The sequence below is a fragment of the Zea mays genome, chromosome 9 (assembly GCF_902167145.1).
Source record: "Zea mays cultivar B73 chromosome 9, Zm-B73-REFERENCE-NAM-5.0, whole genome shotgun sequence".
NCBI classification, from domain to species: domain Eukaryota; kingdom Viridiplantae; phylum Streptophyta; class Magnoliopsida; order Poales; family Poaceae; genus Zea; species Zea mays.
In genome coordinates this window covers 81,017,045-81,089,133 of record NC_050104.1, presented here as the reverse complement: position 1 = coordinate 81,089,133, position 72,089 = coordinate 81,017,045, and positions in this window count along the sequence as shown.

Below are 72,089 nucleotides of genomic sequence, written 5' to 3'. Positions count from 1 at the left end.
GAAAAGGCTACTCGACGACAAGAAAGGCAAATGTGCAGACCAGCTTCAAGAAGTCATATGGGCACTAAACACAACAGAATCCAAAGCGGCCGGATTTACACCTTTCCACTTGATGTACGGATCCGAAGCAATGATGTCGCAAGAGCTGAAGCACAGATCTCCATGAGCGAGCCCCTCAGCCACCCCTGATGTCGACGAGTCGACCTGTCACACCCGGATTTTAGGGGTCCAAAACCCAGGCGCGAAATAATCACCAAGTGTGTTAGGACCAATTCTTACACATATGATGACTCATGGTATGGAAACTAATGTCACAATATTAATATATAACCAAGTTCTGTACAAAATAATTAAATAATTACATCATACGAAGACAATGATCTAGCAACCAAAGTTGACTAGGAGACGACGACCTAGACCTCTCACAATCTCATCACAGCATCCTCCATGCGTCTCATCCTGTGGTACCTGTTCTTGACCTGGGGGGATGTGAGTACAGCAAGGGTGAGCTCACATACATTCATCGCTCAACAAGTTGTGGGGAATAATGTGCATGATCTCACCAAAGGTGGGAGCCCATGTGAAGTGTAAGGCTTACCAAAGGGGATGGTTAAAGCTGAGCATTGCTTTTAAAGATGGTCAAAATTTTATTAGCGGTTACTAGGTATAAGTAAATACCAACCCAATTAAATAAGAGATCCATATTAATAACAACACCCACAATGCAATGCATATGACAAATTAAGTTTAGTTTCATAAATTAATCATGTAAGGGTCCGAGCTGCTCATGACCGTGAGCACGACTGATATACCAGTTTTACACTATGCAGAGGTTGCGCATCTTTACCCAAAAGTCATGTTACCCATTTGCCACGGGGTTGATCAGATCCCATACACATCTACCAAGGAAGCGAGGCAGGGTACCACTACGAGGCCTTTACAAAGTTCCACTAGCTTTAGAAATCCCGCTATAGTTTCTAGGGAGCGCAGCATAGGAATCCCTCGTCTGAAAAGCCATTGCAGCAAAATCAGCCCGAGAACCTCCCTATACCAACCACTCCCCTACTGCCCTTGCCCCTTTCGGGTAAGGTAGTCCTCCATTAGCTTTCCTAATTAGCCAGCCAAGGGCGTCCAATACCACCCTTGTGGTAGCACTCTTTCTCAGGTGGTCGCTCCATGTTCCAATTAACAATATGATCTGATCATGAACAATAATTAAACAACAACATAATTGGAACATGATCATAATGAAACATTTTTTCCAAAACCAAGTAGAGCAATAGCAAATCTACCCAATAATTCATCTGTTTGCAAGGTGGGGGATAAACAAGGCTAGGAAAACCCATTGGTCCCATCAAATTAACCTTAGCATGTCACAATGATTAATAGGAACATTATTAGGTAAAAAGGAGTGATCAAGGGCACAACTTGCTTGAGATTCGTGATTCCAGGTACCAGAATGATCTTCAGATTCTCGTGACCTCACTTCTATTTGTAGCAATACAAACAAACATGATATAGGCAAAATTAACAGCACATCAAACATAAGAACAAACTGCATAATAATAATCTACGCGATGCTACGAGATCGTGGGTTCGAGAACGACTAAAATTGGAGTTACATTTAAAAAGATATAATATTCTCAAGTTTTAGATGGTTAAACAGTAATTCTTTTACTCTTTATTGATTAATATATGTTAGAAAAGTTATGACAAATAAATAACTAATTTATCTTTAATCTAGTTTATAATTCGACTATAGGTTATATTTTAGTCACACTATTATTATGGATATAATAACTTTGTTTATAAGGTTTTATCCATTGAGCATAGGTTAAATGAATATTTATTTTTGAAACCATGTTATTTGATAAAGTAATATTACATAGACGTAGGCAACATTATTACGAAGCTAACGCAATTTGGATGGATCAAATTGGAGTTAAAATGAATTGGATATGAATTATTTTAGTTTAATCAATTTTTATATTAATTTCAGGCTTCAATTAAACTCTAGGGATGGATCTATGATAAACCACTGACCTAATTATAATATTTTTCCGCTGTGGAGGGACAATGGGTTGATTTAAGTAAAACCCAAGGGCTATTTCGCAAAATGTACCAGCCAAAGAGGTATCAGCCAACTGCGGCCACGCGATCTGGAATCAACGGATCAGATTAGATCCGACCCTTATATGAACCGGTATTCTTTGATGACCGCAAGATTTAACATCTACGGCCAATGCGGATCCCGGCCAAAACGTTACACATGATCCAATCACAACCGTACCTTTTGAGATCCACGATTCTGATTCACAGGAAACCCTCTTTCGAATCCCGGTCGCCTACACTTGATCCAACGGTCCCTGATCGTTGTCCCCTTCCAACCCCTAAACACGACGGCGCCTCTGCCCAACCCATGGTGGAGCCATGACCGGAGGGGCTCAACTACGGCTCCGGTGCCCCAAACCTCAACCAAGTAGGCCCTACACGACACAGTGATAAAAACGAGTTTGGGCAAGCGACTATTACCGAGAATCATGCGCGCAGTCGCACCATCCATGACGAGGGGGAAAAAGGTAGAAACGTGGCGCCAAACACACACCAAAGGCTAATTCACCGAGCCTGATGGTCATTTCCCCCGTCGTGCCAACGAACGACCACCACACGGCCTAGCGACCCGATCCTAGGTCGCCGCTGAGGCTGATGGTCATTCCCCCCTGACCCGATCCTGGGTTGCCGCTGAGGCTGGCGATGAGCCGATAGTGGGCGGCACCGATTTCTATTCCTCTGTTTCGTATGGCGGCTCACAAATGCTAGGATTTAGCACAACAGTGGGCGAGGATTCAGTGTTTAAACACCTAGGTTAGGGGAGACAGGTAGCCCCAAGGAGCAACAGCACGGTGAGATCTGCGCGAAGCTACTAATTCCTCTGTTCCGAATCCAGCGCCGCGCGGGGAGGGAGATCAATCTGGCAAGCCGGGTCCACATGTCTGTGAAGGCTGACAACCCGGGTCCATTAGCCAAAGAGAGCAAGAGAGTGGTAGAGGGAGCGGCTGACGGGGCGGGCCCGACGGTCAGCACGTGAATTCTCCCCCCCCCCCCCCCGGTTGGGCCACGCGGTGGGGATGTAATTGGGTCAGGAGCAGGAGTTTCGGCCTAGGATGTGGTTTTTCTTTTCTTTTTTTCTATTCTCTTTTCAAATCCCATTCAAATTCAAACTCCTATTTTGAACTTTCAAATTTACAAGTGTCAAAATTAATCCTAATGTGAATATAAACTCTACTATTTACAATATTATTATTTATTTATTTTCTATTATTTATTTATGGAAGGAATAAATGACTTCATTAAAGTTTCCTTTCTCATTTTCTATTTTATGTTTTCATTTAACATTTTGAGGTCAAATTTAAGTTATGTTCTCATTAAAATGCCTCTCACAAAATTATCAGCAAGAGATGCCTCTTTTCGTATTTTACTAGCTGCTTAACTAATTTAATATTATTAATCGATTATGAATAGGAAGGGCCCCAATAAATTTTCCACTGTTTCAATAATTCTCAAAACACTATCATAAATATATTTGTTTATTTATTTTATATTTTTTCTTCTACCAATTTGTTTTGGGCTTTACATAACCTCCAAGGACCTTATCGACGGAGACCGCGTTCTTGCCCTAGAGGCACTAAACAAATACCAAGTGCAGACGAAGGCATGGCGCGACCACACTGTCATCCCCAAAGAATTCAAGGAAGGGGACCTAGTCCTCACCAGAACTACCAGAATGGAATCTCGGGGCAAGCTCAAACCCAAATGGGAAGGGCCTTTCATCGTCAAGACAAAACATCCCCCAACGCCTACAGGCTCACTTCACCATCCGGCGAAGACCTAGAGCACTCATGGAATGTGGATAACTTATGCAAATTCATCGTCTAGTCCCAAGGCCTTTGCAACTTTTTAATTTTTGCGAACAATATCCCTGTCAGGCCCGCACTCTTTTGCTCGAAGGGGTGAGGTTTTTAACGAGGCGGAGCCATATAATAAATTGCCACAAAAATCACCCCATAAAAAACAAAAGTTCAAGATGGCATTACGGTCGCGGATGTCGAAAAAGACCACAGAACAAGTCTTCGGCTTTCGACGCCAAAACAGTCACCGCAATAGCAAGCCTCGGCAGCCATCGCGTGCGACAAATCCGAACAAAAGTCGCCTAAGGGTGCAGCCAGAAAAGCACAACAAGTGCGTGACACCACCCATAGGGTGCAAAGTCTTCTACAAGACATTATCATCCGAGCAAAAGTCGCCTAAGGGTGCAGCCAGAAAAGCACAACAAGTGCGTGACACCACCCACAGAGTGCGAAGTCTTCTACAAGACATTTTCATCCGAGTAAAAGTCGCCTAAGGGTGCAGCCGGATAGGCACAACAGATGCGTAACCCAAATGGTGCACAGTCGTCTATGAGACGCACAATGCCCGAGCAAAAGCCACTCAAGGGCGCAGCATCACCTACAGGGTGCGAAGTTGTCTAGGACACGTACATGTCCATCCACACCAAAATCGCCTAAGGTTGCAGCAAACTCACAATAGGCACAACAAATACCACGAAATCATCACAAACAAACATCAACACAAAGGGCTCAAAGATGCCACCAATCGCAATTCAGCGCACAATACACGTTACAACCACAGTATACACTGTACACAAAATATTTACCCACCACAAATATGACCATCATAGTTCTTTTGTGAGGGGGGAGGGCAGCATTTTCGCTAATCGTCGCCAAAGAACGGCGATAGCAAAACCAATATTACATTGGCTCCTCCTTCGGGATAAGACCAGCCTCCCGAAAATTAAACAACATCAACCTTAACTCTTCCCCCTCAAAAAGGTCCTGCAGGCCCCCTTCCCCGATACACGACCCAGACGTCGATGCCAGTAACTCGCGATGGGCACCCTGATCCAGTCGCGGTCCGCTCTGAAGACGGAACCTCTCCATGCCCATTCGGCGATCTCTTCTCACACCTCGCGAAGACTCACCGACACTTTGTTTCGACACACCCATCTTTTTTCGCCTTTGCAAGTCTCCTGTGTTTGCACCGATCGAAGTCACTGGTGCCTCGCGGTGGGCGAATCGCAAGGGAAACTCCACTGCAGCTAAATCCAACGCCACAAAATAGTCCAAGTCATCCTCCGAGGATTCATCCATCCACGAAAAAGGGTTCCCTAATTCTCCACCCTCCGAAGACCACAACCCAAAATATGATTCCCCGATACATTATCACTAAGAGACATTGCATTCGCATCCACCAAAACATCATTACTCATAACTTCATCAAAGTTTGTGTAACACCCCTGTTGTTACTAGCACTAAAACTTGAATATGACATCATGTGCATTGACATTCATGTTGCTTGTCACACCTAGAGTGCATTCACTAGGTCAAATTTTCAAACAAGTTGTGATGATAGGATTTGGTGTGTAATAAACCCTAGGGTAGGATACTTAACCCTGAATTGGGCTTATGGATGTAGTGAAGCCTAAATAAGTAAAAAAATCTCAAAAGTCATTAGGGATGTTCACAAGATATCAAAGTTGATGAACTTTAGTGGCATAAAAACCCTAAAGTGCTCAAAACCCTAAACAGAACCCTAGAAACCCTAATTGAAACCCTAGGGGGTAATTGTAAATTCTAGGCACTTTTGGATTAAATTGCAAATATCAAAGTGATAAAACATCACAAACCAAATAACTTTCACATTGAAGGATTTTCATGTAATGTAGAGCAATTTGGACTTCTTTGCAAAAAGTACCCCATGAGCTTTATAAGATTAAGTCTGAATTTCAGCACAATGGGGTCAACTTTGAAGCTCTAAATCTCTAAATCTACCAGATTTTTGCCCTAAGTCAATATAGCAAACTTGTAGAGCTATGTTAGGGGTACAAGTTTTATAAGTGACTAAGCATTGGTATTGTACAAAAATTGAAGATAAAAGGACTTAAAGTCGGGCTGACAGTCAACCCTTGAACTGAAATCCAATGAGAATTTGACTAGGGATTCTATAACAAAATTGAAGATGGATTGTATATCAACAACTTTGATACAGATGGATGATCAATTTGCCACACAAATTTTGGAGCAAATCGCCCCCAATTGTGCTCGATTAGGCGCTCTGAATGAAGTTCCCATTGTACATTAGCTGAAAAAGATCTCCAGATTCATCGCCCTTCGCCTTCGGTGATCCCGTGCCTGGATTCGCGCCGATCGCCGTGATTCGTGCTTACCGTGCAGTGGAAAATGGTAGGGGGAGTAAAAGATCTAACGGTGAAGTGGATTTGGTCGCAGGGTGAAGCTTATCAATTGCGCCTGTAGCCGTGCGACGTGGCCGGACCGCCGGTGTCGTCGTGGTACTCTGGCGACCTCAATTACGCCACGTCGTAGCTCTTTACCACGTCGTAGTAACCGTGGCCTGCTCGGGCTTGCCATTTCGAAGCCGTTGCACCGGCTGGCGCCACGATGGGGCCGCCAGTGCAATATCTTGCCACCGCCGTGCTCCACTCTCTTCCCAAATTCAGAATAACCGTGGCCAACCTCTATAAATTGAGCACCTCCCTTGCTTCGTCTTCTCATCATGAACCCAGAGCACCCACTCTCGCGCCTGATCGTCCACCATAGCGCCTTAATTTGAGTTTTCCCCCAAATCCGTTTCCGCCCTGCCGTGAGCACCCCTCCGTCGATCCTCCATCTTGTCCCTCCACTCGCCTACCTAATTGCCATTGTCGTGCTAAAGCTTACCGCGCCCCCAATTCGTATGTTGTCGTGCTATGTCAACGGGAACACGACGGGAAAGACTCTTGTTCCGCGGTGTGTGTGAACCGAGCCCTAAGATGGCGTTCTGATCAAATTAGCGGTTCCCAATGGAGCGCCAAGGGTAGAATTAGGTGCAAGCCGAAGTCGAGCACGAATTATTGGGTAGTGTGGCCGGTACAAGCTCGCCGGAGCCACTACTCCGCCGTCCATGGTCGGGGATCTGACCTTGCGAAGAAACAAAAGGGGAGGGGTCTTGGTGTGAATGTCAGAGACCCATCTGAACAGTGCGCAGGATTCTTAATTAGTTATTCAAACAGCCAGGGTCCTCTGTGCAAAACTGACATCGCGGGCGCGCTTTCACCTGGACGTGGGCCGAGTCGGGCTGGATAGGGCCCATTACTATTCATTCTTTTTCCTTTTCTTTTTCTACCAGGCTTAGGGAATTTATAGAAAGTTCTAGCAAAATGGTAAAAATATGAGACCAATTTTACTAGACTCCTAAATTTCTCTAGTATTTAATAAAAATAGTTCCAAGATTTTTAGTCCAAACCAGGAATTATGTAGTATTTAAGAAGGACTAAACCTAGTCTTTTGGAATTTTATAAGTTTCTAGATATCTCCAAAAATCATAAAAAAATTTAGGTGAACTTACTTTGACAATTAGAGCCCATGGGTGAGGTTTGACATGTTTTGAACATTGTTTGATTCCTAAACCTAAAACCCTAGCCTTCTAGGTAATATGTGTCTTATTCTAGTGGAGTACTGACTCAGCAGACCCTAGTTTCCCTTGTCTACCGTTAAGGAAAGTTGTATTCAAGATACAACTTGATGTGTCTCTATTATAATTGCATATTCATAAAATTACAAGAGCATCCATGTATATGTATGGTTATGTATAGAAAACGAAGAAGAAGTAAGTGTTGAAGAAGAGACTGCACCACCAACTGAAACTCCACCTGCCGGGAACTGTTTTTATTTTGATATATGTGGAACAGATCCCGAATCCCCTACAACACAAGGCAAGCCCCGGTGCATTTACCCTTTCCTTGTGATTTTAAACTATTTATCACTTCAATGATGCATTAGGTGATAGGAGTTGGGTGCTAAACCAATTGTTGCATTTCCTTCCTTGAAACTGTTTACCATTCCTTGATTACTTGTTTTATTAAAAGGTTTTCCGATGCTTAGTCTTGCTTTAGAAAACAAAAATGTTTTGTTTTTAACAAAAGATGATGCTTCAGAGGGAATGGGATGTTTACAAAAAATAAAAATTGATGGTGGATCCATCATGGCTGTGATGGGTTCAACATCAGATAAGATGTACCTCTGCCAGGTACCAAACTTTGGGATTTTAAATGATAAAGCTGAGATCGGGCGGGTGACTTTCACGAGAAGAGAGTCTCGGTGTAGTGTCTCCGTCTGAGTTGATTAAGGACCGTGTCGATGTAGGCTTGATGATTGAGGACCTTTTAACTGGTCACATGCCTCATCATGGGTAATCTTTGCCTCGGGCAGACTAATACAAGAAAGGCCAACACGCAATGGAGAGATGGCGAGAGTAGCGTGTACCCTCCGTGGCAAGAGGCTGGATGGTGGTGTATCTGTGCTCTCGGTTGGCGTGAACCCGGTCTGGTCTTAAGAAACCCGGTGGCGAGTTGACATATGCAAGGGTTAAGTGCTACATATGTCGTGTGATTGGAGATCCCCAGCTGGGTATTAATCGATTCAGATCGCCGTTACTTCTCAGACATGAAGACTTGGTCATTGACTTACACGTAGCAATCCAGTGAACTGATGGATGATAAAAGACGGCTAGTGTAGGCCAAGTGTTTGAACTAGGGTAGAAAGAACTCTAGATGCAGGTAACTTTACTTAACTTGACAAGTAAAAATGGATTTTTAAGGATCCACTCATAGTAAGCTTTTCTGCAAACAGAGTCTTTGATTCTTGTTGAACCATATCTTGATTCCCAAAAGGCCAGCATACCCTTGAGAGTATTTTCTTTAGTCGGGTAAGTCTTGCTGAGTACTTGCGTACTTAGGGTTTTATTCCCATTGTTGATGTAGGTTACGAGTCACTTTGATTGTGATTGGTGTTAAGCGCATGTGGGCACGACCTTCTTATAAGTCTAAGTACTTCTTCTATACTTCTTACTGAGGATGTTCACTTAAGCTACCATATATTTCAAACTTATAAATAATTTATAACATTTCAAAGTTTATTCTTTGAACCACTTTTGTAACCACTCCGATAAATATAATGTAATTTTGTTGTAACTTGTAAAATTTGGTAATAAGATTTCCGCTCCAAAATTGTTGGTGTGTGATTTGTGTTTAGTTAATCCTGCGGTCCTGGTTGTAAGTGGTTTATCCGAGGTCCTTGGGACACTCGGACAGATCCTGTTAAGTTATCTGGTGCACATGCATAGTCGTTTGAGGACTTTGAGACAAGGGAAGGTGCATGTGGGCCCAATAACTTGGGAGGTTCTGCCACAGCTTGCTTGCGCAGGCCCAGACGCTGGAACCTGCACAGCAGCCGATTTTCAGTATCATACATAAACCAAGACTATCAATCTATCCCCTATTACATCCTTTCAACCTATGCCGAAGTGTCTGCTGCCGCGAGACCCTCATCAGCATCGCCTAGAAGCGTCGTTTGCTCTTCGGCTCCCGCCTCCACCGAAGCACTCCTCTGGGACACCGAGCATTCAAGGCCAGCGAGGTCCTCCATGCCTTCCTTGTTCATCACCTGCGAAGACAGCAAAACATGTCAAAAAACGCACACACACAACACCTCGCCAAACCAACAACATACATGCGCCAGCGCTCGGTCTGCCCTTTCCCGAACGATGCAACGGCCGTGGGGGCCCCACATCCTATCATAAAGCGCCCCTATAGAGTGCTTTAACATGCCATCTTCAATCTGGAATACTCCACGAACGAAGTCCTCGTTCGCTCGGTCGAAGACTTCGAAATGCCTGCATCCCTCTCGGGACAAAGCATTAATAGCCCCCTCACAGGTAACGAGAGACGCGTAGGACATGAGACCCATCACAATGGACGGGAGGGACTCCAGCTTGTCTTGCAACCACCCCAGAAAGCGAAGCCCCACATCCTCCCTCGATTCATCAAAGGGAGCGGTTTGCATGCCAAGGTCACGGTACGCATCCACGAAAAGCGTGTGCGCCTGTTCGACCCCCGCGCGAGTGGAGGACTCCGTCCTTTCGTGATGGCCGCATATATTCTTTAGCTCCAACTCCATGTCGGCGGTGCGCTTACATGCAGCTTGGGCCTCCGCGCGGGTGGCTTGAGCCTCCTCGCGGGCTTTCTCCGCATCTTCCTTCTCATCAACTAGCCGACGGTCGAGGTCCTCTTTCTCTTTCTCCATTGCTGATAGCTTCTCCAGGAGGTTGTGGCTCTTATTCTCAGCCGCTGACTTATCCCTCACTACCTCAGTATGCTGCGTTCAGAGGCGCTCAATCCTTCCCTCGAGTAGTCTCCTCTCAAAAACAAACTGCGAGATCAGCGCCCCCGAGGCAACATGCTCAGCGAAGGCAGTAACCTGACATCAAAGTGTAACACCCCCACTGGTCCCACACATTGGATGTTACCAAATACCCTTCCCACTAAACTTATGCAACACAAGAAATGGAATAGAGAGAGAAAGTATTGCAAAATCCGGCAGCACCTCCCTTGAAAGAAGCATAACAGGGGGAAAAACATGGAGTTCATACAGGATATAAAAGACAGATAATTCAAGTAGTAGAATCTAAATGCAAAAGTGGTGAAACACATTCATGACCAAATAAAAGGATAGGTAACTCAGCCCACCCCAAAAATAGCTCAACCACCATGAAAAGCTAGAACATATTAATTCCCTAGACTTGACCCTCTCTGATTAACAACATTATTAAGTAGTGGTTCCTTTATTAAAGGTGTAGTGGCCGTGCTGCTACATCCCTCTTTTCCCAGAGCAGAAATCAGGTGCCTGCATTAAACAATGCAAGAGTGAGATGACACATCTCAGCAAGTAAACAGAGCAAACCACAATTGGACAATGTAAACCAACTGTGCTTAAACAACCACGTAGTTCAAAACTTCCTTCTTGAATAATAATTAGCAGCAAGTAAGCAAGTAACTAATTACTTAAAGCCAAGAAGAATCACAATGTAAAAATCCACACTATCCACATCCACATAATAAATTCCACACCTCTCCCATGAATGCACATGGCTACAGATGCAGTAATGACTTCTGCCTTCATATCTCTGAGGATATGAAGCTGCATCATACCCCTTCTCGGGCAACATATGATGCTCAATGTACCGGTACGGTCGGACTATAAGATCACGACGAACTTTCATGCAATGAATAATGAATGCATTATGCATGACAACAACATGAGCTCTTCCCAAATAAAATGTGCTAGACATATACTTCCACCCATTCCGCATAATAACCACTTGAGTAACATGATCAAACCACAAACTCAACATGTGTAATCAATAAAACACGAATATCTTCAAATGATGGTACTCAATTAAAAATATGAATACAAACACAATAGCACAACATAATCAAGTATAAGACTCTTCATTCGACAGACGGAATAACCATCACTGTTTTACTTGCCTTCAGCGGAAGTTTGGGCAAATCCCTAAGTACGATCCGGAAGTCCACCATCTGTTTTTGACACGCAACTTAGTGCACCAAATTCACATAAATAAGCCTTAAAAACAATGCCGCACCTACGCGCAGTCTTAAACCCCGCCGCGGGTAACAATTCTCCCCACACCCACCAAACTATAGCGACGCTGCTTAACAATTCCATAACTTTAAAATTAAGACAGCAGTGATGACAAACAAAAACTCCAGAGACAACTACATAAAATTTCCCATAAGTTTTGTATACAATTTATGATTAAATTCCAACATCTAACTACCCCAAAACGGTCCAAAAGATAAACCCTGCAATCTGTTTTTTTTCTTTTGGGCAGCAACATACTCGGATTCAAACAGCGATAACTTTTAAAATATAATTCCGAATCGAGCGCATAAGTACTTGTTGGAAAGGTAAAAAAAAGCCCTACATGATTATCATATTGATTAACACCAATTACTCACGGAAAATCCCCAGAAACTGCTAATACTGCTGCTGTTCGTCCACCTGAAAATCTGTTTTTTTTGGACAGCCACATACCCGGATTCAAACGGTGATATCTTTTAATTTATAACTCCAAATTGAGCGCATAAATACTCGTTGGAAAGGTATGCCAAAGTTATACATGATTCCCAAACTGGTTTCCATTAATTTCCCACGAAAACTGCCCAGAAACCACTAATACTGCTGCTGTTCGTCCACCTGAAAATCTGTTTTTTTGGACAGCCACATACCCGGATTCAAACGGTGATATCTTTTAATTTATAACTCCAAATTGAGCGTATAAATACTCGTTGGAAAGGTATTCCAAAGTTCTACATGATTCCCAAACTGATTCCCATTAATTTCCCACGAAAAATGCCCAGAAACCACTAATACTGCTGCTGTTCGTCCACCCCCTAAAATTCTGGACAGCCCTTCTACCAAATCGCATACGCATTATCTAATCAAATGGATTGCAGCACAAATGAACAAGAGATAAACACAAAAATCACCTTTGATTCTTCCCTTTCTCCTTCCTTCTTCCTCCCTCCAAACTCCAATTGAGATCGCCACACGATGGAGAACCACGCGGGAGGGCTTCACCTTGGAGAGAGGCGGCGGCGGCTAGGGTTTAGGGTGGTGTGGCTGCAATGGTTTGAGGGAGGAGGAAATGGGAGGGGGCTGCGGCCAAGGGTGTGGGGGAAATGGGGAAGGGCGGCTGCACAAGGAGAGGGGGGGTTAGGGGAAGGGCGGCTAGGGTTAAGGGGAGATTAGTGGGCCGGATAGAGGTTCACGGCCCAATTCGCCTACGCGACAGCTCCCAGCCCCGTCTCAAGCATCTAACCAAAGAAATTCCACTATCCTACTGGTGAATGTTTTTCTTCCAAAATTTCCAAATCCCCAAAGCACATCAACCGAATGGAAAAAAAACAAAAACAACAAAAAAAGAGAATAACCTCCAACTTCTCTTCTTTGCGAACCGGGTATCACAGTCTACCCCCCTTAAAAAGAATTCGACCTCGAATTCTGACGCTTCTATCGGAACGACAAAAGGAAAGTTTAATGAATCAACAACACTTACCCACACCGAAAAGTTCCAGATATTTTTGCCGCATCAGCTCCTCAAGTTCCCAAGTAGCCTCACGCTCAGACTGATTAGACCACACAACCTTAACATACTTGATTGATCTCTTCCTCAATACACGCTCCGAGAATTCCAATATACGCACCGGACGACACTCCAAAGTCAGATCCTGCTGCACAGCAATTGGTTCCATCTCAATCTGATGGTCCGGATCCCGCAAGAACTTCCTCAACATAAAGACATGAAAAACTGGGTGTACCCCTGCCATGGAATCCGGCAGTAGCAAGCGATAAGCCAGACTGCCCACTCGGGCCAAGATAGTGAACGGTCCAATGTATCTCGGGCTGAGCTTTCCAGAGACACCGAACCGAACAACTCCTTTAGTAGGTGATACCCTGAGAAGGACTTGGTCACCCACTGCAAATTCCAAATCCCACCTCCTCACATCAGCATAACTCTTCTGACGGCTCTGAGCTGCCAAAATATTCTGACGAATTTCCCGAACCTTTTCAGAAGTCTACTGAACCCAATCAGGACCAACCAGGGATCTCTCTCCCAAAGTCTCCCAGCACAGAGGGGAGATACACCGCCTGCCATACAAAGCCTCAAATGGTGCCATCTTGATGCTAGCCTGGTAGCTGTTGTTATAAGCAAACTCTGCCAATGCAAGATGATCCTCCCAGCTACCCTTCCATGACAGAACACAAGCACGCAACATATCTTCCAAGGTTTGGATCGTTCGCTCTGACTGACCATCAGTCTGAGGGTGAAAGGCGACACTAAGTGAAAGCTTGGTGCCTAATGCACTGTGAAGACTCTCCCAGAATTTGGATACAAATTTGGAGTCTCGATCAGAAATAATGGACTTAGGTACCCCGTGAAGCCTGACTACTTCCTTCATATACAAGGGAACCAAATCTGAAGCTGAATTTGTGGTCTTCATGGGAATAAAATGTGCAGACTTAGTCAAGCGATCCACTACCACCCATACAGCATCCCTGCCCCGAGGGGAACGAGGTAGACCCACCACAAAATCCATGGTGATATGCTCCCATTTCCACTCTGGAATTTCTAATGGCTTCAGTAAACCTGCCGGCCGCTTATGCTCGGCCTTCACGCGTTGACATACTTCACAGACGGCCACATACTTAGAAACGTCAACCTTCATCCGCTTCCACCAGATGTTTTGCTTCAAATCTCGGTACATCTTGGTTTCGCTAGGGTGAACGGTGTAAGGCGTTTTATGAGCTTCTCTCAAGATATCCATCTTCACCTCTGATTTCTGAGGCACACAAAGACAGCCCCTGAAACGAACCAATTCATTCTCATCAATGGTGAACTCCCGTGGTTTACCATCACCAACCCTCTTTCGAGCTTCCTGCAATAGACGATCCTGTTGCTGAGTCGCACGCACTCTCTCCATGAGGGAGGATTGAATAAGCATCCGAGTCTCCTCGCTAGCGGTGCTGACATAACACAAAGCGATCCCTAAACGGTCCAGATCAGCGATCAATGGCAAGGCCACTTTTGGAACCCCGGACCTGCTAAGGGCATCAGCCACTACATTAGCCTTCCCCGGGTGATAATGAATGGACAAATCATAATATTTAATCAATTCAAGCCACCGACGCTGCCTCAAATTCAGCTCCTTCTGAGTAAAAATATACTTGAGACTTTTATGATCGGTGTAAATGTCACAAGCCTCGCCATAAAGATAATGCCTCCACGACTTTAGAGCAAAAACCACCGTGGCCAATTCAAGATCATGAATTGGGTAATTCCCCTCATGCTTCCTCAACTGCCTTGAGCCATAAGCAATCACTCTGCCTTCCTGCATCAACACACAACCAAGACCAATACGCGAAGCATCCGTATAAACTGTGAAACGCTTACCGCTGTTAGGCAAAGCTAGGATAGGGGCGTCCACCAACTTTTTCTTCAATGTCTGATAACTGACCTCGCAATCGCCGAACTAGATGAAGAGAACACCCTTCTCCAAGAGTCTAGTCAGAGGCTTAGCAATGCTGAAAAAATTTGGTACGAAGCGCCGATAATATCCGGTGAGCCCCAAGAAACTTCGGATTTCAGAGACACTAGAGGGTCTCTTCCACTCCACCACAGCCGCAACATTCTTGGGATCAACCGCAATGCCCTGTTGATTAATCACGTGCCCCAAGAAAGCCACTTCGGACAGCCAAAAGGCACACTTCTTCAACTTGCCATAGAACTGATTCTTCCTTAGGGCACCCAGAACGAGACGGAGATGCTGCTCATGCTCGGCCTCGGTCTTTGAATAAATCAGAATATCATCCAGGAACACGACCACAAAGTCATCTAGGAATTCATGCAACATCCTATTCATTGCTTCCATAAAAGCAGCAGGGGCATTAGTTAAGCCAAAAGACATGACTATGAACTCATAATCCCCATACCTAGTGCAAAAAGCGGTCTCCTCAATATCCTCCTCACGAATCCTTAATTGATGATAACCCGAGTTCAAATCAATTTTGGAGAACACCTAGGCACCCCTCAACTGTTCAAAAAGGACCTCAATACGGGGGAGCGGATATTTATTATTGATTGTCACTTGATTCAAAGCGCGATAATCCACATATAGTCGCTTGCTTTTATCCTTCTTCTCAACAAATAATACTGGGGAAGCCCATGGAGACCTTCTAGGCCTAATGAAACCCTTAGCCAGCAGATCATCCAATTGCCGCTTCAACTCAACCTGCTCCTTTGGGGCCATTGGATACAAGGCCTTATGAATAGGCTGCGTACCCGGAATCAGCTTAATCTCAAAAGCTACATCGCGCTCCAGAGGAATGCCTGGAAGCTCTGCCAGAAACATGTCAGCAAAGTCACACACCACCCGGATGTCCTGCACCCGCAAGGCAGCCTCACTCTCCACCACCAGGGAGAAAAAGATCCCCGACTTCCTTGACCGACGATCTGGAAGCAATTGCGCTAGCAAGGATAACATGAACTTTGGGGAACTTCCCAAGAATACCACCTCCTTACCCGACGGCGCCTGCAATAACACTGTCTTCCAAAAACAAGATATAACTGCGCGATACTGGGATAACCAATCCATACCCAAGATAACATCGAATGCCCCAAGGAAATCACTACCAGATTGGCCGAAAAGACCTCATCAGCAAGAATGACGGAACACCCCTGACAAACTGAACAACTACTAATGGAGCCATTAGTAGAACTAACCAAAATTGGGTGACCCAACCTCTGCACCGAAAGACCAGGTCGCGACACAAAATCCTCTGAAACAAACGAATAGCTAGCGCCAGAGTCAAAAAGAGCATGGGCCGCAAACGAATCAACTAAAATCGTACCTGTCACCACGTCTCCTTGCTCTCTGCCATCCGCAGCGGGTAGCACATAAGCTCCAGAAATACCCGCAGAAGCGGAAGCTCCCGGAGTGAAATTAACAGAAGAATCCCACTGACCCGCCAGGTGAGGCAGACGCGGAGCTCCAAACTGAGACGGCATAGGAGTAGACGGTGCAGGAGTAGGCGCGGCCAGATACTGAGGAAAACCCTGCATCGGCACGAACTAAGAAGTCCCAGGCACATAAAGCTGCTGCGGAGGAAGAGGAACTGAAAACTGCTGCTCAGCACTTGACATCATGTTGATAGTGCCCTGAGAAGAGGAGGAAGTCACCGGCTCCCATCTGAGCTTCCCATTAGGATTCCTTCTACACACCACATCCTTGTGGTCCTGACTGCAGATAGAACACCTGCCACTCCACTGGCACTCTTCACAGCGATGCGCATCACCACAGCGGAAACACACCAGCCCCAGCCCGGGCTTAGGAACAGTCCGAAACCTCTGAGTACTTCCTCCCGAAGTACCCGAGTCAGAGGATTTGCCACGGAAAGGATGGTGGCGCTGATGCTGACACTTGCCCCTCTTGTGGGCTGGACCTCCCGTGTTGCCCCTCCTCGCGTCCTGGCCACGAGGCTGATCAACACCCGAAGACTTCAGCGACTCCATGGTATACTGGTATTGCATCTCCACACCCAGTGCCTGCTCCACCGTAGTACGGAAGTCCACCAACGGAAAGGCTCCCAGTGCATGCCTGATAGAAGGTTACAGACCCTGACGGAACTGACTCGCCTTCTCCATCTCATTATAAGCCACATGAGGGACAAAGCGGAGCATCTTGTTGAAGCCCACCTCATACTCTGTGACAGACTTCTTCTCCTGCTTGTAGGACTACAAGTAAATCTTCATTTTCTCCAGGAAGGTGACCGGGTAGAATCTCCTTTCAAACTGCCTGATGAAGACATCCCAATATAGGACCCCTGGTGATGAGGAGTGCGCTGCCTGCACGCCTCTCCACCAAATTTGAGCCTCTCCCTTCAGCAGCTGTGTGCCAAAGCGAACCCGATCTCCATATACAATCTCGAAGACATTCATCTTATCCTCCACGTAAGTCAGCCAATCTGCCGCCTCCACCGGAGTACCACTGCCATCAAAAGAATCCAACTTCAAGCCCATCCACTGCATCAGAGAAAGACCACTGACTGGAAGAGGCACCTCGGCCCCGCTACCTGGAGCAGCACCCGTAGGGACAGCGCCCCCAGGCACTCCTCCACCACCAGCACCCTGAGCAGCACCCGCAGGGGCAACAGGAATAGCTTGCCTCAGAATGGCCAACTCCTGCTGCATGGCCTGCATCGCGGCTAACATCGCCACCGGACTCATCGAGTCCCCACTAGGAACTTGCGGACTACCCCGAGCCCTACGAGGCGGCATAGATGCAGCCACAGGGGTGAGAATAATAAGTAAATAATATTGGCATAGCATTTCTTCAGATAATATCAAACTAGCACAGACAATAACATAACATATCAATAGTAAAGCAGAAATCCCATCCTACATGTGCAGTGTGTCAATTTATTATTACTCCACTTGCTAGGACCTACAGCCTATTGCTTTGATACCAACTGTAACACCCCCACTGGTCCCACACATTGGATTTTACCAAATACCCTTCCCACTAAACTTATGCAACACAAGAAATGGAATAGAGAGAGAAAGTATTGCAAAATCCGGCAGCACCTCCCTTGAAAGAAGCATAACAGGGGGAAAAACATGGAGTTCATACAGGATATAAAAGACAGATAATTCAAGTAGTAGAATCTAAATGCAAAAGTGGTGAAACACATTCATGACCAAATAAAAGGATAGGTAACTCAGCCCACCCCAAAAATAGCTCAACCACCATGAAAAGCTAGAACATATTAATTCCCTAGACTTGACCCTCTCTGATTAACAACATTATTAAGTAGTGGTTCCTTTATTAAAGGTGTAGTGGCCGTGCTGCTACATCCCTCTTTTCCCAGAGCAGAAATCAGGTGCCTGCATTAAACAATGCAAGAGTGAGATGACACATCTCAGCAAGTAAACAGAGCAAACCACAATTGGACAATGTAAACCAACTGTGCTTAAACAACCACGTAGTTCAAAACTTCCTTCTTGAATAATAATTAGCAGCAAGTAAGCAAGTAACTAATTACTTAAAGCCAAGAAGAATCACATTGTAAAAATCCACACTATCCACATCCACATAATAAATTCCACACCTCTCCCATGAATGCACATGGCTACAGATGCAGTAATGACTTCTGCCTTCATATCTCTGAGGATATGAAGCTGCATCATACCCCTTCTCGGGCAACATATGATGCTCAATGTACCGGTACGGTCGGACCATAAGATCACGACGAACTTTCATGCAATGAATAATGAATGCATTATGCATGACAACAACATGAGCTCTTCCCAAATAAAATGTGCTAGACATATACTTCCACCCATTCCGCATAATAACCACTTGAGTAACATGATCAAACCACAAACTCAACATGTGTAATCAATAAAACACGAATATCTTCAAATGATGGTACTCAATTAAAAATATGAATACAAACACAATAGCACAACATAATCAAGTATAAGACTCTTCATTCGACAGACGGAATAACCATCACTGTTTTACTTGCCTTCAGCGGAAGTTTGGGCAAATCCCTAAGTACGATCCGGAAGTCCACCACCTGTTTTTGACACGCAACTTAGTGCACCAATTCACATAATAAGCCTTAAAAACAATGCCGCACCTACGCGCAGTCTCAAACCCCGCCGCGGGTAACAATTCTCCCCACACCCACCAAACTACAGCGGCGCTGCTTAACAATTCCATAACTTTAAAATTAAGACAGCAGTGATGACAAACAAAAACTCCAGAGACAACTACATAAAATTTCCCATAAGTTTTGTATACAATTTATGATTAAATTCCAACATCTAACTACCCCAAAACGGTCCACAAGATAAACCCTGCAATCTGTTTTTTTTTTCTTTTGGGCAGCAACATACTCGGATTCAAACAGCGATAACTTTTAAAATATAATTCCGAATCGAGCGAATAAGTACTTGTTGGAAAGGTAAGAAAAAGCCCTACATGATTATCATATTGATTAACACCAATTACTCACGGAAAATCCCCAGAAACTGCTAATACTGCTGCTGTTCGTCCACCTGAAAATCTGTTTTTTTTTGGACAGCCACATACCCGGATTCAAACGGTGATATTTTTTAATTTATAACTCTAAATTGAGCGCATAAATACTCGTTGGAAAGGTATGCCAAAGTTATACATGATTCCCAAACTGATTTCCATTAATTTCCCACGAAAACGGCCCAGAAACCACTAATACTGCTGCTGTTCGTCCACCTGAAAATCTGTTTTTTTGACAGCCACATACCCGGATTCAAACGGTGATATCTTTTAATTTATAACTCCAAATTGAGCGCATAAATACTCGTTGGAAAGGTATTCCAAAGTTCTACATGATTCCCAAACTGATTCCCATTAATTTCCCACGAAAAATGCCCAGAAACCACTAATACTGCTGCTGTTCGTCCACCCCCTAAAATTCTGGACAGCCCTTCTACCAAATCGCATACGCATTATCTAATCAAATGGATTGCAGCACAAATGAACAAGAGATAAACACAAAAAATCACCTTTGATTCTTCCCTTTCTCCTTCCTTCTTCCTCCCTCCAAACTCCAATTGAGATCGCCACACGATGGAGAACCACGCGGGAGGGCTTCACCTTGGAGAGAGGGGGCGGCGGCTAGGGTTTAGGGTGGTGTGGCTGCAATGGTTTGAGGGAGGAGGAAATGGGAGGGGGGGCTGCGGCCAAGGGTGTGGGGGAAATGGGGAAGGGCGGCTGCACAAGGAGAGGGGGGGTTAGGGGAAGGGCGGCTAGGGTTAAGGGGAGATTAGTGGGCCGGATAGAGGTTCACGGCCCAATTCGCCTACGCGACAGCTCCCAGCCCCGTCTCAAGCATCTAACCAAAGAAATTCCACTATCCTACTGGTGAATGTTTTTCTTCCAAAATTTCCAAATCCCCAAAGCACATCAACCGAATGGAAAAAAACAAAAACAACAAAAAAAGAGAATAACCTCCAACTTCTCTTCTTTGCGAACCGGGTATCACACAAAGATCCAAACTCAGCACAACAGAACAAAACCACCATACACATATAAACAAAAATCACACTGACAAATCGCAGCTACTGCATAGCTGACGCAGCCACACCATCAGCAGCGACGGTAGAAGCAAGTTAGCCCCCGCCTCCGGTGGCGGCGCAAAACCTTGACCACGGGTCCTCCAAAGTCCATGTGCCGCCCTTCACCGCATCACCCTTTGTTGCACCCACCAGGCCGGCAGCCACTGTTGATGGCACCACCTTCAAATGCCCAGCCTCTACCCCTACATCACAACTAAGTTAGAAAAATGGATTTACCAGACTAAGAAGAAATCAAGACAACTCACCAGCACACGGCAGCCCTGTCTGGGTGTCAAACATGGTAACGCTCTCCACCATGTAGTCGTCTACCGACAACTCCTGGGCGGCCCCGCTGGACCCCATCATCGTCGTTTTAGTCATGCGCGGTGGCGAGGGAGGTCTTGCAGCGGCAGCAGGCGCCACGGGTGGTGGCATTGCCATGGCTTGGGCGGCAGCCTTCGCGCCGGTTCGCACCAGCTTCGCTTCTTTCAGTGAGCATCTTGGTGATCCTTCTCCATCACTTCCGACACAACAACACCAATATTCCTTCCGTAAGGAAAAATTCTCAGATCACGAGCCAATCGAGATGTAAAAAACTTTGTCAGTGGCCCGGGGTATAGGATCATTCCTAGGTCATTGACCCCCAGTAACCTTCAGCATGAGCGAAGAAGTTTCCTGGAGCTCGAGCGAAGACATCAATTCCCCGGGAACCGCACACGTTTCCATTAACTCCTCAACAAAATGCCTAGTCGCCCTCGACCCAGTCTCATCATCCCCCATACTTAATTTCCTCTTTAGAATGGCCGGGACCAGAGCTTTCCCCTTTGAGGGGCCTTCGTCGGTCCGGGGTTTGACTTGCTTGCATCAGAAATCGCCGGCATCAGCGGAGTCCCCCTTCAGGTAGGGACCATAAGGCAAATTATTCAATTCAAAGACATGGTTCAACCTAGTGTTGGAACCGCGAATATCCTAGCTCCTTAACATTTCAGTCTTCGACACATAGTTACCGACAATCTTAACGGCCTCCGACTCCACTTCCCGCACGAAAGCGACAGCATCCGGCCCATGCAGTTCCACGATGAATGCTGGGCTTCGCACTAATCTATCACCTAGGGTTGGCATCCGGCGCAGTGTAATCTCGCCTAGAACCCACCAATGCGCCAAGGGCCACACCCCACAAGCGATGAACTCCTCCACCAAGTCACGCCCACTGCCCAGGCAGGCTCGTAGCGAAGGGCTTCCTCGTCTTGATCCTCCTCTGCCACCTCAAACTATGGAAATGCCACGTAGCAGTGCGAGCACAAGATGGCAAGGGGAAAGATGGGAAACCCTTCGACGTCGCCTGGTGCCACATAAAACTAGAACTCCCACTAGTTACCCCACTTATTTTTAGCGCACGGAACAATCTCGATAACTTCGGTCGAGGTCTTCCCAGTCCTCGGCGTAAAGGTGCAGGACCCAAATTGAGCGATTTTACCACCTATCTTCCTCTTTTGCCAGTGCAGACAGTAATTCTTCACGAAGACTTCAACAGATGATTCCCCACCATATGAGGAAACAACCCACACATACTTTGCTAGCACCGCCATAGCATTCAGTGCCAACTGATGAATTTGTACATCAAACCTCAAGAGGACCTCAACTACGAACCGATGAGCTGGCAGGCGAAGACCAGCAGCAAAGAAAGCCTCAAACACAACCAATTTTCCCTCTGGCTCAGTGACATCTTTAGCCCCTAGAGTCTGCCCGACTCCACTTCCAAAGTAACCCATCCGCTGCATCTCCAGCACGCGGCCTAAGTAGATCCTCGAGGCCCTGAATTCAACCGTATGACCGAGCTGCAGGTCTACCGTGACCGAATCGCTAAGCGTCTTCTCAGACGACGGCGTGGCTGGCGACGCGCTCGCAGCGGACGACGACGAGGAAGAGGACGACATGGTCACGTACCGTCGGCGGCGGCGGGCAGTATACTTGATGTGGGCCAGATCTCCGTTGGAGCAAGAACAGGGGGGCATGCAAAGAGATGAAAAAGCTAGGGTTTTGGCAGTGCGCTAGAGCAGGTGAAAAGCCTCAGCCCGAGCCTGGCTTTTTATAGGCTCAGAGCGGCGCCTCGGGAACTCAACAGTCCCACAGTAACATGTCTCATCAACGGTCACATTTCAAAAACCCTGCGGGACCACTTCGAGTGAGGGCAGCATTTTCACCATCTCACGACAGACTTCGGCACCAGCTGACTTAGTCGAACTGGTCCCTCAGAGGGCAAATATTGGGGCGAAGGCGTAACACCCCCCTCGCTTGATGTGTGCACACTAGAGGATTCAAGACTGAAGACCACAAAGGCCTAAAAATTAAGCCACACCACGAAGTGCATAGGGACAACGCACGTGCGAATACTTAGGCGCTACCTTCGCCCGGACAGGCCGGTGTGAAGACCATCAAGGAATCCGGAGATCGAACAAACCAGGACTACAAAGACCATGCATCGTAATCTTCCACATTGTACAAGGGGTCTGGGTATGGTCAGCCCATGTCCTAGGGACCCGACCATAAGCTGCCATGCTGGCAGGGCTGATAGAGGGGTGGCCCATGTTTGTAATTGATTATGCTGTAATGACCTGCCATAACCCCCAAGGGGGAATATTCCGGGGATAATGTAGGTAACTGAGGGTGTAATTGTCCTTGGCAAGGCAGGGCCGACCCTCGGTTACCTATAAATGCCCCTGTACTATAACATTGCGGGGGATAGAGAAAAACATAGTTGCCCTAATAACTTGCGTCTACTGGCATCAAACTGCTTCCTATTCTCCCAACGTTTGAGCATGGCTGACCACAAATTAGTAGGTTCCAATAATGGGGTCCCTCCAAGGAGGCAAAATCTAAGTCTGCTGTGAAGAAGATGACCCCCTGCGCCATCGCGGATCGTTCGAGCCCCAGGTGCGGACCGTCTAGACATATGTAGAAGAGGAGCTGCTCCTGCACCAGGCCGTGGACCGTCTGACCCTATGCCGCGGACCATCCGCGCCTCCACAAAGAGCACTGCTAGGTGGTTTGTTCCAGTGTTTGGCGCCCAGATCAGCGCCAATGGACTTTTTGGCGACTCCGGTGCGGATCGAGTGCCTAGATCTACTAAAAATCAGACCCTCAAATGGCTAGTTCTAAAGATCACACCGATATCTCCCTAGACAATATCCAGAAGTCGACTGTTGAAAGTCGGATGCCCGATGAGCAACAACAATACGAAGACTACATGTGTCAAGCGAAGGAGAAATTCATGTTACAATACACGATGGATCGCCACCAGAAGGTTATCAAACATGGAGAGACCGATGCCGCATCTCTTCTATCTTTGCTTCAAATCCCCAATATAAGTAAACCGAACGACATCCAATCTACTAAACAATATGTAGATCATCAACAGAATCAAATGAAACAACATATTGGAGGGTTAGAAGAATCAATTAGAATATTAACACGTTCGTTGGAGAAATCTATTGCTCTTAGCTTTCCATCATATGAAACTAATAATAGTATATCTATGTATAATACATCGGCAACAAATGGGAATTCACATCCCTATCCATTATATGGTAAGCCGATGAACTCATATCCAAGGCAAATATAACCACCGTTGTCCCTCCTTGGTAGATCGATGCCCCTGGACATGGTCGGACTATTCGAGCTTTTGCCCGGACAGTCCAGCCCTTACACGTACTGGTTAGCTTTCCATGCCAGGTAGTTTGGGGATGCACTAAGATCACCACGTGGCGCCCCAATAGTAGCAAACACAACTAGACAGTCCGACATCATGCCAGACTGTCCGGCCGCCTGGGCCGGACAGTCCCGATACGCATACGTATAACCTATTGTTGCACACTATGCACCAATTTATTACACACCACAGCAGTAGTACGTTCTGCCCCCTACATATTTAAACCACAACACACCATATGATCACAGGCCGATCAACATTATCGATGGGTCACGCCAAGAAGGTTGTCATAGCAACGCCCGACCGAATGAGCCCCACAGCCCAAGGTACGGTGGTCTGCCACCGGGAACAATGGAGAAAATTAGGGAAGAGATGGCATAACTATTTCTAGATAGGCTCAGAGTTAGTGTAGCCAGAGTAGCACAGTCATATCAAAAGCCATATTGTCACCAGTTTGACACTGTCCCATACCCACAAGGGGAAAGGATATCGAAGTTTTTTTGTGAAAGCGGTAGAAGCACACATGAACATGTCGGCCAGTTCCTAGCACACCTAGGTGAATTGGCTTTTGGCTGTTCGAGTGAGTTTCTCTTCTTCTTCTTCTTCTTCTTCTTTCTACTTATATATGTTCATGTGGTGGTGTTGACAATGCACTCATCAAGGAGGACATTGCGAACACAAGGTCAAGGTTGACTTGTCCCTTCTAGTTTGGGTTTATGATGAGTGATTGTCAATGGGTAGCACACTAGAGTAGTCAGTGGACTAACCAGAGTGTGAGATTATGTATGTGCAACCATGTTGGTCGACTTGTGGTGTGCAGGTGTGGAGCACAATGATGGTGGTCGAGGGTTGAGGTGAAGGTCATGCGGGCTCGTGTTGATGGATAGAGAGCGGTGAAGGTCGAGTGCTAGGTCTTGGATGACGGACTGGAGCAGCCAGATGACCAGCCGTGGTGGCTGACACCTGGGACACGCACCTGAGCAAGGACACAGTGGAGTGGACCGTGTTGCCAGCGCTGTCGAGGATTGGTGGGACATGCGTCTGGTCGTGGAGGACGCGCACGCGGTGTGATACTCACGATAGTTTGGTGGTTGAGCCTCAAAACCACACTGCACTATGTATGGCGGGGTTTGCTAAGTTTGGGTCTCAAAACTTGGCGGTGGCGGTTCCAAAGGGAACCAGTGGCAGCACGTGGTGTCACAGCAAAGGGTGAGTCAAGGCGAAGCAACTTCGTGTGTAGCACGTGGTCATCGGATCGAAAACCTAGGAGTTGGTCTATTTTGCCCCTAGTAGAGTGGATAGAACCTATGTAAATTGGGGTAGTTTAGGAAATAGAAATAACCCTCTACAAATAGAGGGGCGGGCTGGTTAGTCTTGTATCACTTGGCTGCCATTTGTTTTGGCTTAGAGTTTTAGCTCTCATACCTTCCATCTCCAGACTGCTCTAGCTTTAGCCAAGGATCCACAACGATTTTCTACTTCGACTATGTTTGTGTTCTTCAAGTTTAATTCGAGGAAGGGTCGCCGTGATGGCCCACATGTTTTGGTCACTTCTCAATCTTAGTTTTGCATCCTTGCTGAAATTTTCATGTTGTGTGTCCTTGGTTTCTCCTTTCCCCTTATCTTATGGATTTGTGGAGAACCCTCGAGTTGTTGTGACATGGGTACTGTTGGGGGTGGATTTGGGGGAGATAAACTCTTCGGATCATTGCGTACGCTCTCACAGTGCAGTTCTTGATCGTGATCTGAGTTGATTCTTACTTGAGTTTGTTTTGAGAAAAACCCAACAAAACTATCTTTAAAGTTTGAGATCATTCTAGGTATTTTTCCCTGCTTGGCACTGCCGCTCGTGTGCTCGGCACTGCTGGACCCCAGCACTGCCAGACCTCAGGCCGACATTGCCGCTTGGACTTCCTTGCGTTTGTTGCTCTGATTTTTGACAGATTGTTGTTCAGTCAAACTACACTGGTTTGCACGGAACTCTGATCTACTGCTTTGAGTCCCTAGAGGGGTTCTGGGTTGAACTTTGGGTTCAAAAGTCATGTGCTCGCATGTCGATAAATTTAGTGGCTTCCATCCACGCCCTCTTGTCACCCCACCGGTCCTCCAAAACAAATGCTTTCACATCCATGGAGAGTCCATTCCTCTTACGAAAGTACTCCTGGCGACTATAGCTTCCGTATTACAACAACCACATGAAAGGTCAATGTAAATCTCAAAACTACCTTTGCAAGTTACCATAAGAGCAAACATAACAAAATTACCTGCAATACAAAACTACATCTTTACCCGTATCCGAATACTGAAATCCTATCTGTATTCTAATCCAAGAAACAATGTAGCTATCTGTGTTCATATCGTAGGTATCCAACCATTTCCACCCTAGTCATCATAGTGTTTTTTTAGTTTACTGATGAAGTGAAAACAACTACTAACGGGAAATAGTTAAGGTCCAATAGACATACCAGCAGTCCCCAAGCATTCCTAACACAGCTCCAAGTTGTGAACATAGGTCTAAGTTATCTTCTAACATTTTAACTCCTTGATGTCATCTGCACATATTAGTGAGCCTTGAATTTGCAGTTTCAATGTTTCAGGCACGAAAAGCCCAGAGATGAACATTTATTGTTGTAAGCTGTAACATCAATATCGTAAATAAATCGATGAATAATAGATAATGGTCAACTGTTGAAATTTTATAGGATCAAGAATATATTTCAACATAAGAGGCCAAAGAAATTGCCTTAATAGGTGTAGAGATAAAGAACAAAGAAATATCAGAGGCGCTAGCAGTCCTACCTCTACCTGTCGATTTGTTCTCCATGCAAGTATGCACAATAAGTACTTCTATGTGTGAGAACACATGTTTTACCTCATCATGTGTGATGCCTAAGGCTTCAAGTTCAGTTAGCAGTCCCTTAGGCTTCTCAAAGAGACCACCTTCAGAATACACCTATAAGAAAGTGGTCAACATAACCTGCAAGTGCAATTTAATTTAGAAGGTACTCCTTCACTTCAAAAGGACAAGAAGTTTTCGTTTTGAAGGGGTAGGGGAAATCAAACTTTATGTTTTCACCAATAATTAATCAAGTTGTAAGTATGTTTAGTGTATATACTATACAATTAGATCCATATGTCAAAGTTCTTCTGCACTAAATTGGTTTCGTAGCTACAAACATTTTTTTTTGAGAAACTAATGATCAAAGTCGAACTATCAAAATAAAATAAACCTTTAGCCTTAACAAAAGAAAGAAGTCATACAAGAAAGTCTGATGTATAAGAAATATTTAATAATATAAAACATATTCTAGTAGCCCCATATGCTGTCAAATATGGAGAGTGACTATATCACTCATGCTAACAACTTTACTCATACCTAGTGCTGAAAGGTCCCACAGAAAGGGTCCGAGGATATACACCTTTACCCTTCCTTAATTTTGCAAGGATCTCCAGGCAGCAAGTGAAGAGACTCTACCACTACACCATGCCCTCCCTTTGATAAATATGAAATTCTGATGGAATAATAGTTCAAAACCTTTGGTACAATAACTTACTGGAACAAAGGCTGCATGGAGTGACTGTATTATTTGAGAAGCATTTGCTAATGCAAGATGCAAATGCATATTAACAGGATTAGGTATGGATGTAAAACAACTGTTTAATTTGAAGAAGACACGGAATGATATGCAAGAAAGCAACAGGTTTCAAGTTTGCTCACTTTTCTTTGCTAGGTAGACCACCCACAAGCAAATGGTGACATCCCAACAGAAGGTATTCTTTCTACAAAAGCATATGTAGTTTTATAAGTGTTGCACCCACCACTGGTTCTAACTGACAATCGAGTAAACACAATTCAAGGTCTATTTAGGGGCAAGCAACTATGCTCGTTGATTTCTTTGAAGTTCATTAAGAACTGCAGACAGAGGCAAAAATCATTCATGACAAATGATGATACATCCTTGCATTGGCACATGAATCAAAATAAGAACTTAATTATATCTTTAAACTAAACACAAGGAAACATTGCATAGCCTACTGCATATACATGGAGATTGGAAAGCATCATCATCATTATGACTTGGTGCACTTAGAAAAGCAGAAATAATTGGATTTTCAATAAGACTCCACCCACAACCAATGAGTGCAAGGAAATGTTTAAAAAAGAAATGAGTCTGTTGTGTCATCGAGTTAAGCTTTCTCTGAAGGAGAAAATTAGTAATTGGTTACACAACATTGTAGTGTAATCCTTTTTTCCTTTCTTTTTTCCTGTAAACTGCACTCTTTGACTTAGATTTATTGAGATAATAAATTACTGTAGGCCCTCCCTACAGTACCTTCACTTCAAAAAATATACATGGCTAACATAATAATGAACTATGAGTTCCTAAGCAACATTGATATAAGAAATAACAAAATACAAAGCATAATAAGACGTAGTCATGACTGTTCTGTGGCATAGGACCACATAGAAATAAAGACATGGACAAGTAACCTAAAAAACTACATACCTCTTGCTAAGGACTAACGATTTCCTGGTTGGGAGATGTCACCTAAATTACAAAAAAAAATTCCAGAATTGCCGTCACCAAAATTCTTGTAGCAACAAAGCCAGGCTTCATGTGTCGAATTTAACCCTCCTTTATGAGCTCCAAATCTACTTGCTTGAAAATGGCCAAAAGACCCTGAAGCAAAATATTACAACCATAGTATCCTAACTCCTAAGACCTAAAACAATGTTTATCATTATTGTTTTAGGCTCTACCTTCATAGAAATGTACCAGTCTAAGAAAAGTTTAAAATAAATAAATAAACATATCCAGTTTCCTAGAAAATCTTGCATGTATAGAAAAATTGATGATACCAAGTAGTATATGTATAGAGTTTTTGTGGATCATGCATCGTGTGATATGGAAATAAACATATCTTGTTTCCTAGAAATAAACTTATCCAGTTTCCATAACCAACAAAATGACATATTTTTTATTTTACAACATAGTATAGAAATTTTGTAATGATAATGGTTAAGGAAATAAAAAAATTGATGATACCAAGCGGTATATATATTAGTTTATGATCAAGAAGCAGAGTGGAATGATGCACATGATGAATCATCTTAGGTGTGATATGTGTTGGGGGCCTTCGTCCTCCGAAGGTCCTCAAAAACATAATTTAACAATGTCTTCCAAGTATGGTTTATGGATAGGTATCTTCGGATTCATGATAAAAGCATACACGACGAGAAGAGCATGATCATGACGAAGGTTGTCGTTGCTCCGAAGCTACGCGCAAGGGAGCTTCGGCTAAATCGCAGAAAAGAGAATTGACTTAAAAGGGAAAAGGTTGTTCAGTCCTCACAGATTTTTCTATAAGCCAATAGCAAATGTGAAGGGCATAAATGTAATTTCTCATAGGCTGTGTCTTGTGCCTATAAATAGATGAACAGTACCCTAGTACTGTTCACGCTGACTTGTACTTGCTTTTGCGTCACGATTGTACTTTTTGCCTTCTGTCAAGCCGAAGGTACAAATGTAATTCAATATTGTTTCTGTCTTTCCATGATAATATAATAAGAATGAGTTACCAATGTTATATGATTGTTTATGTTGTCTCTTATATTGCATATGCTTCTTCTTTTATTAATATATACTGCAATGATGAAGATATGTCCTTCATGACCTTCGTCTGAAGATCATTATATCCTAAGGGGAATAATGCTTCGAAGGACGAAGGACATTAACATTTAATATCTTGTGTTGCCTTGTTCTTAATTCATAGTATTTGAGAACAAGTCCCCAACAATATGGAAGGTAACCTTGTTTGTCTGAAATGCTCAACATAGAAGAAACACCATCAGAATTATATGAGAAGAACAGATAGAAGAAAAACTTTGTGCTTCGTTCTAAGCCTTTAGGTGTACCACTATACTAGTAATTTCCACTATGGCGTCCATACTACCACTGCCAGCTTGACATGACACCATTTGCAACAAACCTCACCAAAATAAATAACAAAGACTGAATGAATAACAACGCATCCGGGGAGCCAGGCAAGAGGAAAAGAGGGAGTGTAGTGAATGTCATGAATTAAGCCATATGATACCATGTATTGTCAAAGTGGTCTTACAATTAGTCAAAAGAGGATAATGCTATTTAGTAAGTCATGTATTGGTATTTAGTTCTTATTTTTCCATTTTTGAATTTACTAACATATAGCCCTCTTTTGAAGTGCAAGTGAAGGTCCAAGTGCTACGGTTAATGGAGGAGAACTAACTAATACATGAAGAGGAAGAGGAAGATGGAGGCTTGCTGAATTATTGGGTCTTTAAAAGCAATATATTGTTTTGGTGCTGCTATATGATGCTACTGAGGCCATATTGTTGAATTTTTAGTGATGAAATGCTGTTGTAATGTTGTTGGAATATTTCTGAAATACTGTTAAAATGTTGTTGAAATGCTGGTGAAATGTTATTGAATTTTTTTTATTGTTTACATGTTGATGAAAACAACATGTTGGGGACTTGTTCTCAAATGCTATGAATTAAGAACAAGGCAACACAAAAACATGTTAATGCTTAATGCCCTTTGTCCTTCGAAGCATTATTTCCCTAAGGATATAACGATCTTCGGACGAAGGTTGTGAAGGACATACCTTCATCATCACAGCATAAATCAATGAAAGACGAAGCATATGAAACATGAAAAATAACATGGATAATCATATGACATCATAAAATATCTTGTATTATATGATTATGAATGAATAAGAACAATATTGAATTACATCTGTACCTTCGGCTTGACCGAAGGCAAAAGGACAAGCGTGATGCACAAGTGAATTCAAGTTAGCGTGAACAGTATGGGGGTACTGTTCATCTATTTATAGGCATAGGTCGCAGCCTGTGTGAAATTACATTCATGTCCTTTACAACTAGTTACGATCAAGACACAAATTATCATGGGCCGATCGGTCTTTTCATCTTTAAGTCGGTGCAACCCTTAGTCTTAAGGCGTGTCGTTATACCGAAACTCCCACTATGGTAGCTTCGGCGTTGCTTCTACGTTAATCTCTTGAAGATGTTTCTTCTTACAGGACCTTCGGCGACGAAGCAGACCCCCAACAGTAGCCCCTTCGCGGTGCTAGATCGTTTTTCGTAACGAGCTTGACCTGTGAAAAATTCTCCAAGGCTTCAGAATGCCGATGGTCCGAAAAACACCTTCCCTGAGCTCGTTGCCGAGAAACGATTAAAATATTCCGAGCGCGAAGTGGCCCGCCATGCGGCGGGTACGCGCGATCTGGCGATTCACCTCCCGCGCGTCGTGGTCCACCGTTCAGTGGGTGCGGGTAACTGTTCAGCGGGTGCGGGCGGCTTGACGATTCACCTTCACACCTGCAGCACTATATAAACAGACGGGTAGGTGTGAAGTTACCACAACATTCATTCCATTGCACTGTTGTGCTGCTGAAAAATTTGACCATAGCCGAAGCTTTTTCATCTCATTCTCGAGCAAAGCATCACCTTGATTTAGCTTCGGCATAAGAGGAAGCTTCGTCAAAACTGTAAAACTCATCAATTTCGTAAGATCTGCGAGAAATTCAACATCAGATGGCCAGAGTACGTTCAACTGCTAGGATGACCCATGACGGAGAGGAGGCCGAAGCCACCGAAACAGCCCCGATTTCCGAAGTTATGAAGCAATCTGGATTGGTTGTGACAGAGGGGACTATTGATGAAGATGCATATACTGCCGAGGCTGAAGAAGTTGATATTGAGGAAGAAAATGCTGATGAAGAGGAAGACTATAACATTCTAGTCCCAGCAAAGCCCAGCCACTTAGATTTTGAAAAATCTACTGTCTCTGAGGACGATGTGCCGATGATGATGAAGCTTGGTTACTTCGGGGAGACAGAGAAGAAACTTCTTCATTTTGCCGGCGAAGAAACCACCCCAGAGCCAAAAAATGACGAAGTAGTAGTTTTCAAAAGCGTTTTCAAAGCTGGATTGTGGTTTCCGCTTCATGAGATGATTGGGGAAGTTTTGAATAATTATGAAATTTATCTTCATCAGCTGACTCCTAATGCTATCGTTAGGCTCAGCATTTTTATTTGGGCCCTTCGAAGCCAGAGAATGGACCCAAATGCTGAAGCCTTCTGCCGAGTGTATGAGCTTCATTATGAGACGAAGGCCAGAGAAGATGGGCTTCATGAGAATTTTGGCTGTTACAACTTCACCTACCTCAAGGATATGAAGGCCCCGGTGCTAAGCTATCGCACCAAGTGGCCAACCGGCTGGAAAAGTGAGTGGTTCTATATTAAGGCTGATGAGAAGAAGAGAGAGAGATTGAAGACGCTGGTAATGAGCCCGCTGAGTTTAAGCTTTGCGCTAACCAGGCCCCTGTGCCGCATGTCGTCGGGGTCACCATGCCAACAGGCTGTGGCAGAATTCAGAGTTGTGACTGAGCAGATTGGCACTGGAGATCTAGTGCAAGAATACTTAGCCAATGGGGTATTTCCGACGTTGAGTGAATGGAATATGCCGAAGCTTAAGGGAGAAAAGAAAAAGAATGAACTTATTCGACTGCCCTATCACTTCTAGTTCAAGAAACAATTCAAAGAGCCTTGCCAAGAATGGCTAGAAATGATTGAGGCTATGTGCAACGAAATTTTGGGCAATTATACTAAAAAAGAAGATCAACTGATGACTGCGGCCTTCGGCACCCGACGAAAACGAAGGCTGAATCAAGTATTGGATGCCCTGAACTTTGAATATCCCGACTATGAACGATTAAGCAAAGGTGCCACGAATCTGGAGAGCACATTATCTGATATTGATAGAATACTCTTGGATATGGCCGCGGAAGAAGCTGCTGCAGCTGCCAAAGAAATCATGGCCACAGTGCCTGAAAAAGGAAAGGCGGTCGCCGAAGATACTTCGAAGAAAAAGGCTTCAATTTTCAAAATATAATTGGTCAAGAATTATCTAAGGTTGAAAAAGAGGAGCTGCAGGAGTATGACATATCCTATGGCTACTAGCCAGGAGTGTTGGCATTAATGAAGAAAGCTTAGGATGCATCCGAGACCGAACTGGAGCGAAGGTTATCAGCACTCTGTCGAAGAGTGTTGGTTTCCCGAAGCTTGAAGCTGACATCAGTCGCTACCGACGACATCATATCATCTGTAGTTTATTCTATTCTAATTTCAAGGTAAATTTTTTTTCTTCGGCTTTTCATTGTTTTAGGATGAAGGTGATTGCTGATGAAGGTTATTTTGCACAGAGTATACTACTGAGTAAAGCCTTGAGGATGCAACAGGACCTCGAAGATAAGAAAAATTAGATTATAATTGAAGGCTTGGAAAGCAAAATCAAAGATCATGAAGCTGCTCTTGAAAAGAAAGATTTTGTTCTTCAAACAATGGAGGGTTCACTGGTCGAAGCCCAAGCCGAAATTGCCAGACTAAACAGTGAACTCATCCTAAAATCAGAAAGCTTCGAGCAAGAAAAGAAGGATTTCGATACGAAACTTAAAGCCGAAGTCGAAAAAAGTTTGAATTTGCAAAAATCATTGAAGGAGCTTCAGGACAAGTGTCTAGACTTCGGCAACCGGTGCGTGCAACGGCTGAAGCAGGTCTTCAACTCAGTTGAAGCCAGTTCTGAAAATTTTGAACCTTCGGTTGAAGACCTGCCAGGCACCTTCGAACACATTGAGGGCGAAGTTGATGCGCTTGAAGAAGTTATAGCTGGGCACGGTAACTTTTGTGCCCTGCTAGCTTCTTGCGGCACAGCTGTTGCTTTCATGAAGACTGGTTGCACGCATGAGAAGATCGTGAATAGGCCAAACTTTAGCCTGTCACCAGCGGATTTAAATGACATCCCTAGTCTCGCCCGAAGCATTGGAAATAGATTCATAACTCAAATCTGGATGAAGGGTGGGCGAGACTTAGCTGGTGACGAAGCTCAAAGTCATCTCAAGCCGGTAATACACTTGTACCTATTGCTTACCTTGTCCTTAAGATTTATGTTTACCTTATACCACTTTGTTATGTATAGGATGTCAAAGCCAAAGAGCAATGATCCGAAGCTTGATGGATAATGATGAAGTGATGAAGCTGCTGTGAAAAAGCTCTAGAGAAATTTTTCAATTAACTTTGTAAAAGATACTGTAATTTAGGAATCAAACACTACTCTGTAAATTTGTCCATACCTTGTAATATATTTTTACCTTTCCATCCATGTATGAACTGCTTTGATGTGGACGAAACTTGTAATTTTGAGCCGAAAGGGAAAACACCTTCCCTTCTTTTCGTACACAACGAAGTATAAATTTGCTTCTTTTGTACTCATCGAAGCCTTGTCATTAGAGCCGAAGCAACTATATGTGCGCTATGATATGATGATGATGATCCTACGAATGTCTAAATGAATGTGTATGAATGCAATGAATGATGTGATGTAATGTGCAAATGAATGTCCAAACACACGCTTACGAAGCCACACCCAGACTCTGCATCCCCTTAGGAACGACTTTGGAGTCTTCTTCACCGTTTATTTTTCGGTGTTCACCATTGACTTTTTGGTGTAAGTTCTGCATCCCCTTAGGAACGTCTTTTGAACTTCTTCGCCTTCTATTTCGGCGGTATAAGTTCTGTATCCCCTTAGGAATGTCTTTTGAACTTCTTCGCCTTATATTTCGGCGGTATTTGGCTCTGCATTCCCTTAGGAACGACTTTTGAGCAAAAAACTTACGCTGCACTCTTTTAGGAACGACTTTTTGTAGCTTCGTCGTGCTCTGCATCCCCTTCGAGACGACTTTTGAGCTTCTCCCTGGTTTTTTTCCCTGCACTCGATGGTGCATGCTCAGATTTTACATTTTACATTCTTTTGGGGGATTCTGCTCTCATAGTGCTAAATAAGAAAGGAAAAATTACAAGCTATGGCCCCATTAAAAACCTTTCTCCCCCTTTGGAAAGGAAAAGGGTGCCATAGTAAAAAAATGAAAAAAGGTTACATCAAATTACACATAATATCGTCGAAGCTCATCCGCATTCCAAGACCTAGGAATGTCGTTGCCGTCCATATCCTTCATTTTGTAAGAACCGGGCCTTGACAAAGATACCACCAGAAAAGGTGCTTCCCACTTCAGCTGTAGTTTGCCTACTGTGTCCGGATTAGCCACTCTCTGAAGCACCAAATGCCTTGGCTTAATATTTTTCAACCGAACTTTTCTGTCACGTTATTTTATTGTTTCGGCTTGATATTTATTGATATTCTCCACAGCCTGAAGTCTAGTCCCTTCTATAGTATCTTTTGCCACGTGATAATTAGCTTCGTCCTCTGCCAAAATTGTTGTTCTTATTGACCCCGCTTTAGCTTGTTCTGGGATTATATCTTCGTCACCAAATAAAAATTTGAATGGTGTAAAGCTTGTTGATCTTGATATGGTTGTATTGTGGCTCCACACCACTTTAATCAACTCATGTGGCCACTTTCCTCTGGGCCGATTGAAGATTAGCTTCATTATTCCCGTCATATAATGCCATTTGCTCTTTTGACCAACCTGTTTGACTCCGGGTGCCTAACTGATGCAAAATGATTCTTCGTGCCAATCTGATCACATTAATCCTTGAATGTTTTGGGATCAAACTATGTTCCATTGTCCACAGTTATAGCCTTCAGCACGCCGAAGCGACAAACAATATTTTGCTAGAAGAATTTCTAGACTGTAACCGAAGTTATTGTTGCCAAAGGCTTCACTTCAATCCACTTAGAAAAATATTCTACAGCCACCACAACATATCTCAAATTGCCTTGCGCTGGTGGAAGTGGGCCTAACAAATCCAGGCCCCATCTTTGCAACAGCGAGGTGGGCTGTATTAATTGAGTGAGAGATGAAGGTTGTTTCTGGTCTCTTGCACATTTTTGACAATTTTCACATTTTTGAACTAACTCTGCTGCATCCGAAGCTGCCTTCGGCCAGTAGAATCCTTATCTAAACACTTTTCCCAACAATGGCCTAGACCCAATATGAGATCCACACAGACCTGCATGTATCTCCTTCATTAATTCAATACCTTCAGCTCTTGATAAACACTTGAGAAGTGGAGAACAGACTCCATGTTTATATAATTCCCCTTCTATTATTACATACGTCTCGTCCTTGCTTCCATTCTCTTATTATAAGCTTCGTCATCTGAAAGACAATTACCTTGGAGGAAGGTTATGATTTCAGTCCTCTAATCTTCACTATGTACTGGAGAAATGGCAAGCACTGCTCTCTCCATGAGTTCAATCGAAGGTGCCTTTATTGTTTCGAAAAATACTTCCGAAGGTAAAGAGAGCCCCCGAGCCACTGATTTGGAATATTCTTGACAGAAAAACCTTCGAAAGAAGCCTCTAACCTTCGAACTGTATCCAGATATTTTTCAAGCTTCGGATCTCTTGCTTTGCTACTTTTGTCCACATGGCCAGAAATGACTTGAGAATCAGTTTTCAGGATGGCCCTTCTTATTCCCATTGCCCTTAACTTCCGAACCCCCAACAGGAGTGCTTCGTATTCAGTAATATTATTTGTACAACTAAAATCAAGCTTGACTGCGTAACATGTTCTGACTTTTGAAGGTGCTACTAGGACAGCAGTCGCTCCTGCACCGAAGGTTCCCCAAGAACCATCATAGAACACTGTCCAAGCTTCGGCGTCTTTATTTATTTCTTCTTCGTGAGCCCCTGGCGTCCAATCGACGATGAAGTCTGCTAACGCCTAGGACTGAATTGAAGATCTATGCACATAGTCAATAGCAAATTCATTAAGCTCCGCAACCCATTTTCCAATTCTTCTAGTAGCTTCTCTATTCCTCATTATATCCTTCAGAGGTTGTAACGAAGGAACAACTATGTGGTATGCTTGAAAATAATGCCGAAGCTTCCTGTAGGCCATTAACACAGCATCCAACACCTTCTCCAATTCTGTATAATTTTTCTTTGATAGACTCAAAACTTCAGAGACAAAGTAGACTGGAGCCTGCTTTTTGACTTGGCCATCTAGCTTCTCCTGTACCAGCGTCGCACTCACTGTAGAATGTGAAGCTGCCACATATAAGAGCATTGGAGCCCCTAGCGCAGGGGGAGTTAATGTTGTTAAATCAATCAAATATTGCTTCAGCTCTTCGAAGGCTTTTTGTTGAACTGATCCCCATTGGAAAACTTCGGCTGGCTTTAGTATTTCAAATAATGGCAGATTTCTTTCTGCTGATCTAGATATGAATCTATTTAATGATGCGAGTCTTCCTGCCAGACGTTGGGCCCCCTTCTTTGTACTTGTCGGCTCCATCCAAAGAATAGCTTCGATCTTGCTTGGGTTGGCTTCAATTCCCTTCATTGACACTAAACATCCAAGGAACTTGCTCTTCTTCACCCCAAAAACACACTTTTATTGATTTAACTTCAGGCCAGCTTGCATGAAATTGGCAAATGTCTCTTGCGAATCAGCAATGTGATTTTCTCGCTTCGTGCTTTTCACTATGATATCATCAACATAGGTCAGTCCATTCCTACCTATTTGAGAATGAAGGACCTTTGCTGTCATTCTACTGAAGCCTCCAGCATTTTTAAGCCCCTCAAGCATCCGAAGATAGCAATATGTGCCACTAGGGGTTATGAAGCTAGTCTTCGGCTCATCTTCCTTCTTCATCCAGATTTGGTGGTAGCCTGAGTAATAGTCCAGTAGACTCATGAGCTCTAAAGAAGCTGCTGCATCTACTAGAGAATCTATTCTTGGCAATAGGAATTTGTCCTTTGGACAAGCCTTGTTAAGATCTGTAAACTCAATACACATTCTCCATTTACCGTTGGCCTTCTTTACCATAACAGTATTAGCTAGCCACTCTAGGTATTTCTCCTCTATGATAACACCAGCACTGAGAAGTCTCTTCACTTCATTCCGAGCACCTTCAGCTTTGTCATCAGACATTTTCCGAAGCCTTTGTTTTCTTGGCCTGAAGGATGGATCCACATTGAGTGAATGTTCAATGACATCTCTATTGACACCACAAAGATCATTGGCTGACCAAGCAAAGACATCTTTGTTGTTGAATAGAAATCTTATCAAAGTTTTCTCTTGCTCTTCAGATAGCTGAGACCCCAGCAGTACCTTTTGCTCTACTATATCTTCACAAAGAAGCATAGGCTTCGGCTGATCTGCCGAAGCAGCCTTCTCTCTTTTGTATCTATACTGCTCACAGGCTTCGACTCCATCTATATTATGGATTGCCTTTGAATCTGTCCAGTTTCCTTCGGCCTTTCTGGCAGCTTCTTGACTCCCATGAACAGCAATGGGCCCTTGTTCCAAAGGTATCTTCATGCATAGATATGCTGGATGAAGTATTGCTTCAAAAGCATTAAGTGTTCCACGACCAATGATTGCATTATAGGGGTACTCCATGTCAACAGTGTCAAAGACAACCTGTTCGGTCCTTGTGTTATGAACAAAACCAAATGTCAGTGGCATTGTGATTTTTCTGAGTGCTACAATCTGCCTTCCTCCGAAGCCACATAAAGGATGTGTAGCATCATGAATCTTAACCTCTGGTTCTTGCATTTGTTTGAAGGCCTTAGCAAATATGATATCCGTTGCGCTGCCTGTATCAACCAGAAGATTATGAACCAGAAATCATTGTGAGGGTAATCTTTGAGCTGAAGGTCCTCCTGGGAGAAGGTGATTAGTATGTGGGACCATTTTGATTTGATGTAGGGTCCCTGCACCCCAACATGTTGTACCCTTCTCTGTCCTTCCTTCTTCTGCTTCTTGTTAGCCGGCTCTGAACCTGAGCCGCCTGTTATCGGAAGCACCAGCTTCGTAGCCGAAGGTACTTCGGCTTGGTTGTTGAATGAAGCCATTAGTTCAAAAGTGGAAGTGAGTTCACCGGAGGTGGGCGCCAATGTTGGGGACTTATTCTCAAATGCTATGAATTAAGAACAAGGCAACAAAAAACAGGTTTTGCTTAATGCCCTTCGTCCTTCGAAGCATTATTTCCCTAAGGATATAACGATCTTTAGACGAAGGTTGTGAAGGACGTACCTTCATCATCACAGCATAAATCAATGAAAGACGAAGCATATGAAACATGAAAAATAACATGGATAATCATATGACATCATAAAATATCTTGTATTATATGATTATGAATGAATAAGAACAATATTGAATTACATCCGTACCTTCGGCTTGACAGAAGGCACAAGGACAAGCGTGATGCACAAGTGAATTCAAGTTAGCGTGAATAGTATGGGGGTACTGTTCATCTATTTATAGGCATAGGTCGCAGCCTGTGTGAAATTACATTCATGTCCTTTACAACTAGTTACGATCAAGACACAAATTATCATGGGTCGATCGGTCTTTTCATCTTTAAGTCGGTGCAACCCTTCGTCTCAAGGCGTGTCGTTATGCCGAAGCTCCCAGTATGGTAGGTTCGGCATTGCTTCTACGTTAATCTCTTGAAGATGTTTCTTTTTACAGGACCTTCGGCGACGAAGGAGACCCCCAACACAACACTTCCTGTTTTTCAGAAATTCAAATTGCGAGTTTCAAATTACAACTAAAATTCAAATATTGTCAAATTTCTATTCTAAATTATGTTCGAACAGTACATGCATCACTAACAAAGAGGGGCATATGTACAAGGGTTTATGTACAGTAGAGCATATGTACAAGGGTAGATTCATCTTTTTCATTAATATTTAACACTATTAATTAGTGCTAACGGAATAGGGGCAAATGGTACCTTTGTTTTGAAAAAACAGGGGCACTAGAGCATACTGTAAAAAAGGGGTAAATCTGCAGTTAAGCAAACTCAAGTATGAAAACACAGGGGCACATACCCAAATGCCCCTTGTTCTTATGGGTCCATAATCCTCATAGGAAATCGTTAGGATCGTGCCCCTTGTCCTTATGGGTCCATAATCCTCTTAGGAAATTGGTAGGAACATCCAATCAATAATTGATTGAGATGTTTCTGTTTGAACCTTTTTGGAGCTTTTTGATGCTCTTAGGGGTTTGTGTTGAGATTGGGAATCAAGACAAAAGTGCTTCAACACAAGATTTTTATTGGCTCCCATTCACCTCCTGTTGCCTCTTCGATCCTTCACATTTGCTAGGAAAGAATCTACTTACATTATACTATTCACTATTTTTATTAGTACTTACTACAACCTTTTAGGCCTTGTGTGATATTATGATTATATCACTAACTAGTATTTATTTGTCATAGGTTGTATTTTGGTGACACCATTATGAAGAAAAGGCCATCGTCACAGAACGTCGTGTTAAATAGACTACAATGACGATTATCACAAAATCATCATAGATTTTATGATACGCACTAGATTCGTCACTAAATCTATGACGCTCTATTTCATCATAAGTGCCTCTAAAACATCATAATTCATACTGCCATGCATTGCCACATGGCTAATGGTGGTGACGTGGAATGTGATGTGGCAAAATGTTTATGATGAAAACATTTGTCATAGATTTGATCACGTTCCAGATGACGTGGCAAAATTGTTGAGGCAAATTTTGCCATAAATTGTGAGGATGTGATAGATAACATGGCAATGCATTTGTGACAAATATTTCATCATAGAATGTGAGAACATGGCAAGCGATGTGGTGAAGCATTTGTGACAGATACAATCGTCATCACAAGAAACACATCATATGAATTCATATCATCATTGAATATATAATCCATAATCTATTGAATTATCATGCATTAAACAGAAGCTTCATATGTCCAATTTCTGTGTCAATAAAACATCTTTTGATTTTGTAGAAGAGAATGTTCATCAAGAGCAACAAGCTAACATAAAGTTGATTGAAAGAGATTAAATTTACTTATATTCAATTTTGACATGGAAGTGGTTTATTCCCCTCAAATCTTCTTTAATCCAATTCAAATTGAACAAGTCCATAAATGGAGCTTGGGTTGTCCTTTTGGGCTGAAATGAACACTTTATGGAACACCCCAAAAGTTGCAGATTATCAAGAAAAAGTATCAATACACCTAACAAAACATATAAGAAATACTTTTTTGGGTAGTAGACTTGATAAAAAATCCTCAAATTGTGTCATTAGGAGCTACAACGTACATTGTAGGAGGGGAGCTCAACCGACATGCATTGTTGCAAATATCATTGTGCGAGTGCTTGCATGAAAACTAACTTTATGCCTTGTTTGAATGAGGATATGCAAAAATATGTATGGACTATGGATAACTAGGAAAAGAAAATCCTTGCGTAGATACGTAGTTTGTAGCCAACTACATGATTAAATTATTCTCGACAATAGTGCTGAAAGAAACAAGCGCCACTACCAGAACACATTCTTTATCGAGTGCTAGGAGATTTGTTGAGTGTGAAATCTCGAACACTCAGCAAAGACATCTTTGCCGAGTGCATCTCTTGGCAAATAGGAACACTCAGCAAATGTACTCTTTATCAAGAGCCAAACACTCGGCATAAAATAACACTCGTCACATTAGCACACTCGGTAAAGTGCCGTCAGCAGCCGATGTCCGTTAATTGTGCGAGTACCCAAGGAAGACACTAGGCAAAGTTATGTCTTTGCCGAGTGTCATCTTATAAACTCAGCAAAGAATGATTTTGCTGAGTGTCTTTTGCTGGCAGTGGCAAAGTTTATTTGGTTTTTTTGCCCTCAACTTTTTTATGGTGTTCCTACTGTCTCTGGACCTACAAGTTCAATTTTGGCACATTTATCAAAGTGTTTGCTATACCTATTAGATTTAGTTCATTTAATTGAATTTCTTCGAATAATTCTAATTTGAACTGCAAGTCACTCGAAAAATGGAAACAATGAATGCAAAATGATATTCATGTTATTGAGCACAAGTTACGACCTAATTTAGAAACATACCAGAAATTTCGAACACCATGTTCACGAAACATGACCACAAACTTGTGATCTATATGTTTTAAAATCCTAAAAAGCACTAACAAAGTTAGAAAATCATGAAACTTGACGAGATGTCATTATATCATACGTAGAGGTTGTGATAGAAAATTGACAGTGTTTCGTAAAAGTTGTCACGTATGATGCGTACAGACCTAGTCGGCCTCCATAGAAGTTTCATGAGGTCATTATTTCATGATTTCATATGCCATTCACCATGCAAAAGTCGATGAGGCTCGTAATGTATGTGTTGCATTGGCCATAGATGGGTTAAATCCTTATGGACTGTTGGCTGCCCCATACACATGTTGGCCCGTGTTCGTTATCCCCCTCAATCTTCCCCCGGTGTATGATTTCAATGACAGATGTGTCCTTGTCATTGATAATTCCTAGACACCAGGTGAATACAATAAGTGTGTACATGGATCTTGTGATTGATGAATTGGTCCGTTCTTGGGAGGAAGGGGTATGGACATACAACCGAGCTACAAAGAAAAACTTCAAAATGCATGTTTGGTACTAGTACTCCATGCATGACTTTCTGGCATATGGGCTATTCTTTGCCTGGTGTGTTCACAGTAAGTTCCCATGCCTAGTTTGCTAGGAAGTCTTAGGTTCATTTGGTTGAAGAAGGGTGATAAATATTCATTGTTCGATAAACATCGACAATTTCTCCCTCCTGAACATGCATTCAGACTAGACATGAAGATCTTTACGAAAGGTGTCGTAGTGACAGACCGTCCACCTACAACGATGACTAGTGCTAAAGTTCATCAATAGATAGATGGTCTCATGGTCAATCCAGAAGGTGGTTTTGTGGGGTATGGTAAGCAACATATGTGGACCCATAAGTTGGGCGACTTGGCTCCCCTATTATGATGACCTTCTCCTTCCGCACAACATTGATGTGATGCACACTGAAAAGAATGTCGCCGAGGCAATCTGGGGAACAATCATGAACATTCCTGATAAGTCAAAGGATAACGTAAAGGCAAGAGTGTATCTAGCAATGTTATGTGATAGACCAAACCAAGAAATGAAGTCGCCTAGTAGTGGAATGTTATGGAGAAGGCCTAAGGCCGATTTCGTCCTGAGCAAGGCCCATAAGAGGGAAGTACTAGAGTGGATCAAGATGTTAATGATCCCTGATGGATATGCAACTAACCTGAGTAGGGTGATGAACTTATCTACTATGCGAGTCTTGGGGATGAAGATCCATGACTACCACATATGGATTGGACGAATTCTTCTGGTGATGGTTCGAGGCTATGTCCCTAAGCATGTCTGTCTAGTTCTTGCAGAATTGAGTAACTTATTCCGCTAGATTTGTGCAAAGGAATTATCACGAACTGTGATTGCAGACTTGGAAAGAATTGCACCCATGTAACTGTGTAAGTTGGAGAATATCTTTCCACCTGGCTTTTTCAATCCGATGCAGCATTTGATTCTGCATGTCCCGTATGAGGCACGGATGGGGGGCCCGTGCAAGGACGCTGGTGCTATCCAATCGAGAGATGTCTAAAGACTATTCGAAGGAAATGAGGAAATAAATGCAAAATCGAGGCTTCCATTGTAGAGGCATACATATTAGAGGAGGTGTCAAACTTCACAACAACTTACTATAGTTACAAACTCCTGAGTGTGCATAATCCACCCCCTCATTACAATGATGGCGAAAATGAATCAAACCTTAGCATTTTTCGACGGTAACTCAGAAGAGCAAGTGGTTCGACCACCAAGACCATGAGACATGAAGAATGGCACCATGTCATGCTATATCATTTGACCAACCTTGACGAGGTAACACCATACATGCAACAATTTCTTGATGAATCATTGCATCGATCAAGGGATCCAACTCCACAGGAATAGGATACCCTTCTTAGACTGGGTGCGTACCTTGAAGCCTAACCCAAACCGTAATCCCTAACCCTAACTCTAACCCTAACCTCGAACCCTAAACCCTAACCCTAAGGCTGTCTCTAGCAAGAGATGCTAAAGCGTCCACTACCCTATATATTTCATTTTTCGTCGTTTGCTAGAAATGGTAAACAATCCGCTAAAATATAGCATCTGTCTGACCACCGCTAAGAGTTTTGTTGTTCACCCTCTATCCATTGGTGTGCATGGGTGTCCTCATCTCCGAGCAACGTCCATGCAGTTGAGCCTGCAGCGGCACCCATACCTACGACACCGCGTAGTCGAGACAGCAGGAGGACCATCATACGGGGGAGGAGGACCATCGCGCCATAGCTATCGAGACTAAGCTTCCATGCCGTGGTGGAGGACCTAGCCTCAACTGCGGCAGCAGCAGCCGCATGCTGGAGCAAACACTGGCACTAGTAGAAGCTCGAGAAAAGGATTGCCGCTTTGGTAGAACAACCCGGCTGGAGCAAATAGCGACACTGATAGACATGGAGAAGGTGCTCGAAGCTACAGCCATGGCGTAACGTTCTCTAGCTGAAGCCATGATGCAAGGTCCTCCAAGCTACAACCATAGCGTGAGGTGGTCCAAACTGTAGCCATGGCGAAGGTGGTGGGATATCATGGGCAAGGTTCTCAACGAAATGCTCTAGTCGTTGCGAAGCAAAAAATCAACAGTTCTGATTTAGTAAAATAATATATTCAATTTGTTAAGTTGGCATATTAAAGTGGATGAGATATAGAGGATGAATCTTAGAGGACGCTGCTAGAGTCGATGAAGATATAGAGGATGGAATCCTTTAGAGTGTTCTGTAAAGGACAAAAAATATTCCTTTAGGGGATGAAATTTAAAGGACGTTGCTACCTAACCATATCCCTAATTCTAACCCTAACCCTAACCATAACCCTTAACCTTAACCCTAAACCATAACCCTAAACCCTAACCCTAATCCCTAACCCTAACCCATAAACCCTAACCCTAACCCTTAATCCTAACCAAATATTGAGAGTCGTATAGAGAGGGAGAGAGGGATAGCCGTATATTATCCAGTTATGTATAGAGAGGGAGAGTCATATAGGACGTATAGACAGGGAAAGTTGTATAGAAGGTATAGAGAGGGATAGATGGAGAGTCGTACGAATATTTCTTGTTGTGTCATTATAGATATTACCGAGTTCGGATTGGATTTGGATCGTATTAGATACAAATATTATCGAGTTGTGACGGAAAAAAATTACAATGTAGCTATATCGACATCTTAAATACTCCCTGTTGGGGGTATGCTTCGTCGCCGAAGATCCTGTAAGAAGAAACACCTTCGGCAGATCCTCTCAAAAGCAGTGCCAAAGCTGTAACCCATGAAGCTTCGGCATAGCGACATGTCTCAAGACGAAGGAGTGAACCGACTTAAAGATGAAATGACCAATCAACCCGTGGAAGCTTGTATTATGATTGTAAGCATTTATAAAGGGCATGAATGTAATTTCTCACAGGCTGCGTCCTGTGCCTATAAATAGATGAACAGTACCCCCGTACTATTCACGGAATCGTGTAATCGCTTGCACGCGACACTCGGATTATTTCCTCCTATCAAGCCGAAGGTACATGTGTAATTAAATACTATGTTTTAATATTTAAGTTTATATGATAAAACATATGGATAAGTTTATGTGTGTGAACATATTAACCTTTGTATTTCATGTCTTATATATTATATCTTTTCATTATTTCATAACCCTAGTCATGAAGGTACGCCCTTCATGACCTTTGTCCAAGACCTTCGTCCGAAGATCATTATACCCTTGGGGAGATGATGCTTCGATGGACGAAGGGCTTTAATATTTAACATTTTATGTTGCCTTGTTCTTAATTCGAAGCATTTGAGAACAAGTCCCCAACATTGGCGCCCACCTCCGGTGAACTCACTTCCACTTTTTGAGCTGATGGCTTCGTTCAACAACCAAGCTAAAGCTGCTTCGGCTACAAAGCTGGTGCTCCCGATAACAGGTGGTTCATGCTCAGAGCCGGCCAACAAGAAGCAAAAGAAGGAGGCTCAGAGAAGGGTACATCATGTTGGGGTGCAGGGACCCTTCATCAAGTCAAAATGGTCTCACATCCCAATTACCTTCTCCTAAGAGGACCTTCAGCTCAAGGATTACCCTCACAATGATGATATGGTCATATCTTGTGTCATCAAGGGATTTCTAGTCCACAATATTCTGGTTGATACAGGTAGTGCAGCGGATATCATATTTGCTAAGGCCTTCAGACAGATGCAAGAGCTAGAGGATAAGATCCATGATGCTACACACCCTCTCTGTGGTTTCGGAGGAAGGCAGATTGTAGGACTTGGCAAGATCACAATGCCAGTGACCTTCGGATTTGTCCACAATACAAGAACTGAACAAGTTGTGTTTGACATTGTTGACATGGAATAACCCTACAATGCAATTTTTGGTCGTGGAACACTCAATGCATTCGAAGCAATTCTTCATCCAGCATATTTATGCAAGAAGATACCTTCGGATCAAGGGCCCATTGCTATTAATGGAAGTCAAGAAGCTACCAGAAAGGCTGAAGGAAATTGGACAGACTCAAAAGCAATCCATAATATAGATGGAGTCGAAGCTTGTGAACAGTATAAGTACAGAAGAGAGAAGGTTGCTTCGGCTGATCAGCCGAAGCCCATGCTTCTATGTGAAGACATAGCAGAGCAGAAGGTACTGCTAGGATCTCAATTATCTAAAGAGCAGGAGAAAACCTTGATAAGGTTTTTATTCAACAACAAAGATGTTTTTGCATGGTCAGCCAACGATCTCTATGGTGTCAATAGGGACGTCATTGAACATTCACTCAATGTCGATCCATCCTTCCGACCCAGGAAACAAAAGCTTCGGAAAATGTCTGACGATAAAGCCGAAGGTGCTCGGAACGAAGTAAAAAGACTTCTCAGTGCTGGTGTCATCAGAGAAGTGAAATACCCTGAATGGCTAGCCAACACCGTTATGGTGAAGAAGGCCAATGGTAAATGGAGAATGTGCATTAATTTTACTGATCTGAACAAGGCTTGTCCAAAGGATGAGTTCCCATTACCAAGAATAGATTCTCTAGTGGACGCAATAGCTTCGTCAGAGCTCATGAGTCTGCTAGATTGTTATTCAGGTTAGCACCAAATTTGGATGAAGAAGGAAGATGAGCCAAAGATCAGCTTCATAACCACCAGTGGTACATATTGTTAACTTCGGATGCCTGAGGGGCTCAAGAATGCTGGAGGAAGCTTCAGCAGGATGACAGCCAAGGTCCTTCACTCTCAGATAGGCAGAAATGTGCTAACATATGTTGATGACATTATAGTGAAGAGCACGAAGCAAGAAAACCACATTACTGATCTGCAGGAAACATTTGCTAATTTTAGGCAAGCTGGCCTGAAATTAAACCCAGAAAAATGTGTCTTCGGAGAGAAGAAGGGCAAGTTCCTTGGTTGTCTAGTTTCAACGAAGGGGATCGAAGCCAACCCAAGCAAGATCGAAGCTATCGTTCGAATGGAGCCGCCAAACACAAAGAAGGGGGGCCAACGGCTGACAGGAAGGCTGGCATCTTTAAATCGATTTATATCTAGGTCAGCAGAAAGAAATTTACCATTCTTCGAAGTACTAAAGTCAGCTGAAGTTTTTCAATGGGGCTCAACTCAATAGAAAGCTTTCGAAGAGCTGAAGCAATATCTGATCGATTTAACAACATTAACTCCACACGTGCTAGGGGCTCCAATGCTATTGTATGTGGCAGCTTCGCACTCTGCAGTGAGTGCGGCACTTGTACAAGAGAAGCTCGAAGGACAAGCTAAAAAGCAAGTCCCAGTATACTTTGTCTCCAAAGTTTTGAGTTTATCAAAGAAAAACTATACAGAATTGGAGAAGGTGTTGTATGCTGTGTTAATGGTGTCCAGGAAGCTTCGGCATTATTTTCAAGCATATCACATAATTGTTCCTTCATCACAACCCCTGAAGGATATCATGAGGAATAGAGAAGCTACTGGAAGGATTGGAAAATGGGCCGCGGAGCTTAATGAATTCACTATTGACTACGTACACAGATCTTCAATCCAATCTCAAGCGTTAGCGGATTTCATCGCTGATTGGACGACAGGGGCTCACGAAGAGGGGACAAGCAAAGATGCCGAAGCTTGGACAATGTTTTGCGATGGTTCTTGGGGAGCCTTTGGTGCAGGAGCAGCTGCGGTCTTAGTGGCACCTTCGAAAGTCAAAACATGTTATGCAGTCAAACTAGATTTCAGTTGCACAAATAATGTTGCTGAGTACGAAGCACTTCTATTGGGGCTTCGGAAACTAAGGGCAATGGGAATAAGAAGGGCCATCCTAAAGACTGATTCTCAAGTTATTGCTGGCCATGTGGATAAAAGCAGCAAGGCACGCGATCCGAAGCTTGAAAAATATCTGGATGCAGTTCGAAGGTTGGAAGCTTCCTTCGAAGGTTTTTCCGTCAAGAATATTCCAAGAGGTCAAAATGAGCATGCAGATTTGCTAGCCAAATCAGCGGCTCAGGGGCTCCCACTACCCTCCGAAGTATTTTTTGAAACAATAAAAGCACCTTCGGTTGAGCTCATGGAAAGAGCAGTGCTTACTATTTCTCCAATACACAGTGAAGACTGGAGAACTAAAATAATATCTTACCTCCAAGGCAATTGTCTTTCATGTGACGAAGCTTATAACAAGAGAATGGAGGCAAGAACAAGACCATATGTGATAATAGAAGGGGAATTGTATAAACATGGAGTTTGTTCACCACTCCTCAAGTGTTTATCAAGGACTGAGGGTATGGAATTAATGAAAGAGATACATGCAGGCCTATGTGGATCTCACATTGGATCTAGGCCCTTGTTGGGAAAAGTTTTTCGACAAGGATTTTACTGGCCGAAGGCAGCTTCGGATGCAGCAGAATTAGTCCAAAAATGCGAAGGCTGTCAAAAATGTGCAAGAGACCAGAAGCAACCTTCATCTCTCACTCAATTAATACATCCCACTTGGCTGTTGCAAAGGTGGGGCCTCGATTTGCTAGGCCCACTTCCACCAGCACAAGGAAATCTAAAATATGTTGTGGTGGCGGTAGAGTATTTTTCCAAGTGGATTGAGGTGAAGCCTTTAGCCACAATAACTTCGGTCACTGTCCAGAAATTTTTCTGGCAAAACATTGTTTGTCGCTTTGGAGTGCCGAAGGCTATTACTGTGGACAACGGAACACAATTCAATGCTGAAGCTTTCAAAGAATTCTATGAACAAATTGGCACGAAGATTCATTTTGCATCGGTCAGACATCCGGAGTCAAATGGACTTGTTGAAAGAGCTAATGGCATTATAATGACGAGAATAATTAAGTTAATCTTCAATCAGCCCAGAGGAAAGTGGCCAGATGAATTAATCAAAGTGGTGTGGAGCCACAACACAACAATATCAAGGTCAACAGGCTTTACACCATTCAAATTACTGTTTGGTGACGAAGCAATAACCCCAGAATAAGCTAAGGCAGGATCAATAAGAACAGTGGCTTCGGCAGAGGACGAAGCTGATTATTCTGTGGCAAAAGATGCTATAGAAGGGATCAGGCTTCAGGCCGTGGAGAACATCAATAAATATCAAGCTGAAACAATAAAATGGCGTGACAGAAAAGTTCGGCTAAAGAACATTAAGCCAAGGCATTTGGTACTTCGGAGAGTTGCCAACCCAGATACAGTAGGCAAGCTACAGTTGAAGTGGGAAGGACCTTTTCTGGTAGTATCTTCGTCAAGACCCAGTTCTTATAGATTGAAGGATATGGACGGCAACAACATTCCCAGATCTTGGAATGCGGATGAGCTTCGGCGATATTATGTATAGCTTGATGTAATCTTTTTATTTTTCCTATGGCACCCCTTTCCTTTCTAAAGGGGAGAAAGGTTTTTAATGGGGCAATAGCATGTAATTTCTCTTTTTCTTATTTCAGCTCTACAAGAGAAAAATCCCTCAAAAATGTAAATGTAAAAACTGAGCATGCACCATCGAGTGCAGGGAAAAAGAAAAAAAACAGGGAGAAGCTCGAAAGTCGTCCCTAAGGGGATGCAGAGCACGACGAAGCTACAAAAAGCCGTTCCTAAGGGAGCGCAGTGTAAGTTTTCTGCTCAAAAGTCGTTCCCAAGGGAATGCAGAGCTTACAGCGAAAAGTCAACACTGATACCGCCGAAATATAAGGTGAAGTGCGAAAAGTCAACGCGAATACCGCCGAAATAGAAGGCGAAGAAGTTCAAAAGACGTTCCTAAGGGGATGTAGAACTTACAGCGAAAAGTCAGCGCTGATACACCGAAAAATAAGCGGTGAAGCCGAAAAATAAACGGCAAAGAGACTTCGGTCATTCCCAAGGGAATGAAGGCTATGGTTGTGGCTTCGTATGCGTGTGTTTGGACATTCATTTGCACGACACATTACATCATACATTTGCATTCATAAACATTCATTTAGACATACATAGGATCATCATCATCTGTTGGTGACTTGTTCTCAAATGCTATGAGTCAAGAACAAGGCAACACAGATAATGTTAAACGTTAAAGTCCTTCGTCCTTTGAAGCATTATATCCCTTTGAGAGATAATGATTTTCGGACGAAGGTTGTGAAGAACGTACCTTCGTCAAAGCAACATATAAACGAGGAAAGAAACATATGGGATATAAAAGACAATACCAACAGTTATTTATTATCATCAACTCATTTCTATTTTATTATTAAGGAAAAATAGAAATAATAACAAGTTACAAAAGTACCTTCGGCTTGAAAGAAGGTAAAAGTACAAGCGTGACGCAAAAGCAAATGCCCAATCAGCATGAATAGTACGGGAGCACTATTCATCTATTTATAGGCACGGGACGCAGCCCATGTAAAATTACACCCATGCCCTTTACATTTGCTAATAACTCTATAATAGTTCATCGGGGTCTAAATAGCCTTTTCCCTTTTAAGTCGGTTCCCTTTTCTGTTATCATGCCGAAGCTCCCCTGCGCATAGCTTCGGCTCTGTGCCATCCTTCGTATTCTTTGTGCTTCTTCACACTGTAGTTTTGACCTAAGTCCGAAGGTACCTGTTCATGTATCATACTCCAGAAACATTGTTAAATCATATTTTTGAGGACCTTTGGAAGCCGAAGGCCCCCAACATCATCATAGCACAGGCGGATGCTTCGGCTCTAAAAGATAATGCTTCGGCAAAGAGAGAAGCAATTTCATGCTTCGTTGTGTACGAAAAGAAGGGAAGCTGTTTTTCGCCTTCGGCTCAAAAAATGCTAGTTTCGTTCACATCAAAGCACTTCATACATTGGTGGAAAGGTAAAAATATATTACAAGGTATGGACAAAATTTATAGAGTAAAACCTAATTCTTAAATTACAATATTCTTTACAAAGGTTATTACAAGAGTTCTTAGAGATTTTTCCACAGCTATCTAGTCAAGCTTCATCATTATCTATTGAGCTTCATATCGTCTGTTAAGCTTCGGCTTTGTGCTCTTCAGCTTCGTCATCTTGCTCCTCAGTTTCGTCATCCTGTACATAATAAAGTATTATAAGGAAAATTCAAGTTTAAAGGAAAAGGTAAGCACAAGTTATGATTTTGGTACCGGCTTAAGATGACTTCGAGCTTCGTCACCAGCTATGCTTCGTCCACCCTTTGTTCATACTAGTTTTATAAATCTGTTTCCTATGCTTTGGGCAAGATTGGGAATATCAACCAGATCTGCTAGTGATAAACTAAAGTTAGGTCTATTAACAATCTTTCCATGTGTGCAACCAGATTTCAGGAAGGCAACAGCTGTGCCCCGAGAAGCTACCAGGGCACAGAAATCACCATGTCCGGCTATAATTTCATCAAGGTCATCAACTTCACCCTCGATATGTTCGAAGGCCCCTGGCAGGTCTTCAGTCGAAGGACTAAATTTTTCACAGCTGGCTCCAACCGAATTGAAGATCTGCTTCAGCCGTTGTACACATCGGCTACTGAACTCCAGACATTTGTTTTGAAGCTTTGTCAATGATTTTTGCAAATTTGAATTTTTCTCGACCTCAGTCTCAAATTTTGCACTAAACTTCTGCTTTTCCTGTTTGAAGCTTTCTGACTTTGAGAGAAGCTCCGTATTTAACTTTGCAATTTTAGCTTCAGCTTCTGCCAATAAACCTTCTATTGTATGAAGCTCGAAATCCTTCTTTTCAAGAGCAGCTGCTTGATCTTTTATTTTGCTTTCTAAACCCTCAATTATAACTTCATGTTTTTTATCTTCAAGATCTTGTTGCATTCTCAAAGCTTTACTCAACAGCATACTCTGTGCACAAGCAACCTTCGTTAGAAAACACCTTCGTTGTTAAAGACAATAAAAAGTTGAAGAAAAGTTTTTTACCTTGAAATTGGAATAGAATAAACTACCGACAATGTGCTGTCGTCGGTAGCGGCTAATGTCTATCTCAAGCTTCGGGAAGCCAATACTCTTTGATAGAGTACCGATAACCTTCGCTCCAGTTTGATCTCAGACGCAGCCTAACTTTTCATCGTCAACACCACCGAAGAGTAATGCCCCTGGTTGATATCCGCAGGATATGGCATATTCTTTTAACTCTTCTTTCTCAGCCTTCGTCAACTCTTGTCCAATTAAGTTTTGAAAGTTGAAAATTCCCTCTTCCGAAGCGTCTTCGGCTATTTCCTTCTCCTTCTGAGGCTCTGTGGCCATGGTTTCTTCGGTGGCTGCAGCAGCTTCTTCTATGGCCATATCCAGAAGTATCTTATCAATGTTAGAAAGTGTGCTTTCTAAATTTGCATTTTCAACAGGTTCAGTTTCAGCAGTTGCAGCTTCGGCCGGTGCAGCTTCGATAGCTGTAGCGCTCTCAACAGCTGGTGCTTTTGAAGCCAAAGCTGGTTGTGGTGTCCCTTCGATAGCTTCTATCACAGTAATGATTCTTCGTTTTTTCAGCCAAGCTGCCTTCTTCGCTATCGAAGGCTCCTTCTTCTTCTGAAAAAGCGTCGTTAGATGTGGCGCCAGTGGACTTAGCTTGATAGGCAGGGATTCAGTCATTACCTTTAGAATTTCTGCCACATCGGCAGCGGAAGGTGATGCAGGAGTTTCTTCTTCAATATCAGTCGCCTTCTGCTTCAGAGCTGCAGCTTTTCTCTTCTTCGGAGCAACTGTCGTCGGCTCAGGGCTCAATTTCCTCTTTTTCAGTTTTTGTTCATCTTCTCTTCTTTTCTGCCCTTCGGCGCCCTTGTTCAACCGCTCATAATCAGGATATTCAAAATGTAGAACATCCATTACTCGATTCAATCTTTGCTTTGGTCAGGAGCCAAAGGCTGCAGTCATCAACTGATCTTCTTTTTTCATATAGTTCCCTAAAATCTCATTACACATAACTTCGATCGTGTCCAGCCATTCGTGGCAGGGTTCCCTGAAGTGTTTTTTGAACTTTAACTGATAAGGCAGCCGAACGAGTTCACCCTCTTTCTTCTCTTCTTCAAGCTTCGGCATACCCCACTTCTTCAGCGTTGGGAACACTCTGTTAGCTAGATATTCCTGGACTAAGTCCCTAGACCCAATGTGTTTAGACACAATTCTAAACTCATACACAACATCTTGGCAGGGATCCCCCGGTGTCATGTTGCATTGAGGTCTAGTCAGCCCGAAGACTAGCTTCAGCGGGCTTTGAACTAGCTTCTCCTTTTCTTCATCAATTTTAACATAAAACCATTCAGATTTCCAACCGGTCGGCCATTTAGTGCGATAGCTGACCACCAGTGTTTTCATATCCTTCCGATAAGCAAAATTATAACAACCGAAGTTCTCATGCAATCCGTCTTCTCTAGCCTTCGTCTGATAATGAAGTTCATGTACTCGGCAGAATGCATCGGCAAGCGGCTCTACCCCTTGACTTCGGAGAGCCCAGATGTACACGCTGAGCCTAACAATGGCGTTGGGGGTCAGCTGATGAAGATAAATCCAGAATTTTTCCATGACTTCTGCAATCATTCCATGCAGAGGAAATCTCAACCCTGCATTGAAGAAGCTCTTAAAAACTATAACTTCATCACCTTTCGACTTTGGGATAGTCTCTTCCCCTTATCGGCTTCCTTGAAGTAGCCTAGCTTCGTCATCATAGTCATATCAGCTTCAGACACAGTTGATTTCCCAAAATCCAGATGGCTGGGCTTCGATGGCATAATAACATCATAATCAATCTCTCCTTCATTAGCATCACCCTCTTCAATATCTGCTTGCTCGGTTTCAGCAGCGGGTGATTCTTCGTCAGCAGCGCCTTCAGTCACAATCAATCCCGACCGCCTCATAACTTCGAAGATCGGAGCAGTTTCAGCAGCTTCGGCTTCGTCTCTGTCACGAGTAACTCTAGCTGTCGAGCGTACCCTAGCCATTTGATGTTGAATTTTTTGTGTTTTGACGAAGTTGAAAATTTTTATCTTTGCCAAAGCTTTTTCTTGTCACGAAGCTAGAGCAAGATGATCTTTCGGTTCAGAATACAGTGAGCAAGCTTCGGCTGTGGTCAAATTTTTTGACAGCACAACAGTGCAATGGCAATGAATGCTATGGTAACTCCACACCTACCCGTCTGTTTATATAGTGCTACAGGTGGGAAGGTGAATCGACAAGTCGCCTGCACCCACTGAGCAGTCGCCCGCACCCGCTGAACGGTGGACCACTCGGCGCCTGGCAAGTGAATTACCAGATCATTCATACCCGCTGCGTGGTGGGCCACCTTGCACTCCAAATTCATTAATCGTTTCTCGGCAACGAGCTCAGGGAAGGTGTTTTCGGATCTTTGGCTCTCCGAAGCCTAGGAGACTTTTTCACGGATCAAGCTCGTTACGAAAAACGATCTAGCACCGCGAAGGGGCTACTGTTGGGGGTATGCTTCGTCGCCGAAGATCCTGTAAGAAGAAACACCTTCGGCAGATCCTCTCAAAAGCAGTGCCGAAGCTATAACCCATGAAGCTTTGGCATAGCGACATATCTCAAGACGAAGGAGTGAACCGACTCAAAGATGAAATGACCAATCAACCCGTGGAAGCTTGTATTATGATTGTAAGCATTTATAAAGGGCATGAATGTAATTTCTCACAGGCTGCGTCCTGTGCCTATAAATAGATGAACAGTACCCCCGTACTGTTCACGGAATCTTGTAATCGCTTGCACGCGACACTCGGATTATTTCCTCCTGTCAAGCCGAAGGTACATGTGTAATTAATTACTATGTTTTAATATTTAAGTTTATATGATAAAACATATGGATAAGTTTATGTGTGTGAACATATTAACCTTTGTATTTCATGTCTTATATATTTTATCTTTTCATTATTTCATAACCCTAGTCATGAAGGTACGCCCTTCATGACCTTTGTCCAAGACCTTCATCCGAAGATCATTATACCCTTGCGGAGATGATGCTTCGATGGACGAAGGGCTTTAATATTTAACATTTTATGTTGCCTTGTTCTTAATTCGAAGCATTTGAGAACAAGTCCCCAACACTCCCCCATTCCAAAATAGTATTCGTTTTAGCTCTTGATTTTTATGTATATATTCAATTAGATGATAATGAATGTAGACACATATATTGAACACATACACCAAGTATTGTATCAATACACTAAAGAATAAGAATAAGTATTGTATGACACACATTTATATTGACCACATACATTGAACACATATGAAGACATATATTGAACAGTACATACACAAAAAAATACTCTCTCTCTCTTCCATCTCCCTCTACTCTCGCTCTCTTCCCTCTCTCCTTTGTCTCTCCCTCTTCTCTATTTCTCCCTACCTCTCCTCTCTCTCCCTCCTCTCTGGTCCCTCTCCCTCCTCCTCCTCTCTCTCTCTCCCTCTCTCCCTACCTCTCCCTCCTCTCTCCCTATCCCCCTCCCTCCTCTCTCTCGCTCTCCTTCCTCTCTCTCCTTCCTCTCTTTCCCTCTCCTATCTCTTCCCTCTATTCTCTCTCTCTCTCTCTCGAACTCCCTCTCCTCTCTCTTCCCAACGTTCTCTCTCCCTCTCTTCTCCTCTCATTTCCTCTCCCCTCTCTCTTTACCTCTCTTCTCTCCCTACCTCCTCTCTCTCCCTCTCTCTTTGTTTGCAATCAATGTGCGGCATATGCAGAATCGCATACGGCGGTGGCGGTGCGAATGCACGACAGCAACACGGGTGGCGGCGATGGGTTGCAAGGCGATGATAGAGGTGGAATGGGAGAGAGGGGGGGCATACTTAGGGGCGTGGGACTCCAGCGTGGATGGCGACAAAGAATATAAAAGGGCACGACGCGCGAAATTTCGGCAACCTGACGGCGTACAATTAAAACACTAGGCGCGAATGACTTAGAAAATTTTCAACAATGCGTGCCCGCCTACTATTATACGACACATTTCTACTAGTGGTTCACAATGACAATCGCCAGTAGAAATCATTTGTATTGGCAGTTATCATTGTGAACCGCCAATAGAGATAATATGCATTTTAAGATTTTCTTTGCTACCTATGTTCGAACTTACAAATGGTTAGAGTGGTTAGATCGATTAGTTTAATGCTCTATTGCATGTGATGTCAGTTCGAAACCTGCTATTTTATCACTAACTTTTTTATATACATTATTAATTACACTATTGTTGGTTACTTGTTCCCAAATACTATAAATTAAGAACAAGGCAACACAATTGTTAGTGGTTAAAGACCTTCGTCCTTCGAAGCATTATTTCCTTTCGGATATAATGATCTTCAGACGAAGGTCAGGAAGGACATACCTTCATCATTTTAGCATATAAGTATAAATATAAATAAGAATGCGAAAGAACATTAAAGAATGTAAGTAATGATTAAATACTCACAATTTATTTATATTTATATCCATAGATAAGAATTAACATTAATAATATTTATAATACAATAGTACCTTTGGTTCGCCAGAAGGTGAGAATGCAAAGATGACGCGAGAAAGATTACAATCCAGCGTGAACAGTACGGGGGTACTGTTCATCTATTTATAGGCGCGGGATGTAGCCCAGACACAATTATATTCATGTCCCTGACATTTATTTGCAATCATAATGCGAATAATCAAGGACTAAATAGTCTTTTTTCCCTTGAGTTGGTGACGACCTTCGGCTTCGTCATAATACTAAGCCGAAGCTTCTTCAGCCATAGCTTCGGCTTCCATCTGTATCATCATGTCGCGTATGCCTTTGTATTATCTTGCCGAAGGTGTTTTTGCCTTGAGGACCTTTGGAGGGGAAGAAGACCCCCAACAACTATATATATTATATATTATTAATTAAACTATATGTTAAACTTATACATTATTAATCCTCTCTATCTCCCTCTACCTCTCTCCTCTCACTCCCTCAACCTCTCTTCTCTCCCTCCTCTCGCTCCCTCTACCTGTCTATCTGCAGGATGGTGGTGCCAAAGACGGTTAGACTGAAGCATGTTCCGAAGGTCCTGAAGACTTTAGGATTCCCGTCTTGCATTTATCTGTAGAAAAACTTAGAGTCCTGTTTAGCAAAAGATTGTAATCGACATTTGAGCAGAATATTGTACATATTTATCCATACCTTGTAATATAATCTTACCTCATCGTCTATGTATGAATTGCTTTGCTGTGGACGAAACCAACACTTACAATTTTTTGAGCCGAAGGAAAAAAAACACCTTCCCTTCTTTTCGTTCACATCGAAGCATTTTTCATTAAATACGAAGTGCCTCCATACACCATTAAGTTTTATCTGAGACGAAGCATCTTCGTATTCAACGAAGCATTTTGTCACCACAGACAGACATCTTTTTTCTTTCATGTTAGCACTTGTGCTTCATGTCATGATGATAATGATGATCCTACGAATGTCTAATGAATACTTATATGAATGCAAAAACGATGTGATGATACATGCAAATGTATGTCACAAACACACAGAAAACCACACCCAGACTCTGCATCCCCTTAGGAACGACTTTGGAGTCTCTTCACCTTTTACTTAGGTGGTATTTTAGCTCTGTATCCCCTTAGGAATGACTTTGGAGCTTCTTCACCTTTGACTTAGGTGGTATTTAAGCTCTACATCCCCTTAGAAACGACTTTGGAGCTTCTTCACCTTTTATTTAGGTGGTATCTTGGCTCTGCATTCCCTTAGGAACGGCTTTTGAGCTTCAGAACTTACTCTGCACTCCCTTAGGAATAGCTTTGTAGCTTCTTCACCTTTTACTTAGGTGACATTTTAGCTCTGCATCCCCTTAGGGACGACTTTTGAGCTTTTCCCTGTCCTTTTGCACTCGTTGGTGCGGATCTGTTGTTACATGTTACATTCTTGGGGAATTTGGCCCTTGTATTGCATATGGCTAAACAAGAAAAATTGAAAATTACAACCTATGGCCCCATTAAAAACCTTTCTCCCCTCTTGAAAGGAAAAGGGTGCCATAGGGAAAAAAATAAGAAAATTACATCAATTACACATAATATCGCCGAAGCTCATCCGCATTCCAAGACCTGGGTATGTCGTTGCCGTTCATATCCTTCAGTCTGTAAGAACCGGGTCTTGACGAAGATACCACCAAGAAAGGGCCTTCCCATTTGAGCTGAAGCTTCCCTACTGTTTCAGGGTTAGCCACCCTTCTAAGCACCAAATGACCTGGCTTGATGTTTTTCAATCTAATTTTTCTATCACCCCATTTTATTGTTTCGGTCTGGTATTTGTTGATGTGCTCTATGGCTTCAAGTCTGGTCCCTTCTATGGTATCTTTTATTACTTGGCAATCACTTTCAACATCTGCCAAAGCTAAGGTTCTTATTGAACCCGTTCTTGCTTCTTCCAGTGTTATTGTTTCGTCACCGACAGAAGCTTGAACGGAGTAAACCCTGTTGACCTTGATACAACAGTGTTGTGGCTCCAAACCACTTTTATTAATTCGTCTGGCCACTTTCCTTTAGGCTGATTGAAAACTGACTTCATTATTCCTGTTATTATGATTCCATTTGCCCTTTCTACCAACCCATTTGACTCAGGATGCCTCACTGATGCAAAGAGTATTTTTGTGCCAATTTGGTTACAAAAAGTTTTGAAAGTTTCAGCATCGAACTGAGTTCTGTTATCAACGCTGATAGCCTTCGGCACTCCGAATCGACAAACGATGCTTTGCCAGAAGAATTTTTGTACTATGGCCGAAGTTATTGTAGCCAAAGGCTTTGCCTCAATCCACTTAGAAAATTATTCCACTGCCACCACAACATATTTCAGGTTGGCTTGTGCTGGTGGTAGCAGTCCTAACAAATCCAAACCCCATCTTTGCAGTGGCCAAGTTGGTTGTATTAGTTGGATTAAAGTCGAAGGTTGTTTCTAGTCTCTAGTGCATCTTTGGCAATTTTCACATTTCTGAACTAAATCTGCTGCATCCGAAGCTGCCTTTGGCCAGTAAAAACCTTGTCTGAAAACTTTCCCTAGCAGAGGTCTAGACCAAATGTGGACTCCACATATCCCTACGTGTATCTCCTTCATTAATTCTTGTCCTTCGGTTCTGGACAAGCATTTGAGCAATGGAGAGCAAACACCGTGCTTGTACAATTCCCCTTCTATTATTACATATGGCCTTGTCCTTGCTTCCTGTGGCGGAACCGCCTGAATTATTCTAGTTTAAGTGCCTAAGTCACGCCTTAAGGGCTGTAACACACTTAAAACGGAATAACCCGTCAGTCCCTTAGATCTAGTCTGATGAAGCCACTTAACCAGTATCAAATTCCACAATCTCACTCGAAGGTGAGTCACAGAAGAAATACAATAAAGCAGGAAACCTCAAATTAAGTGCTGGAGTTATTACATAAATCAGAGTTTTTCAAGTTGCTGATAAGAGTTCATAAAATAAAATGCAGCGGATAAATGATGTCGGTAGAGAGGAAATGGGCAAGCCCTAGCCCACTACTCCTCGTGCTCCTCTCCTGCCGGAGCAGCATCCCACTCGACCGTCCAACCCGGTGGCAGGGTGGTAGGCCAAGTCACACCATCAACCATATCCTGAAGCGTACCTGCAAAAATTATGCCACAAGCAAGGCTGAGTATAATAATACTCATCTAGACTTACCCGGTGTGAGGAATCTACTCCTCTACCTCTAGACAATGCAACTACTTGGCTGAGGGGTTTGGTTTGCCAAAAGCACTAGCTGTATCTAAAACCAAGTTTTAGCTTTTCGAATTCTAACATCATTAGCTTTACTAAGTTTGCTCCTTCTAAGCATACATGGTAACAAGCATTTAGTGCAATCAACAAATTGTCTCATGTAACCTCATTTCACTTCTTACTCAATGTAGTACAAGGGGTCAAGCAGTCACATTAGCTGCGAGAAGCAGACGATTCGAATCGAGTTTTATCCTTACAAGGTAAACCTAAACACACGACATGTCAGGGTACTCCGACACCACACATGTCAACCATCCCTATCGATTCCCCGTTCGCGTCCAGGCCTCACCGCCTTGGCATACAATGCTCCACTGACCCCGGCTGCCGCCGTGCAGTGACCACACTTGTACCCACCATAGCTAGCATGGGAGACCCAGTCTCAGGTCGCGTGAGGGATAAAGTCCGCGCTCGGCTTCACTCAGGTACTAGGTTTATTGGTTACCATATTTCCCGACATGTGCTTAGTACATTCAAAAGCTTGACTCGGGTATCCACGCATTAATCCTTAATTCCTTTTTCCCGTCTCATGGACAAGGCATCCTCCCTGGATCCAAGTCCATAGACTAACATAGATCTCGTTATCAAGATGAATACAATCAATTCCTGACCTCGCGCGAGTGCTAGAAAAATCACTCGACTTCTACCGAGATCCTGATTAGCAAAGCAGCTACTCGACCTAGCATACTAGTATCCATCTCAAAAAGGAATCCTATGTTCATGCAACTAGAGGTTTCAAGCAACTCCTACACTTAAGTGCACATTACAATCCTACAAGCATTAATTGTAGTAAAGTAGCATATAATAATATGGTTATGCATAAAATTGGGGCTTGCCTTCAATAGCTGGGGCTGTGGGGAGATCCTCGATAGCAGCCTCGGAAGCTTGCTCCTGGTCCTCCTCTTGGACAGTTCCTTGCTCGGGGATGAGCACGTACTCTCCGTCAGCGAGATTACAACCTAATAAATGCAATGAGTAAGATACATGCATGATATGATATGTGCTTTAGTAATTAAACTTTGATGGTGAATGATTCACTTAAATCAGAAAGAGTGTAATCTTGCTACTAAAGATTTTTGGGTGGTATACTTAGTAATTTAGATCACACTCAGTTAAACTAAGTGGTAAGTCCATTTTGGTGTCCCACTGAATTCTTTTTAAAGTCTTAGTGAGATTTTGTCCATATTTCTAGTTGAACTTATTTGGGCGAGGTTTATCTTTCATTTCTTTCCCTTTATTTCTTTTATGTTTTTAAAGTGGGTTTGAACTACAAGTTGTCTTAATAAATTTCCAAAAATTCTGTAAACATTACAGTGGCTTCTTACTGGTGTATAATTCTATGTCCTAAAATTTGGGGCTTAAAGAGTGAATAGTTCTCTCTGGACAAAATTATAAAATGCTAGGGCAGAAGGGGTGGTTTGAACTACAACTACCATTTAACAGAAGGTTATTCCTTAAGACATATTTTTGCTGGTATCTAGATGTTATAACATGACTTTGCACAAATTTCTAGCCATTAATACATACCAGTTATCTCTACTACTTATTAAGACGGTAAGGGGTAGGCTGTCACAAAGCTCATTCTCATTCCCACGTGCATCCCACGCCTAGCTAAAAATTAAATTAAAGGCTCCAATGGGATTTGAACCTGCAACCCCTCAAGCAAATGTGCTCGTAGCTACCACTACACCACATATGTGTTTATGTCAATATTTGTTACAGTAAAAATATCTACTACATCTTTCCTAAATTCCACCTGCTACCCTTGCACAATGTGTAGTAGTAGATAATTATCAACGAGATTACTGAATTATATTTTTGGCCGGAGGCAGTAGTATTTAAAGAAGAGCCTTGCATGCAATTTCTTTTGTTTTTATAATATTTTCAACTTAAATTTCTTTTTTATATGCATGACATTTATTCTCCATAATATTTTTTCATGGATCGGATTTGTAAGTCATTTTCATAAACCAACGCCAAAGATGAATCCATGTTTCTTACATGGAAACCACGAACAAATACCACTGACAGGAGGCGCTCGGGTTGGCGTTGCTCATCGACGACGAGAAGAAGCTTGCACTATACCAAAATAGTAAACTTCCTAGAGCCTAAACCCTAAGAAGTTAGCTAAACTCTCGAAAGTTAAGCCATCCCGTCGGAAGTTTGGCTCTCGGAAATTTTTTGTCGGAAGTTAGCTTAACTTCCTAGAGCCCTCTAGGAAGTTAGCTAACTTCCTATAGCCAAAGAAGCCTCTCGGAAGTTAGTAGGTTCTCGGAAGTTAGTAGCTTCACGCCGTCAGCACCGTCAGCTGATTAACTTCCTACGACTAACTTCCTACGGCTGACTGTAGCCCTAGAAAATTAGCTGGCTAACTTCCTACGGTTGACTGTAGCCCCTAGAAAGTTAGCTTCCTACGCCTGACTATCCTAGGATAGTCAGCCGTAGGAAGCTAACTTCCTAGGGGCTACAGTCAACCGTAGGAAGTTAGCTAGCTAACTTCCTACGGTCCAATAAGCCTCTAGGAAGTTAATTTGATCAATATTACAAATATTGTTTATTTTTATTTTACACCACATTCCACATCATAACAAATATATAGCACAACATATTTTTCACATAAAACATCTCACACACAATCACATAACAATATTTAAATCCATAGTCTCATCAATTACATTACAAAAGTCTCATCCATAGTCATAATAAGACACATCTCATTCAGTACTAATAAGAGACAATATCTCATACATAGTCATAATAAAAGTCTAAAGTATGAGGACACAATAATATATAGTAGGACACTTGTGCGGATGCTTGCATGAAATAGCTGACGATCCTATGGACGTCGGACACTGTGTGCACTCCTTCATGCATGTAGCTACAATCGATTGGGAATTCATTAGCCCTCTTAATAACGGTAGACATTTTACGACAACCCTCGCGCGCACTCGATCCACTTAGTATTCATCACTTTATGGATTTTTTCCCATTCCAATTCAGTAATCTGAACACACACAAAAAAACAGAAAAAGGGTATATTTAGCCATGTAATGAAACCCTTATTATTACTCAAAAGGAAGATTAGCACATCTTTATTATGAGGGATAGTCTGATAGAAGTTGATTGTAAATTAGGGATGGCAGATATATATCAAAATTCAAAAGTTATCATTATCCCAAGATTAATGCTAGACAAAGCACATATACAAAGATATGACTCAAGGGATGTTGGCAACCATTTGAACAGTATAAACATAGTATGCAACAGAAGTCACTTGATTGAATTGTAACAAGTATAAAAAGTATCAGGAGAATTAGGAAGATAAGCGCCAAAGTGATGTACCAAAGAATGAGTAGTTGCTCTTGGAGAAAGGCCAACATCCTGGATTATGATTATAGCTTCGCCTAAACCTTTAGCCACAAGAATCAATTGAGAACATAAGGCTTTTCCTGGATGTGTAACTATTTGCACCACATGTGTGTCATTGGTAGAAGCATCTAGGGAGCATGTTCCACCACTTACAATCAGATTTTCCTGTGGCTCAAATGTATAAGAGCATAAATAGCAAAGGGGGCTTAAATTACTTCAGACCATGAACAGGATATACAAGAAGTGAGCAAAAGTTCACCTGTGCTTCAGGATGGAAAACTAACAAGACATATTCAGGGGTGACTCTTAAGGAAGAAACAATCTGTATAAACATAAGCTGAGTGAGACAAGGACTTTAGCGAAATTGATAAAAAGTATTCAAGCGAAGAGAAGATGAATTAGCGAAAAATCTTCCATTTACATGTATACTCGCTGCAGTTAGACGTATATTTCTTCCGTTGGAGATTACAATGGGTGATGCTTGCAATCTATCTGGACCACGGTCAGCTTTCCTAGCAGCTTCCAATATATCAAGACGGTTTTCTATACAGTCAACGAAAACCATTTAGTAGGCTGGGAATAGTACAAAAACTTTCAACACGGACATGTTGTACTTTTAAGGATTATTAAACTGAATTTTAATGAAAAGAACAAGAAAGTACCATTTTTATTTGCTTTCAATGTTATTTCTGATGGGAAGTCACAAATAACAGTGAACTCTGATTTGGAAATTGCAGGCACAGGATGATCTTTACCAACCATGTTCCCACGTGAAAACAACAATTTCTAAAAAAGTGAATTAAATTAAATATATTTCAGTGAATCAATTCACCAGAATATATTGCAATACGCAGTTCATAAACAAAAATGCAAAGATCCATTTGAAGTACTTACATAGCTCACTTTGCTTAGGCAAGATACTCGATATAGTCCACTAGATAGTTTCTTCACAGCGGTAGAACTAATAATATGAGCTGCTGCTATAGCACGAACATCAAAATCTTACATAATCAAACCAAAATCGGTAATATAATTAACTTGGTGCTCTAAATCGAACTGGACTGTCCTATCACATATTCTTTGTGTGGAGAGGAAGTTATGTTTATTTCCTAGAGCTACCAGTCGCCTCTCGGAAGTTATTTATTTCCTACGGTTTGTTATAAAAGCTGTAGAAAGTTAAAAAACCATAGGAAGTGTATGATTTTGGTGTAGTGTTGGTGACTGCCAGTTCGACCTCTGGAAGCAGTCCTACGTGTCCGCATGCGCCGCTGTGTTCGGCAAGCTCCGGCGCAGCCACCGCTTGGACGTGGTCCAGAGCGGCTGCACCACGCTGTCCATCTTCAAACAGGGGAACCTCATGGTCATCCCCAACGCTGGCGACTCTCGGGTTGTTCTAGGCACCACATCCGACGATGGCGCTGTCACGCTGTCCAGCTCACCATCCATCTGAAGCTCAACCTGCCACGTAAGTCGCTACTGGCCGGCCATGAATTCTTGTGCGCTGGGACGACGACCATTGCTGACGTTGCGTGAGTGTCCTCGAACAAGATATATGTAGAGGAGTAGCACATCCGGCGGTGCAATGACTAGGTGTACTACCTTACTGATGAGCCTGGGGTGCAATTCGTTTGGCAGCCCAGCCAAGAGTCATCAGTACTCGCCATGTCGTGCACGTTTGACGACTACTATATCAAGGTATGTGGCGTCATCTTGGCGCCAGAGGTGATGCAGAGGAGGACCGACAGAAATGACCACTTGCCATCGTCAGGGTAGCTTTTGTGTCGACCTGTCTTTAATTCTCTTCGCAGACACATACACTTGCATTTTTGTTTAAGCAAGCGTGTATGGTGGTGCGTACCTGATGACTGACAATGTACGAGGGAACTTGTACCGGCAGGTGTGGTACGTGCTCTTCAATGATGAGACCATGCAAATCGTGGCATATATCGAAGTCTGCATGATACTGATGGTTGCAATGTAGTAGTGAAACAACTAAATTAAAATAACAAAATTTATGTATGACCAGGATTACAAATGAATTATGAAACATTTTCTTATAACAATATAAGACACATTTTGTATATAAGTTATCATGTTATTATTTGTTCCCGTTGCAACGCACGGGCACTCACCTAGTTTTATTATGATTTTTCCAAAGTTTCTAGCCAAAGGGGTGCTTTCTACTACCACTATATTTGAAAAATATCAAACAACATATTTCTGATTTTTCCTAGCTTCTATTTTGTGCAAGAGCAATCATTCTGAAGTTTGGCATCTTTTTGCTTAAGGGAAGGGGTGGTAGGAATTACTTGGATTAAATGGCCTTTTTCATGAAGTATTGGTAATAGGCATTATTATGCATCTTTCAAATGAGTTTGCATTTTTCTCTGGTGGCCTATCTCATTATTGATCTAGCAAAATTTTATTTGCCCATTATTGCATTATTTTGGGTTACTCATGATTTATTTGAAATATGACTCATTATCATGTTCTATTTATTTACCCTACTTAAAATGATGGGCTAGGGTGTTTATTATTTTTGCAGTGGGGTTTTGGTGGTTACAAGTCCACTGGATTTTTATTAACAAATTTGGGTTTGGTTTTATAACTCCAATAATTGTTTTCTAGTTGGACTAATGCTAAATAAAACATTCCACTTTAATTCTATTCTATACTAGTGGTCTTTTTATTTTTCCTTGGTTTTTTGTTACTTAAGTAGGCTAGGAAAAATAATTTCATTCACTGGTCAGTAATTTCTAATGTCTTTCTGATTTTCCTAACTTTTGGGCAAAATGGCTTTTAATAGATATCCCTACTAAATTTTTCAATACTGGGGTTCTCACTATTTTTAAACAGTGTTTAAATGGGGTTTGAACATCTACAAATTTTCTTAGGTTCATCACAGAAGCATAACTAATTTTCTTTAATTTAATAAGGTTTGGTCAGTTTCTGTTTTTAATTCCAAACTCTAAAATTTTGAACAGAAAGCATGGGGTTCAGTATTTTTAGTTGGTAGTCCATAATATTTAGAATCCAGCAAAATTGGTTTGACAATTTTTGGTTAAGTATTTCTTAAGTTATGAATTTCCTAAGTTCTCTGTTCATTAAAAAGATTAAACAGAAATGAATAAATGGAAAACTACTTTGCAACGGGGTCCCTGGTGGGTGTTTTCAATTTTCTTTACAAACTAGTCCTTGGGCTACTATTCAAATGTGTCGCTGACAAATCAGAAAACCCCTTGGGTTCTTCTAATCCTAACCCGAGGTCCTTTCCCCAAATCAAACAGTACCGCAGCGGAAGAAAGGGCGGAGGGGCTTACCGGCGGAAAGACTGCTCCGGTGAGGTGGCCGAGGGTGTAGGGGAGGTCCTGAGGGTCACGGCGATGTGCGGGTCGCTGTCGGGGATGGTCGGAGTCGGCCGGTCCACGTGCTCAGGCGGGGGAGCTCGGCGGCGGCGAGGAGTCCGACCTATCCAGGGCACAATTGAGCAATCAAATGGGTCAGAGAGCTTCACCAGGGATCAAGGAGGGTGTGTGTGCGAGGAATTGAAGAACGGCTCACCGGATTGCTCTAGGCACCACATCCGACGATGGCGCTGTCACGCTGTCCAGCTCACCATCCATCTGAAGCTCAACCTGCCACGTAAGTCGCTACTGGCCGGCCATGAATTCTTGTGCGCTGGGACGACGACCATTGCTGACGTTGCGTGAGTGTCCTCGAACAAGATATATGTAGAGGAGTAGCACATCCGGCGGTGCAATGACTAGGTGTACTACCTTACTGATGAGCCTGGGGTGCAATTCGTTTGGCAGCCCAGCCAAGAGTCATCAGTACTCGCCATGTCGTGCACGTTTGACGACTACTATATCAAGGTATGTGGCGTCATCTTGGCGCCAGAGGTGATGCAGAGGAGGACCGACAGAAATGACCACTTGCCATCGTCAGGGTAGCTTTTGTGTCGACCTGTCTTTAATTCTCTTCGCAGACACATACACTTGCATTTTTGTTTAAGCAAGCGTGTATGGTGGTGCGTACCTGATGACTGACAATGTACGAGGGAACTTGTACCGGCAGGTGTGGTACGTGCTCTTCAATGATGAGACCATGCAAATCGTGGCATATATCGAAGTCTGCATGATACTGATGGTTGCAATGTAGTAGTGAAACAACTAAATTAAAATAACAAAATTTATGTATGACCAGGATTACAAATGAATTATGAAACATTTTCTTATAACAATATAAGACACATTTTGTATATAAGTTATCATGTTATTATTTGTTCCCGTTGCAACGCACGGGCACTCACCTAGTTTTATTATGATTTTTCCAAAGTTTCTAGCCAAAGGGGTGCTTTCTACTACCACTATATTTGAAAAATATCAAACAACATATTTCTGATTTTTCCTAGCTTCTATTTTGTGCAAGAGCAATCATTCTGAAGTTTGGCATCTTTTTGCTTAAGGGAAGGGGTGGTAGGAATTACTTGGATTAAATGGCCTTTTTCATGAAGTATTGGTAATAGGCATTATTATGCATCTTTCAAATGAGTTTGCATTTTTCTCTGGTGGCCTATCTCATTATTGATCTAGCAAAATTTTATTTGCCCATTATTGCATTATTTTGGGTTACTCATGATTTATTTGAAATATGACTCATTATCATGTTCTATTTATTTACCCTACTTAAAATGATGGGCTAGGGTGTTTATTATTTTTGCAGTGGGGTTTTGGTGGTTACAAGTCCACTGGATTTTTATTAACAAATTTGGGTTTGGTTTTATAACTCCAATAATTGTTTTCTAGTTGGACTAATGCTAAATAAAACATTCCACTTTAATTCTATTCTATACTAGTGGTCTTTTTATTTTTCCTTGGTTTTTTGTTACTTAAGTAGGCTAGGAAAAATAATTTCATTCACTGGTCAGTAATTTCTAATGTCTTTCTGATTTTCCTAACTTTTGGGCAAAATGGCTTTTAATAGATATCCCTACTAAATTTTTCAATACTGGGGTTCTCACTATTTTTAAACAGTGTTTAAATGGGGTTTGAACATCTACAAATTTTCTTAGGTTCATCACAGAAGCATAACTAATTTTCTTTAATTTAATAAGGTTTGGTCAGTTTCTGTTTTTAATTCCAAACTCTAAAATTTTGAACAGAAAGCATGGGGTTCAGTATTTTTAGTTGGTAGTCCATAATATTTAGAATCCAGCAAAATTGGTTTGACAATTTTTGGTTAAGTATTTCTTAAGTTATGAATTTCCTAAGTTCTCTGTTCATTAAAAAGATTAAACAGAAATGAATAAATGGAAAACTACTTTGCAACGGGGTCCCTGGTGGGTGTTTTCAATTTTCTTTACAAACTAGTCCTTGGGCTACTATTCAAATGTGTCGCTGACAAATCAGAAAACCCCTTGGGTTCTTCTAATCCTAACCCGAGGTCCTTTCCCCAAATCAAACAGTACCGCAGCGGAAGAAAGGGCGGAGGGGCTTACCGGCGGAAAGACTGCTCCGGTGAGGTGGCCGAGGGTGTAGGGGAGGTCCTGAGGGTCACGGCGATGTGCGGGTCGCTGTCGGGGATGGTCGGAGTCGGCCGGTCCACGTGCTCAGGCGGGGGAGCTCGGCGGCGGCGAGGAGTCCGGCCTATCCAGGGCACAATTGAGCAATCAAATGGGTCAGAGAGCTTCACCAGGGATCAAGGAGGGTGTGTGTGCGAGGAATTGAAGAACGGCTCACCGGATTGCTCGGTCTACGCGCGCAGGCGGGCGACCGAAGTCCGGCGAGGACGATCTTGGTTCTGCGGTGAAGTTCTGCCGGGTCCGAGGGCTGGGAAAAGCTTCACAAGCTATTGGCGAAGCTAACCGAGTGGCTGGCGCGGCTTGGAAGCGACCGGAGTGGGCTAGCCACGGTGGCCGAGGCTCGGGTGGCAATGGCGGGTGGAAAAGAGCTCGCCGGAGCTAAGGAGGGGCATCTGGCCGGTGAAGGTGAGCACGGAGTGTGGTGAGGCGTGCCTGGGGAGGATTTATAGGCACGGGTGGGCACGGTCGAGGGTGAGGGCGCGCGGCGGACTTGACAGAACGTTGGGGCGAGCGCGCGCTCGGGTTGGGCGAACGCCGACGTGCCGACAGGGTCGAACACGTGTGCGCGTTCATTCTGCCCAAGTTCTGGCGCGTGTGGTCATTCATCCGAGCCTGCTCTTGCCTTGGTCAGTGCACAAAACCTCTTCTCCTCCCTATAAGCTACCAATCTTGTGTGGGGTCATAGGATTTTGCCTACTGGTTTCAAAGATTTGGAGCCCTGAAATCTGGTATGTCTTCCTGCCCGAGCCCGAGGCAAATCCTGGGTTTTGTCGTGTCTAGGGCTCACGTCCCAATGCCATCTTCTGGCATGTGACAGAGGGATTAGTTAGGCACAATTTTGTCAATGGGTCATTAGGATTTGAGCTAGGGATCAAGGTGAACACACTTGGTCTTTAGCTCAAGGGCTGAAATTCAGAATTCTGAATTTCAGAAATCCCCATTGAACCCTTACTTGAGAAGCTTGTTTTAGAGTTTTTATTAAACTATTTTGGACAGGCTTTCATAATCTTTATTGTTGCTTATTTAGTATACTTCAATGTTTATATTTGTCCTAAGCCTTGATTTTATATTTTTCATAGTCTTTTGCCCCTTTTCTTCAATACTACTTAAAGAGCTCAATTAGGGTTGGTATTAGGGTTTCAACATTTTGCTGTTTTTGAAAATATTATTTGTTTGGAACATGATTCTTTAGATATACACTTAGTAGATATTTTATCTTAAGTTAATTTGATGCTTCATGCTTAATTTGGTTCACATAAAATGATGGTTCTTGGGTTAGCACTTGAGAGAAACCCTAGGTGACACTGGGGTGTCACACTTCCATTCTTTTGTTATAAGCTTCATCATCTGAAAAACAGTTTCCCTAGAGGAAGGATAAAATTTCAGTCCTCCAATCTTCACTATGTACAAGTGAAATTGTGAGCACTGCTCTTTCCATGAGCTCGACCAAAGGTGCTTTTATTGTTTCAAAAATTACTTCTGAAGGTAAAGGGAGCCCATGTGCCACTGATTTAGCTGATAAGTCTGCATGCTCATTCTCTCCCGTTGGGATATTTTTTACAGAAAAACCTTCAAAAGAGGCTTCCAACCTTCGGACTACATCTAAATACTTTTCAAGCTTCGGGTCTCTTGCCTTACTACTTTTGTCCACATGACCCGAGATAACTTGTGAATCAGTCTTGAGGATTGCCCTTCTTATTCCCATTGCCTTTAGCTTTCGAAGCCCCAAGAGAAGATCTTCGTACTCGGCAATATTATTTGTACAGCTGAAGTACAATTGTATTGTATAACATGTTCTGACTTTGGAAGGTGCAACTAGGACAGCAGTTGTCCCTGCACCGAAGGTCCCCCAAGACCCATTGCAAAATACCGTCCAAGTTTCGGCATCTTTTACTGTTTCTTCATCCTGAGCCCCTGGCATCGAATCAGCAATGAAGTCTGCTAATGCCTGAGATTGTATTGAAGATCTATGTACATAATCAATGGTGAATTCATTGAGTTCTGTGGCCCATTTTCTGACCCTTCCTGTAGCTTCTCTGTTCCTCATTATGTCTTTTAAGGGTTGCGATGAAGGCACTATTATGTGATATGCTTGGAAGTAATGTCGAAGCTTCCTGGAGGCCATCAATACAACATACAATACCTTCTCCAATTCTGTGTAATTTTTCTTTGATGGGTTGAGTACTTCAGAGACGAAGTATACCGGTGCTTGCTTTTTTATTTGGCCATCTTGTTTCTCCTGTACAAGTGCCGCACTAACCGCAGCATGGGAAGCAGCCACATATAGAAGTAATGGGATCCCTGATGAAGGTGGGGTTAGAGTTGTTAGATCTATCAAGTACTGCTTCAGCTCCTCGAAGGCTTTCTGCTGAGCTGGACCCCATTGGAAGACTTCGGCTGATTTCAATATTTCAAAGAAAGGTAGATTCCTCTCAGTTGGTCTTGAAATGAATCTATTTAATGACGCTAGCCTTCCAGCTAACGGTTGAGCCCCTTTTTTGAATTTGGCGGCTCCATCAAAAGGATAGCTTCAATTTTGCTCGGGTTAGCTTTGATGCCCTTTGTCGATACCAAGCAACCAAGACACTTTCCCTTCTTCACTCCGAAGACACATTTTTCTGGATTTAACTTAAGACCAGCTTGTCTGAAATTGGCAAATGTATC